The sequence below is a fragment of the Grammomys surdaster genome, unplaced genomic scaffold (assembly GCF_004785775.1).
Source record: "Grammomys surdaster isolate TR1022 unplaced genomic scaffold, NIH_TR_1.0 100, whole genome shotgun sequence".
Lineage (NCBI taxonomy): Eukaryota > Metazoa > Chordata > Mammalia > Rodentia > Muridae > Grammomys > Grammomys surdaster.
This window is the reverse complement of record NW_021604579.1, coordinates 5,992,718-6,060,473: the sequence shown is the minus strand read 5'-3', so window position 1 is coordinate 6,060,473 and position 67,756 is coordinate 5,992,718. Positions and strand designations below refer to the sequence as shown.

Sequence of the window (67,756 nt, the reverse complement as noted above, 5' to 3'; positions counted from 1 at the left end):
ACTGGCAGTCGGGGTCAATTCAGCTCCTGCGTGGGCATGCGAATTGATCGGCAGCTAGTTGTCACGCCCTAATAAATAACCTCGCAATTGCTCCGGTATATGGTGTCTCGAGTAGATTACTGGGTGGTCGCGACTTTCTGAGACTTGAGAGAGGGTCTCCCCTCTGCGGAGGTCTTCAGGCTAAGCAGGCATCAAAGAAGACAGCTATGGCTGCTGCCAAGGCCCCCACAAAGGCAGCTCCTAAACAAAAGATTGTGAAGCCTGTGAAGGTCTCTGCTCCCACAGTTGGTGGGAAGCGCTAATTTGGTAGATCAGAGTTTGAAATAAAGATCTGTCTTTAGGTGGTGCCTATTGATTTTTTTCTCTCTCAACAAAAGCATGTATTCTTTCTTAGGGCAGGGCATTTTAGTCACAGACTGTATGCTTAGCTTGACTGACTTCCTAGGTCCAATCTCTGTCTAAAAATGTTTATTTCTCACTTGTATGGTGACACACAATTCTAGCACTCAGGAGGCAGAGGCAAGTAGATCTCTTGAGTTCCAGGACATCTCAGCTACAGTGCCTCCTAATACAACCTTAGTTGACAAGATGGGAAACAAAATGATATGGCTGAGAGCTGTGTCTGGAGTGTGGCTATGATCCCAGCACTTGGGAGACATGAAAAGAGTTCAAGGCCAGCCTTGGTTCCATGTAAGCGCTTAACTCATCACTCCTAAAAATTTAGAGTTTTCAGTGCTAGGGATCAAACACAGTCACATGTGTATGGCAAGCATTAAAGACTAATTTTCCATTGCAAAAAAGAAGAAGAAGAAGAAGAAGAAGAAGAAGAAGAAGAAGAGGAGGAGGAGGAGGAGGAGGAGGAGGAGGAGGAGGAGGAGGAGGAGGAGGAGGAAGTGTGGGACTGTGTAAGGGTATCCTGGGTCATGGTGGAGCAGGTGCCTAGAACCCTGAGACTACAAATTCTGGGTAGGATTCTGTGTGAGAACCGGCAGGAGTTTGGCGCCCCCCAGAGCCCAGGATCCTGAAAAACAGCCATAGTCTCCATAGAATTACTTAGGCCAGGCTATAGGCCTCAGGCCCTAGGGATTTACATACTAATGAAGGCCAGAGGGCAGAACAAATTAAACATGCCTCCCCCAGATCCTCCCCCAATCCTCCCCCTTTCTCCCTCCCTATATGACTCGGGACTGTCCTGAGTTCTGGGGGGTACGCCTAGATCCATCTATCATCCGCCATGACAATAAACCTTTTTGGAATCAAGGACTTCCTCGTGTTATTGGGGCCTGTCACCACCAAGGCCTCCAGGCCGTTGGAACCATGGGATTCCTCCCGAATGTGAGACCTGCCACAGCGGTGGAAGCCCTTCCGGGGGCCCCCACCACTGTGGTGGCCTTCTTAAATTTTCCCCACAAAGAAGCCAATGTCCACTCTTAAAAGCTTCACTAGACAGCAGTTCACACGGATGACTATGTTTTTTTTTTCATTTAAACTAGCATAATGATTTTCAAGCCAAATGATTAGAATTATGTACCAATTTCATAGCAATAAATACAAACATATTTTAAGCATGTTTAAGTGTGTAGTAAAATATAAGTAAGAAACTAGTCTACAATTCGTTATCCTTCTGGTGTTAGTGTTTAATACAAAGAATACAAGAGATCAACAATATATATCACACAAATTGTTCACCATTAATATTTTATTTTACAAGGTGAATAATGTATTTTGAATATAAAGTATTTTTAGGTTGGAATAATGGCTATTTTTTGGTAGACTCAAAAATTTCCAACGTTGCTGCTAACTAGCTGAGCTACTTGAGTTAGGAGACTTGGGTGTATCTCCAACACTAACCAGCCACCAAGGGGCACTGTCATCTTTGAGATAGCTAGACCAGGAAATTGCATGTGAATGCGCAACAAGCTGTCTTGGAAAAGGACAGATCCCAAAGATCCAAATGATAGGATGCCAGGTGTTGGACTGGCTGCTACCAGTGAAGACAGATGTGACAGCTGAGACTTCAGCCTGCTTAGGTGAGAGGCTGGAGATTGTTGCATGTTCCATGGATCTTGGGCTATCTAAAATTTAGGCCTCTTCTCTCTGAGATAAAATGCATGCTCAAGCCCGTGCGCGCACTCACACACACACACACACACACACACACACACCAAGATTTCTTTGCTCTACATTTTTCTGTCTTTCATTTGGCTCCCTGGACGCTCTCAGTTTTGTTGTTGCTATTGTTGTTTGGTTTTATTGCTGGACTTGGAGTCATCAGCTATATAAAGACACAGAGACACTTGTATATTTTAAAATCTTAGGCCTTTAACTTGGGCTACCTCCAGTTAGTCTAACCAGAGTAACTCTGCGAACATCCCACCAAGTGACCTGGTCTACCTCTCTGCTCATGTTCGCCCCCACCCACCTCTGTGTCTGCTGGCTCAATCCTCCCGGGCCTGATTCTACCCACTGAGCTCATCTCTGCCTAGACATCCTGCCTTTCCTCTCCTGCCTCAGCCATTAGTCATCAGATCTTTATTCAACCAATCAGAAGGTGATAGAGATATATATTTACAAAATACTGAGGCAGGTGATGATTAATTAAAAATGACAATACCAAAGTCTGGACAGTTCTCACTTCTCTGCCAGTACAAAAATAAACATTTGAATAATACAAAGACAATCTTTATACAGTGCACAAAAAGATTACTCCCAGATGTTTGTGATTGCTATAACATAGACAGGGTAAAGAAAAAGAGCATTCTAAGGCCATCTCCCTCCAACCTTGTTTTCTTTTTATGTGTTTGTATCTTGTGTGTGCTATTCTCTAAATTGCAATGGTTTAAATATAAGTTACATGTGGTAAATTACAGAGATGCTCTCCTAATCCATGCAGCCCAACTGGTATCCCTCTTTAAATGGGAAATTCATCTTGTGAACTATCACATTGTTTCCTAAGTAGATTGAGAAATATAATAGGTATGGATACATTATAAATTTGGGGGAGGGGTCAGAAAGAATATTTAAGAAAAAAAGCAGAAGCTAGATACGCGGAGAGGTCAAGATATTCCCTTGCTTATATAATTATTAGCAGTTATCTTAAGCTTCTCCAACACATGAGCCTCAATATATACTACACTGGTAGAATTTTGTACGGATAATCTCCTATGCACTGTGTAGAAGCATTGCCAGTCCATAAAAAGTGTATAGCCCTTAGCAAAAGGCAAGAATTAGAAGGTGCGAGTTCTAATAGGGAAATGGAAACTCTGAGAAATAGTCAGAGGTGGGGAAATTTTACCATGGGCTTGGAGGACACACAGGAAACTGAGGTAGAGGTAAATAGCTATGTGGCAGAAATAGACTAGAAGAGATGGATCATATAAGTTATGAGCTACTCAGGGAACAAGCCAAAGCTTATGGCATAGGCATTTATTCATAAACAATTAAGTCTCAGAATCATTATTCTGGGAACAAAGAGGGCAGGTAGGAAAACTCATGGCTACAGTCTTTATTTGTTTTGGATGGCAGGTCCTACACAAACATGCTATGATTTACCAGGAAAATGCAGAATCCATCAAGGTCAAAGGTTATTAAGGTCATGCGGAGTCACATAGGTAAGAACATGGTCAGTAGGCTCTCCTTCCTTACAGTTGCTAACAAGTAAATAACACAGAGAATTCGAGTCTCCTTTAATAAGAGCAACTGTTCCAAAAGGTTTCTTCTTTCCTATTGTCACTAATGAAGTAAAAAAAGATTAAGTAATTCCAGAGGATGCTCTTGGGATGGGTGATACAAAGGGACCATGGAGGTGTTCGAACATGCTCTTTTTCTCTTCTAAGGAGGTAACAAAGCACCCTGAGATCCTATGAGTTTAACCCAGACTTTAAAGAAGAGCATGCCTGATGTATTTCTTTATTTGAATCTTGCCTGAAGTTAGACTAAAGGATAAAAATGTGATCTCTAGTGGAAAATATAAAATATAATATCATAATATCCTCTCATTTGACCTTCTGTTAGAAGGGATGACACTCACTTGTTAAACTTTTCTGTGGCCTGGCTCCACTTGTAGACTCACTAGTGTGGATACAGGTTTCCAAATAGTTGCTTCTAACTCTCAAGTGTAGCCAGGGTAGATCTCAAGTTAAATACTAGTAAACACATATACTTTTCTTAGTTTGATCTCCCTTGATCATGAGTACTGCACCATGAATTTATAAAGTTTAACAACGTTTAAAGAGGATAACTCTTCAAAACCAAGTGTCTCTGATAGAGATCTAATGGGGGAAATGTTTTGGTCTGTTGTCAATCCCATTTCCAATGCATGGCAGAGCAGATAAGATACACCTGAGGAAGCTATGCAGGCTAGAAAGAGGACAAATGCTTTGGGTCCAGCCTATCATCACAGAACTCAACACAAACCTATCCAGCATACACCCCTGGGTTCCTTCTCTGTCTCCTCCTCTTTAGAAAAAGTAACTATTTGATATCTTCCTCTGTATCACAGAGGAGCAAATGCCTTCAGAAGATACATTATATTGATGAACTGTCGCATACTGTTTGAATTCACCAAGAAATTGGCTCTGGAGAGGAGATTCAGACTCCCCATTTCAGATTCATGTGCGTCTCTCAAAGCATCCTTCAAAGCCTGTCAGAACTAGATGAAAAGTTCCTATTGATGAAAACACTGTGCTTTGGCCACAGAATATGGAAAAATAAGGCTGAGACTGAGCTGGAAGCTCTCTCATTTCTGGCTGGTTTTCATAGTGTTGGGATGAATCAGAGAATGCTGGTAAAGAAGTGTCACCACACTGACATCTGGCACTTTGGGAAGAATAATGTCCTAACTAAGGAGGCCACTGCTGTTGTTTTTCTCCTGTCAAATTTTCTTCTAATATTTGCACCTATCCCCATATGTTACTGCTATTGTCAGATTCCATTTAAGGCAACATTTTTTCCCTTAATAAGAAGTATAGCCTCAAGCCCCTGAGACTAAATGTTGCTACAGTAGTGTGCCCTAATAATCAGACATAAGTGGGAGAGAAGAAACTAAATATCTATATTATACTCTCTTAGGCTCAGAAAATATTGAACAAAAAGGAATGGAGAAACTTAAGAACCAGAGGAAAGAGTTGCATGTTGGATAGTTATTTTGCCTGAATGGAAATACTTTATTGTGGTGATTAGGATATGCTTGGATCAGGGAGTGGCATTATTAGGAGGTATGGTCTTGTTGGAGTAGGTATGGCCTTGTTGGAAGAAGTATGCCTCTGTGGAAGTGGGCATTGAGACCCTCCTCCTAGCCGCTTTTGAGCCAAACTGCTCCTGTCTTCCTATGGATGAAGATGTAGAACACTCAGCTTCTTCTCCTGCCTGCCTGTATGCTGCCTTCCTGCTATGATAATAATGGACTGAGCCTCTAAACTTGTAAGATAGTCCCAATTAAATGTTATCCCTTATAAGAGTTGCCTTGGTCCTGGTGTCTTTTCACAGCAATGAAAACCCTAACTAAGACATTCATTATAGCATAAAAAGTAAACACAACATAGAAGTTCCAGAAAGCTCCTGAAACATGCAGTGGTCTACAAGGGTCTTCCCCAAGACTGGATAAGCTAGAACAAGATGTGTAGGTATGGTCCCCTTAAACTCATGTGTTCATACAAGCCTATGGGGGTCAGAGAATTGACTGTGGTCATTTGGAAATGCTTGGCCCAGGGAGTGACACTATTAGGAGGAAGAAGAAAGTGACCTACCTAAAAGTTAAGTTCCAAAACTACAGCTTTCATTAGTCATCACCCAATCAGGGTGGACTTTTGAGGATGCAGCTAACTTTGGTTCACCTGTGCCCAGTAATTCATCCCTTGTTATATTTTTGTAAGTAATCCCAGTAAACTCACTGCTTTGTTGGCTGAGCTTGACTGGAATCCCTTCTGACTGTTGTCTGTGCACTATCCAGTGTGAATAGATGTTTGTTCAAGTCATCCTCAGAAAAGACAATAATCACAGAGTCAAACTATTTGGCAAGTGGCTCAATTGAGCTTTCAAAACACTCCTCCTCCTCCTCCTCCTCTTCCTCCTCCTCCTCCTCCTCCTCCTCCTCCTCCTCTTTCTCCTCCTCTTCCTACTGTTCTTCCTCCTCCTTCTCCTCTACTTTCTCTTCCTGTTTTTTTCCTACTCCTCCCCTTCCTTTTTCTCCATCCTTTTTCTCCTCTCACTCTTCCTTCTTTATTTTATTAAAAATAGATTTTTTTCATACAATATGTTCTGGTGATGGTTTCTTTTCCTCTAAACCTCTGAATTCTTCTCCACCTTCTCTTTCAGTTGAATCCACATTCTGCCTCTCAAAAGAAAATAAACAGGCATCTAAAGAAAACAAATTGAATAAGATAAACCAAAAACAAACAAACTGGATTAGGACAAAACAGAAAGAAAAAGCATGAAAACACATATAAACACAGGAACACACACCCTTATACACATAGGAATCTCATAAAACCACAGAAGCAGAAGCCACATTATGGCAAAACCTGTAAGTTGAAAAAATGCCCTGACAAACATTATGAGACAAAGAACCTCCAAAGATGCCATTGAGTTTGTTTTGAGGCAAAGAACCTCCAAAGATGCCTTTGAATTTGTTTTAGTTTGGCATGGGTCTTGCCTTAAGTGTGGTTTGTATCTCCAGTGAGACTCTACTGAAAAGAACCAATTTTGTGAGAAGTTACCAATTTCGGATAGCTTCTGGGTTAGGAATAGGTCTTGTGTCTACTTCCCCTCTCATCGGTGGGACTCCATCTGATACAGACACATATAGGCTACACGCATGTTACCACAGTCTCTGTGAGTTCACATGTATGTCAATCTTACTGTGTTTAGAGTATCTTGTTTCTCAGGATCCACCATCCTTTCTGGATCTTTTAATCTTTCCACCTCCTCTTCTTCAGAACTCCAAGAGCCTCAAGGGGAAGGATTTGGTGGAGATGTCATTGAGGGGTAAGTAAGTGCTACAAGGTCTAACTCTCTGCACACTGTTTAGCTGGGGTTCTCTGTATTTTTTCCCACCTACTATACAAGGGAGCTTCTCTGATGATATCTGAGCAAGGCACTGATTTATGAGTATAGCAGAATGTCAGTAGGAGTTGTTTGGTGGCCATGTTCCTGAAATAGAACAGTAGTATTGTTTTCGCCTGGGACCCTGGTCTATTTTATTTTAGGTTCTTGGCTACCTGAGTATTGGGAATGTGTTATATCTTGTGGTGTAGGCCTTAAATCCAATCAGATATTGGTTAATTGCTGCCATAAGCTTTGTACTACTATTGCACTCAAATATCTTGCAAACAGGTCATCCTTGTAATTTGACAAGTTTGTAAGTAGGTTAGTGTTTGCCTCTCTCCTTCAGTAGAGTACAGAAACCTACCTTCCAGTACCATGAACATTAATCCATAGAACAAAAGGCTCTAGCTAGGCACCAGCTCAACTTCGTTGTGTTTAATAAATTGTATAGATGTTGTTTTCAGCAGAAGGGCCTTACTGTATGTTTGTGGAGAACAGTCAATAGACTTGTCAATATCCTGGGTTGTTTAAGGTTTCTCATGGAGCAACTTTGGTCAACAACTCAATTAGATGGAACTATTCCTGGCACAGGAAGCATAGTTTGGTGTCAGGAGTTGTTTGCTGCTTCACTGAAGTAGAGGAAAAAAAAGAGAAAATTACATGCAAGTATTAAGGTCAGTTCTAGGTTGAGGAACTAGCAATACACTAGATGCAAATAGTCAAGGAACAAGCAAGACAATAAACACAAATAGTCAAAGAGCAAGCAAGGCAATAAACAAAGTTCAGTGATCACTCCTGTGATCACTGTTTCTAAGGGCTTATCAGGATGACCAAAATATCTGAGCCTACTTCTCTGTCCTAGCCCAAAGTCATTTTCTTGTCTGACACCTACTTCTTTGTTCTAGCCTAAGATTAAGATTCCTGCCTGAAATTGATTCTTTTTTCTAGCCTAATGTCAGATTCCTACCTGAAGCCTACTTCCTTGTCCTTGGCCAATGTCATATTCCTGCCAAGCAGCCCCCAAAGCTCGCTGCCTCTCCCTCCTTTTTTATTATTTGCATGTAATTAAAATGGTATAAAAGCAAAAAGGAGGGGGGATGGGATAGGGGGTTTCTGGGGGTGGAGAAGGGGGAAGGGGGATGACATCTGAAATATAAATAAATAAAATATCCAATTAAAAGAAAAAGAAAAAAGAGAGGAAAAAAGTCTGCCTGTCAGGCAGAGTCAAGGCAGGTCAGGGTCTGTGGACAGATTTCCAGGCCTGCTGACATGTGGAACAATAAGAGGAGGTGCACTTCAGGCTCAAGGCAAGGAGCTGAAGATTCTATTGACCTTGGTGGAAAGAATAGGGAATCTTTTGGGTAAGAACAAATGTGTATATTAAGCAGAATTGTTTCTGTTAGCTGTGGCTCTGCTTCCCACGGTACTATAGTATAAGAAGGCTATGAGAAACACACTCGAGACTGGTGTGGGATAGTCATGCAGCTTTCCCATTACCTGTCTCTTACATCTTTTTCTATCTTTCCTATAATCATCCTCACACTTCCCTCAAAAGACTGCTCAACTCCATACTGGCCAGTCGGGTACAATTTGATAATGAGAGATATCCATTTACAGCTCCATCCCTCTCATTGATAACTTTATTTAGATTGCATTCATACATGTATATGTTTTAGGAAGATTCTACTGTGTTAGGTTTCTATATGTACCCTAAATGGCCTTTAATTTCAGCTGTCCTTTCCCATATTCTCTCTCTCTCTCTCTCTCTCTCTCTCTCTCTCTCTCTCTCTCTCCCATTTCCTCCTCCTCCTCCCTACCCATATTTGTTGATTTTCCAGTTCCTTTCATGACTATCTATTTTATTTCACCTTCCTAGGGAGAGCCATCTTTCTTCTCCATCCCCATACTCTATGCCTAACCTGTGTGGTTATATGGATTATAGCTTCCTTATCAAAGACTTAACAGCTAACATTCATATATAAGTGAATGTCTGTCTTTCTGGCTCCAAGTTATCTCTGAAGTGGAAAGTGAAAGGTTCTTGGAAAGTCCACTGTGTTGGATGGTGTTTTGTTGGGGCAAATACATGAAGGAATGTTTCACTGAAGCAGACACAGGTGAAAGGATGTTCTGCTAAAGCAAGCACGTGACAGGACACATGATGAAGGGTTTTTTTGCTAAGGACACATATGTATTAGTCCACCCTACATTGCATAGTTGAGCTCCATTTCTCAGGACTCCATAAAGAGAAACACACCCAAAAGCTTCTGGTAATATGCTGCAGTTTCTTGCAGCTTCCTCAGATTCCAGCTGATTGACAGAGTGATGTCAGCTGAGACAGAAGCATGTGCTGAAGCAAGACCCATGGAGGACAGGTGATGTTTGGAGGGAGTATAAATAGCACTTGATGGACAGTGATGGAGGCTGAGTTTGGCTTGCTTATATAGCTAAATGTTTCTTGATCTCTTGTCTTCGATGATCTTCCTTTGATGAGAGAAGCACAGCTGAGAACTTTTCCTAGAGTTCCTGTTGGCCCCGGTCCCTCCTAAGCTGAGGCCTAAGCTGCTACTTATTCATGTTTGCTATCCGGACTGCTGCCATATCTGCAAACTGTTTGCAAGTTGATTGAACTGCTGCTGACCTGTGAACTGAACTGCTGATTTCCAGACAACACAGATGGGATTTCCTCCACAGAACCATTTATAGACAGGTCTGCTTCCCATGTATTCTTTCTTTTCCATTGCTTCTGGTGTGTAGTGAGATAAAAAGGAGGTTAAAGGATTTAAGAACCATCACTAACCCTTCCACCCCTGCCTGGTCCTTTGGGCTGGGGCAGACAAAGAGTTGATCTGCTCCTGTGGAGATACTGAATCCTGAGCCATCCTAGAGGAGCCACTGCACTCAAAGCAGCCAATAAGAACTCGATCTCACTCCCTAAGCCCCAGAGATACATCTGGGAAACAGGGACATTCAGGACACACCAACTACCCAAAACCTGCCCCTCTGGAATTCCACTTCCCTTCCGCCCCTTCCTGGTCCTTTGGGCTGGGGCAGACACAGAGTTGGTCTGCTCCTGTGGAGATACTGAATCCTCAGCCATTCTAGAGGAGCTGATGCACTCAGAGCAGCCGAGGAGCTACTGCACTCAGAGCAGCAGACACCAAGGTGGTTTGCACTTGGGAGACATCGTATCCTGAGCCATCCTAGAGGAACCACTGCACCTAGAGCAGAAGGATTTCCAGATCCAAGAGGTGGCCTGAGTCCCAGGAGTTCTTCCACTCAGGAGATTAGGATCATAAGACCACAGAGACATCTGGACTCTGAGGAGCTCTGCAACAAGCAAGATAACTGGAAATACAGACTCCAGTCTTACACAGTGAGGGCAGGTAACACTAGAGTTAATCAGATGGCGAAAGGCAAGCACAAGAACATAAGCAACAGAAACCAAAGTTTCTTGGCATCATCAGTACCCAGTTCTCCCAATATAGCAAGTCCTGGACACCCCCATCACACCAGAAAAGCAGGATTCAGAATTAAAATCATTTCTCATGATGATGATAGAGGATTATAAGAAGGACATAAGTAACTCCCTTAAAGAAATACAAGAGAGTACAAGTAAACAGGTAGAAGCCCTTAAAGAGGAATCACAGAAATCCCTTAAAGAAATGCAAGAAAACAAAGAAGGCATTAAACAAAAACATTCAGGATCTGAAAATGGAAATAGAAACAATAAAGAAAGCTCAAAGGGAGATAACCATGGAGATAGAAAACCTAAGAGAGAGATCAGGAGTCATAGACACAAGCATCGCCAACCGAATACAAGAGATAGAAGAGAGAATCTCAAATGCAGAAGATACGGTGGAAAATATTGACACAGTTGTCAAAGAAAATGCAAAATGCAAAAAACTCCTAACTCTAAACATCCAGGAAATCTAGGACACAATGAGAAGACCAAACCTAAGGATAATAGGTATAGATGAGAATGAAGATTCCCAACTTAAAGGGCCAATAAATATCTTCAACAAAATTATTGAGGAAAACTTCCTTAACCTAAAGAACAAGATGCCCATAAACATACAAGAAGCCTACAGAACACCAAATAGACTAGACCAGAAAAGAAATACCTCCCATCACATAATAATCAAAACATCAGATGCACAAAACAAAGAAAAAATACTAAAAGCAGTAAGGGAAAAAGGTCAAGTAACATATAAAGGCAGATGTATAAGAATTACACCAGACTTCTCACCAGAGACTATAAAAGCCAGAAGAGCCTGGACTGACATCATATAGACCTAAGAGAACACAATTGCCAGCCCAGATTACTATATCCAGCAAAACTCTCAATCACTATAGATGGTGAAACCAAGATATTCCATGACAAAACCAAATTTGCACAATATCTTTCCACAAACCCAGCACTTCAAAGGATAATTGATGGAAAACGCCAACACAAGGAGGGAAACTACAACCTAGAAAAAGCAAGGAAGTAATCTTCCAACAACCCCAAAAGAAGATAACTATACAAACATAATTCTACCACTAAGAACAAAAATAACAGGAATCCACAATCATTTTTCCTTAATATCTCTTAACATCAATGGTCTCAATTCCCCAATAAAAAGACACAGACTATCAGACTGGATACACAAACAAGACCCAGAATTTTGCTGCATACAAGAAACACACCTCAGTGACAAAGACAGACACTACCTCAGAATAAAAGGGTGGAAAACAATTTTCCAAGCCAATGGTCCCAAGAAACAAGCTGGAGTAGCCATTCTAATATCAAATAAAATCGACTTTCATCCAAAATTAATCCAAAAAGATAAGGAAGGACACTTCATACTCATCAAAGGAAAAACCTACCAAGGTGAACTCTCAATTCTGAACATCTATGCTCCAAAGGCAAGGGCACCTACATACATACAAGAAACTTTACTAAAGCTCAAAACACACATTACACCTCACACAATAATAGTGGGGGATTTCAACACCCCACTCTCAGCAATGGACAGATCATGGAAACAGAAACTAAACCAAGACACTTTGACATTAACAGAAGTTATGAACCAAATGGACTTAACAGACAGCTATAGAACATTTCATCCTAAAACAAAAGAATATACCTTTTTCTCAGCACCTCACGGTACCTTCTCCAAAATTGACCATATAATTGGTCACAAAACAGGCCTCTACAGATACAAAAAGATTGAAATAATCCCTTGCATCTTATCAGATCACCACGGACTAAGACTGGTCTTTAATAATGACAAAACCAATGGAAAACCCACGTGCACATGGAAACTGAACAACTCTCTACTCAATGATGATTTGGTCAAGGAAGAAATAAAGAAAGAAATGAAAGACTTTTTAGAATTCAATGAAAATGAGGACACATCATACCAAAACTTGTGGGACTCCATGAAGGCAGTGCTAAGAGGAAAACTCATAGCTCTAAGTGCCTACAAAAAGAAACTGGAGAGAGCACACAATAACAACTTGACTGCACAACTAAAAGCTCTAGAACAAAAACAAGGAAATATACCCAGGAGGAGTAGAAGGCAGGAAATAATCAAACTCAGGGCTGAAATCAACCAAATAGAAACAGAAAGAACAATATAAAATATCAACAAAACCAGGAGCTGGTTCTTTGAGAAAATCAACAAGATATATAAACCCTTAGCCAGATTAGCCAGAGGGCACAGAAACAGTATCCAAATTAATAAAATCAGAACTGAAAGGGGTGACATAACAACAGAAACTGAAGAAATTCAAAAAATCATCAGATCCTACTACAAAGGCCTATACTCAACAAAACTGGAAAACCTGTATGAAATGGACAACTTCCTAGACAGATACCAGGCACCAAAGTTAAATCAGGAGCAGATAAACCATCTAAGTAGTCCCATAACCCCTAAGGAAATAGCACCAGTCATTTAAAGTCTCCCCACTAAAAAAAGCCCAGGACCAAATGGTTTTAGTGCTGAATTCTATCAGATCTTCAAGGAAGACCTAATACCAATTCTCTTCAAACTATTCCACAAAATAGAAACAGAAGAAATACTACCCAATTCGTTCTATGAAGCTACAATTACACTCATACCCAAACCCCACAAAGACCCAACAAAGAAAAAGAACTTTAGACTGATGTCCCTTATGAACATCGATGCAAAAATATTCAATTAAATTCTAGCAAACCGAATCCAACAACACATCAAAACAATCATCCATCACGATCAAGTAGGTTTTTTTCCCAGGAATGCAGGGATGGTTCAATATTCGGAAATCCATCAATGTAATCCACTATATAAACAAACTCAAAGAAAAAAAAAACCACATGATCATCTCACTAGATGGTGAGAAAGCATTTGACAAAATTCAACATCCCTTCATGATAAAAGTCTTGGAAAGATCAGGAATTGAAGGCCTCTACCTAAACACAGTAAAAGCAATTTACAGCAAACCAGTAGCCAACATCAAACTAAATGGGGAGAAACTTGAAGCAATCCCACTAAAATCAGGGACTAGACAAGGCTGCCCACTCTCCCCCTACCTATTCAATATAGTACTGGAAGTTCTAGCCAGAGCAATTAGACAACAAAAAGAAGTCAAAGGGATACAAATAGGAAAGGAAGAAGTCAAAATATCACTATTTGCAGATGATATGATAGTATACTTAAGTGACCCCAAAACTTCCACCAGAGAACCCCTAAACCTGGTAAACAACTTCTGCAAAGTGGCTGGTTATAAAATCAACTCACACAAATCAGTAGCCTTCCTCTACATGAAAGATAAACAGACTGAAAAAGAAATTAGGGAAATGACACACCTCACAATAGTTGCAAATAATATAAAATACCTTGGTGTGAATCTAACCAAGCAAGTGAAAGACCTGTATGACAAGAACTTCAAGTCCCTGAAGGAAGAAATCGAAGATCTCAGAAGATGGAAAGATCTCCCATGCTCATGGATTGGCAGGATTAATATAATAAAAATGGCCATCTTGCCAAAAACAATCTACAGATTCAATGCAATTCCCATTAAACTCCCAACTCAATTCTTAACAGAATTAGAAAAGGAGATTCTCAAATTCATATGGAATAACAAAAACCCAGGATAGCAAAAACTATTCTCAACAATAAAAGAACTTCTGGAGGAATCACCATCCCTGACCTCAAGCTGTACTACAGAGCAATAGTGATAAAAACTGCATGGTGTTGGTACAGAGATAGGCAGGAAGATCAATGGAATAGAATTGAAGACCTAGAAATGAACCCACACACCTATAGTCACTTGATCTTTGACAAAGGAGCTGAAACTGTCCAGTGGAAAAAGGACAGCATTTTCAACAAATGGTCCGGGTTCAACTGGAGGACAACATGTAGAAGAATGAAAATTGATCCATTCTTATCTCCTTGTACAAAGCTCAAGTCTAAGTGGATAAAAGACCTCCACATAAAACCAGATACACTGAAACTAATAGAAGAGAAGGTGGGGAAGAGCCTTGAATACTTGGACACAGGAGAAAAGTTCCTGAACAGAACACCAATGGCATATGCTCTAAGATCAAGAACTGACAAATGGGATTTCATAAAATTGCAAAGTTTCTGTAAGGCAAAGGACACTGTCAATAGGACAAAATGACAACCAACACATTGGGAAAAGATCTTTACCAATCCTACATCTGATATAGGGCTAATATCCAATATATACAAAGAACTCAAGAAATTAGACTCCAGACAACCAAATAACCCTATTTAAAAAATGGGGTATAGAGCTTAACAAAGAATTTTCAACTGAGGAAACTCGAATGGCCGAGAAGCACCTAAAGAAATGTTCAGTATCCTTAGTCGTCAGGGAAATGCAAATCAAAACAACCCTGAGATTCCATCTCACACTAGTCAGAATGGCTAAGATTAAAAACTCAGGTGATAGTAGATGCTGGCGAGGGTGTGGAGAAAGAGGAACACTCCTCCATTGTTGGTGGGACTGCAAGATGGTGCAACCACTTTGGAAATCAGTCTGGCAGTTCCTCAGAAAATTGGACATGGCATTACCTGAGGATCCAGCTATACCACTCCTAGGCATATACCCAGAAGATACTCGAACATATAACAAGGACATATGCTCAACTATATTCATAGCAGCCTTATTTATAATAGTCAGAAGCTGGAAAGAACCCAGATGTCCTTCAACTGAGGAATGGATTCAAAAAATGTGGTATATTTACACAATGGAGTATTACTCAGCTATTAAAAGCAATGAATTGGAGAGCTTCCTAGGTAAATGGATGGAACTAGAAATTATCATCCTGAGTGAGGTAAGCCAATCACAAAAGAACACACATGGTATTCACTCACTGATTATTGGATATTAGCCCAGAACCTTGAAATGCCCAAGATTCAACTCACAGGCCACATGAAGCTCATGAAGAAGGAAGACCAAGTGGGGGTGATTTGGTCCTTCTTAGAAGGAGCAACAAAATACTCAAGGGAGCAAATATGGAGACAAAGTGAGGGACAGAAACTGAAGGAGGGGCCATTTGAAGACCTTTCTACCTGAGTATCCATCCCATGTGCAGTCACCAAAGGTAGATGCTGATGTGGAAGTCAGGAAGTGCATGCTGATAAGATCCTGATATGGATGTCCCCTCAGAGGTCTGCAAGAGTCTGGCATATTCAGAGGCAGATGCTCACAACTAGCCATTGAACTGATAATGGGGTTCCCAATGGAGGAGTTAGAGTGAAGACCATTGGAGCTGAAAGGGTTTGTGGCCCCATGAGGAGAGCAACAATGCCAACCAACCACAGCTCCCAGGGTCTAAACCACCAGCCTGGGAGCACTTAGGGAGGGATCCATTGCTTCAGCTGAATATGTAAGAGTGGAGGGCCCTGCTGGGCATAGGTGGAAGAAGAGATCGTTGACCTCATGAAGGCTGGACACCCCAGGGGGTAGGAATTTGAGGGTGGGGAGGTGGGAGTGGGGGGTAGGTAGGGGTTACATCCGCAAAGAAGAAGGAGGAGGGGAGAGAGGATAAAGGGTTCCTGGGTGGGTGGGGGATGGGGTAAGAGGACAACATATGAAATGTAAATAAAACATCCAATAAAAAAGAATGAACAGAAAAAAAAGAACCATCATTAAAAGTAAGCCTTGAAAAAAATTAAAGTTATATACCATATTCATAGTTTTTTTCTAGTTCTCTCCATTACCTGAAAAATTCATTATTTTGTTTTCTAATAGATGAATGATATTCCATACTGTTCCATTATGTAAATCTAAACTGATTCCAGTTTCTTGTGATTTCCAGTTTCTAGCTGTTAGGAATAGAGCAGTAATGAACACAGCTGAGCAAGTGTCTCTGTGGTTGGATGAAGGATCCTTTGGGTAAATGCATAAGAGTGGTATAGCCTTTCCACAGTGACTGTTGAAGTTTGTATTCCTACCAGCAATAGATGAGTTGTTCCTCTTGCTCTGTATCCACACCAGCATGAGCTGTCATTTGTTTAATTGTTCTTGGCCATTCCTGGCACTGATGTAAGATTAAATCTCAAAGTAGTTTTGATTTGCATTTTCCTGATGACTAAAGATGTTGAACACTTCATTAAATGTTTCTCAGCCATTTGTGTTTCATCTTTTAAGAATTCTGTTTAGATATGCACATCTTTATTTTTAATTGCGTTGTTGTGTTCTTAATGTCTAGGTTTGTGTATATATGTATGTGTATGTATGTATGTATGTATGTATGTATGTATGTATGTGTTTCAGATATTAGCATTCTATCAGCTGTGTAGTTACTAGAAAACTTGCCCCATTGTGTAGGCTGCTGCTTTGTCCAAATTATGATGTCCTTTGGCATACAGAAGATTTTCACTCTCATGGGGTCACATTTACCAGTTGTTGATCTTAGTGCCTATGCTATCAATGCTCTGTTCAGAAAGCCTTTTCCTCTTCAAGAATATTCCCCACTTTATCTTCTATCAGATATAGTGAATCTGATCTTATATTGAGGTCTTTGATCTATTTGGAATGACTTTCATGAAAACTGACAGGTATAGATCGATTTGCAATCTTCTACATGCAGCCATCCAGTTTTGCCAGGACTATTTGTTGAAGATGCTAGATTTTGTTTTCTAGTATATATTTCTGGCCTCTTTTTAAAAATAAGGTATAAGTAAGTATATAGACTTATTTCTGTGTCCTCAATTTGTTTCCACTGATATGTGTCTGTTTTTATTACTATAGCTCAGAAATACAGTTTGAAGTTAAAGATTGTGATACCTCCAAAAGTTCTTTTATTATTCAGAATTGTTTTAGCTTCATGTTGTTCCTTTTGTTGTTGTTCTTGTTGTTTTGATGTGTGTGTGTGTGTGTGTGTCTGTGTGTGTCTGTGTGTGTCGGTATGTATGTGTAAAATGAGTTTTTAAATGAGGCTGAGAACTGTCCTTCCAAGCTCTGTAAAGAATTGTGTTTTGATGAGGATTGCATTGACTCTATAGATTTGCTTTGGGAGGATGACTATTTTTACTATATTAGTCCTACTAAACCATGAGCACGGGAGATCTTTTCATCTTCTGATATTATCTTCAAATTCTTAAATGTCTTAAAGTTTTATCATAAGAGTCTGTCATTTCCATGGATATAGTTACCATGAGATATTTTATGATTTTTGAAGTTATTATGAAAGATATAATTTCCCCAATTTTTTCTCACTGTATTTATCCTATGTGTATAGGAAGGTCACTGATTTTTTTTATTAGTTTTATATCCTGCTACTTTTGTGAAAGTGTTTAACAGCTGGAGGAGTTTCTCAGTGGAATTTTTAAGATCACTAACATGCATTATCATATCATCTGCAAATAAAAATATCTTGACTTCTTCTATTTGTATCCCTTTGATCTCCTTCAGTCATCTTATTGCTTGACTTCAAGTACATTATTGAATAAGTACAGAGAGAGTGGACAGCCTTGCCTTGTTTTTAATGAAAATCCTCTGAGTTTCTCTCTTCTACTTCATTTGCTTATCTGTTCTTGATTTAACTTGAGTAGGCAGTATATATCAAGGAAATTATCTATTTTTTATATTTTTGAATCTGGTAGAATACATGTTTTTAAAGTATATTCTTATAGTTCTTTTGATTTCCTCAGTATCTGTAGTTTTGTCTCTCTTTTTCATTTCTTTTTTAATTTGGCTCTTCTCCCATCCCTCCACCGTTTTGTTAATTTGGGTATTGATTTTTTTCAGAGGACCAATTGTTTGGGGGTTTTGTTGTTCTTATTGTTTGTTTGTTTATATTTTCTTGATTCAGCTCTGGGTTTGATTATCTCTTGCCATCTACTCTTTTGGAGCATTATTTTTCCTTTTGCTCTAGTTCTTTCATGTGTGCTGTTAAGTGACTAATATGATATCTCACCAATATTTTTATGTAGATACCTAGTGGAATAAATTTGCCTCTTAAAGGGCCTTCATTATATACGATTGTGTTTTTATTTTCATTCAATATAAAAAGTTTTTATATTTCTTCTTGATTCTGTCTTGACCCATTTTTCATTCAGTAGTGTGTTGTTCTACTAAGTTTTTAGGCTTTCTAGTTGTATTTCTGTTTCTATTGTTGACATTTGGCTTTAAGCCATGGTGATCAGATAGGGTACAAAGCGTGATTTTAACTTTATCTGTTGAGACTTGCTGTGTCTAACTAATTTGGAGAATGGTCCCTGAGGTACTGAGATAAAGGTCTATTCTTTTGTATTTGGGTAAAATGTTCTCAAAATATCTGTTAAGTATGTTTGGATTATGACATCATAGGTCCAGAATTTTCGTTTAGTTATTGTCTGGGTGACATATCAATTGGTGAGAGTGGAGCATTGACGTCCTGTACTATCACTATGTGAGGGTCAATACAACTTTTAGCTGTAGTAGTGATTAATAAATTTGGGTGCCCTTGTGTTTGGTGCTTGGATGGCAAACACCTTTCTTTATAGTTGATGCCATTGTCACAAAAGAATCCAAGTCCAGGTCATGAGTGTTTAAGGGGAATTCTTCAAACCACTAAACTGAATCATCAGAGTACTCTAAACAAATAAGACCAGATTAAAATAAGAAAACTTCTTAGCTTCACAAATTCACCAACCTGTATTTAATTACAACCAGCCCAGGAGTCAAAAAGCAAAGAACAACCTCTCAGGCATTCTGTCTTGACCTCTCAGGAGCTGAGAATTCTACCATATTCTACCAGTGGAGACCAGACAACAACATGCTTCCCTGATGGCTGGCATGGCAAAACTGCCTCGGGAAGCTTAGGTTCATGCTGAGTAGATTTTCTGTATCTTAAATGAAAATAGAAAACAGAAATTGATGAAGTAAAAAGAATTTATTTACAGTTTAGCTAAAAATAGAAAAAACTCTACATTTCTCTCTACCTTTCTGTATCAGTATTATTATTTCATAGAAAAAAATGAGACATATACCAGAAAATCTACCAACATTAATTTCAGCATGAGACAAACAGAAATGTCTAAATTCTCTTCTTTTGAGTCAAGTTCCTTCCTCTGGATGGTCTCAGATTTTTAGTGTTTACTTTCTCCCAGCATGTGATTTGTAAGAACATTTTAATTCATGATGTCCATTGTCCCAAGAGTCTAATAACTGAAGGGAGAGAAAGGTACAAGTGTCTCCCTCTAAAATATATCTTCCTCTGTCAGTGCAATGGTTATAAGGGGTAAACAGGCTGGAGAACAGGCTGCTGGCTGCAGGTTCAGTGGCTTGTCAGAGGTAAAGCTAAATGGGAAACAGGTACATGCACAAGCTGGGAAGGAATCTGGAGGAAAAGCTACAGAAATGATGACAGAAAGATGAGATGACAGGACACCTTGCAGAAAGCAGAAGGACAAGAATCAAAGAGAAAGCAAAGTAAGTACAGATAAGCCAGGGACAAAAGCAGGTATTGCAGGCAGCAGACCTCTGGAGCTGTCCTGTCTCCACCTGAATTATCTTAGCTTCTTGAGACGCAAGTGGATCCCATTCTTAGACTTCAACACAAGTCTTGCCATGGGGGCTGGGATCCTAGTGGGATCTGGCAGCAACTCAAAGCGGAGCAGGGTCAGGGCCACAGCCACCTTCAGCTCATTCATGGCAAACTGTTTCCCAATGCAGTTCCTGAACCAAGCAGAGACACATAAAGTAAGATGTGGTCTGAGACTGTTCTGGATACAGTAAGTCTTGTTTCTTTAGCCTCAGTCCTGAACAGCATCGAGATTCCCCATCATGGTATCAGCCTAATCGTTTTCTTTATAGACCACACACCTAAATCATTCCCTTGCTTTGAGATCACTTTCCTTATAGGTCACATCGCCACCTCAATCCCTTGTCTTTATACATAGGCTACTGACCTAGGATAAATTCCCTTGCTCCTCTAGGTCTCTCTAACCCTTGTCCTGTTCTTGTATGGAATATCATTTGAACAGTGACAGCTCTGTGTGCATAGAGCCCAAGCATGTTAGTTATTTAAGGAGGTAATCATTGGTTAACCAATTCTCTCCACTAACAGTTTCTGGATCTCCACTGTGATACTCCTATTCAGGGCAATATGAGGAGGGGTAGGTCACCATCCTGGGGATTATTATTTGTGTATAAAAACGGATTGACCCTACAGTAAGCGTCGAATCTGGTGTTAGAAGCTTGTGGTGAATGCATCTGATTGGGTATCCTCAAGCTGTTCCTCCATCTTCCTCCCACTCAGCATTCAGGCTCCAATCCCTCATTACCCCCAGACAACCATCATCTGTACCCATCTAATCGAATTACAGAAAAGACCTTATTTGCATTTTCAATTTTCTATCTTGGTCCTTTGTTCTCCACAGCCCCTTTCTCAATGCTCTTCCTCCTATGCACACTGTCAGGTAGAACAGCTCCAGATGCCCCAGACATAACTATTCTTAGTGTATGTTTGTGGAGTTACCACCTCTTACCTGTACAGCTCCACCTCCTATTTCAGCTCATGTTGCTGAAGTTGCCAATAATGCTTCTCTTCACCCTCACTACTATACCCAACGGTATTTAAGCTAGGAACTTAACTACCTGCGACTCTCCTGTCTTCCAATGGCTGCACTATACTTTTAGCTGGTTAAGATGAAATTCTTAACGGTGGTTTGAAACTCCGTCATATGTGTCTAGTGAAATGCCACGTAGGAAGCTTGTTCTGTGGGAGCTGATTCAGTGCTTTAAGTTTCATAGAACTAGTAAATCAGAAGAAACTCTTAATTTTCTTCCCCATGTGATCCCTAGAGATATGTTAATTCTGATGACCATTGTATCCAACCCTTAAGAAGTTTTAGGGGGAATCTGTGGTCTGCAGGATGAGTCCTGTGGACTCCGTGGAGTTTTACAGCAGCCTTTTAGCTGCTTGTCTCACTCAGCTGTTTGTCATTGCACACACCATCTGTGGCGGACATCATCACTAAACAGTGGGTTTTCCTCAGAAGCTATTTAATGTCCTAATTCCTGTTTTTGACACCACTAGAATAGGTAAGCCAGGCCTGTTCACTGAAGTCTCTTCCTGCATGCATAGCTTTACAAACTGGGAGTGTATATACAAGTTGTAAGCATTTGTATGTGCAGAAAAAAATGTTGTGAGTCTAGAAGTCAAAAATGTGTGATGAGAGCCGTGGTTTCCAACCTACAGCAAGCTGTGAACTCTTACATAAATGACTGTAACAGAGGCGCCTACACAGTTTTTAGAATTTTAAATATATCACATTATAATACTTAATATATATTTATTACACATACCCTTATAGACACATATATTTTAAAGATTTATAGAAGCATACAACACTTGAATTAATTAAAAAAAAACCTATAAGGCAATAATGAGAAATTTGAGAAAGGAAAACTCATCCTTTAAGACTTTAAAAACTAAAATTTTTCTGTTTTATCTTCATAAGGAATATAATTCTAAAATATGAAGTTCAGAATTTATTAAAAATGACAATACACTAATTTTTATACAGATGTTTCAGTGGCTACAGGACAGTGGGTTTTAAAAATCTGTGTTATACTGAGTTGCTGCTATCTTTTCTTTTGGCACAAACATATACACATGACAGCGTCTACCCACATAGACCCACAGAGTACATGCAAGTAGACAACATGGGAACGTAAGCGATCAGAAACATAAAACAGTAATATGTGCCAACCCTCTATTTTTCCCTCCAACCCTTTCCCATCATCACCTTGCTCCTCCTGAGAACGGCAGATAGGCATGGCTGTGGCGAGAAGAATCTGGTGCGAATCTAGAGGGATCAAACACCTGCAAAGAGAGCACAGGGCCAGGGTGGATGGAATCAAGGTCATTTCCAATGCAAAAGGATACAGAATGTTTAAAGTTGCAACTGAGTGGCTCTTCTCTCTTCTCTGGGCTTTCATACCTTTGGGTTTGGCCAGATTCTTGGGTTATGATGGAGACCATAAATGAAAATTGTGGCTATGATACCTGTGGGGAGGAAGGCAGAAGACACAGAATGAAACACAATTAAGCCAAAGAAACAGGGCTCTACAACCATATTCAGTGGCAAATACATATGGCCTGTATATAAGGAGTCACCATGTAGAGCTAGTGATCCTTCTGGGGATAGGGAGTTTAATGAAGTATACATTAGAAAACCATAAACCTGGTGATGACAGACAGCAATGAAGTATTGTGTGTATCCTGCTTCTAGTAAGTGCGATGACAGCACAGGTTCATCAAATGTCTTACACCCACCATTGAAGAACATATACTAGTTAACAAGACACAGTTCCTCCTCCGACATCACAGTTCCTCCGGCATGGTTTATGTACATTTTCACATGAAATACTAAATTCTCAATGAAGATCATTATCTTTCTTATAGTTATACTCTTTGGATGTGGCAGAGGCAGGGTCATATCCAAAGATGAGTTCACTAACAGGTGTTTTCCTATGATGACAAGGAACACAGAACTTAGCTCCCACCTTTCATCACTTCAAAGTTTCCACAGAAACTGGGAGGCAGTGTACCCACATATAGGATTCCCTTATCCTTTTCATTTGCCTTTATCCATAAACAAAATCTTATCACTACAAGACTAGTGTCATTGTTTGTGAGCCATGAGTATATCAAGTGACTGCAATGTCAAGGCTGAGAATGACATTTAACTAGAATCTGGCATTTCTTCCAGGAGACTTCTTCATCTCAACTTTATAACCTCACCTCAACTTCAAAGTAAGGATCCAGTTAGCTGGGACAACAGAAACACATGAGAGCATGTAGGTGACTGCATATGGTTACCTTTGGGTATAGAACGTCCATCTGGGAGGGTAACAGGTGAGCTGAGCTCTCGACTCACAGATGGCACTGGTGGGTAGAGCCTCAGGGCCTCTTTGATGCACATGGTGATGTAGGGCATCTGGTCCAGGTGGTCCCTGAAATGAAGCCCATCCTGAAGAGTCATACAAAGCTGGGAAGACCAGAAGGTCTCTCCTATAAGAAGATAGGTGAGTAGTTCTCACCAAGTGACAGAGGTTTCATCCCCCAGGACACTCTGCACCTCCTCTCTGCATCTCTGTTGGTGCTCAGGGTGGGTGGCCAGAGCATAGAAAATCCAGGAGATTCCACTGGCTGTGGTGTCATGACCTTCAAACATGAATGTGTCCACCTCAGCACGCAGGTCCTCATCAGTCAAGCTGTTCTCATCCTGAATGAATGTACAGGTGAGAGAACAGAGTTTGTATCTCATCTGAGCTTCTTGGCCAAATCTCAACCCTGTACCCCACTCACTTGGGCAAACAAGAGGATGTCCAAGAAATCCAAGCGCCTCTTCTTCCTGGCCCTCTGCAGCTCTGCCTCATCCTTCAGCTGAGCCTTCCTCATCTTGATCACTCCATCTATCCCACGACAGCACTTATCAGATAGAACCCAGAGCTACTGTAACACACACAATCCCTGAACCTAATCTCCATGTCCTGTGGAGTCCCAGATGTATGTGCAGGTGCGAATTTAGTCATGATTTGAAGTCTACACAATCTCATATACCTCAAGCCTCCACTCAGGATCATGGGCCACAGAGTCATGTTGAAGGCTGTTGGATATGTCACTAATGTAGTAAAGCTGGTGGTAATGTACCTTATATGCTAACATTCTAGCTGCCAAACTTATATCTTAATAACTGACATGAGTGCCTCAAGTCCTGCAGAGGCTTCTGGTAAACTCACTGTGTCTGAGGTATATGATCATGTCTTTGGGATGATCCTGCTAAAAGACAGAAGGAGGTGGGAACAGAACCTGTGTGCTCATGAGCAATCTGGCAGGCACGGTGGGACAAACGGCCATCAGAAGACATATTGTAGATGATGTTGTTCTCATAAAAGGCACTCCTCACACGAAAGAAAGTCAGATTGTTTAGATCCTCAACAGCCTTAGTGTAGGACTTGGAATTTCTGAGGACAGAAGATACAATATACTGATGATTCGTGTGTCTGAACCAATAATAGGGTGAGCTCTCTATAGTCATTCTTTTAATCATGGGACACACAATACCAAGACACACAACTTCAAGATCTTTTGACTATGGAACTTTAGATAATGGATGGCCAACTGAGCTTCTACACTTGCCAGGGTTCCACAATGTTCATTCTGGTTTGAAATTAGAGATTGGCCTAGGGCTGGATGAGAATCTTATATTTTGTGGAAGGAACTGTCTTAGCTGCCCCACTTTCTTCTTCCTAAACACTAACTGACTAAACTTAAATCCTAACTTACTAAACAGACTGATAAGACCAAAGACTCTACAAACAAAGGGTTGTCACTCACTCATCCAGCTGAACACTGCCCTGGTGGCTGAAAGCACACTTCATAACAGTGTCCAGTGTCATCAAGGAGACATAGTGGAAGATCTCCAGAGGGTGGTCCTGGCAATCAAGCTTCTCCCATTTGTCCTGTGGTGAGAACAAGACAATTTCTTAATTTTCTTCAGAAGACCTGTGTTTAGACTAATACTCTTTTTTTTCAAACCAGCAGGTAATTTTAATCAAGTCAGTCATTGGAATATAAAGTCAGTTTAACAGCACTTAAATTTTCTTTTTTAAAATTAGTTTTTACAGATTAATTATATTTTTTAAAAATCCCTTTGAAGTTTTTTCATTCTTCTATTGGAACACATCAAAGCATTATAATGTTTTTTAAAATTCCATTTTATTCTTCCCTGAACAAAGTCAAATATTTTATGCTTTTCATTTTTAAGACACATTACACTCTCCTTGCTTGCTTTTTTTTTTACTTTAAAAATGTTTTTAGTTATAATAAATTACAATTCTTTCCCCCACTCTTTTGCTTTTCTGTGCTCAGTCCCAGATACTATCTCTGGAATCTCTTTCACACCCTCTTCCCACTCTTCTTTTTGGCTTTTGAAGCAGACTGTGTCCACTCATGCTGACCTTGAATTTGCTATGCAGTTTCCTGCCTCTCCTCCTGAGTGGGAGTACTATGCCTCCAGGTGCACACCACCACATTAGGTTAATGAGCTAGAGAGGATCAGACCCATGCTCTTACATGTCACACAGTATAATATCAAGTGAGATACATCCACAGGCCCTTTGTATATGTTTTTACAGAGTATTTCTGCAATGATTCTGTGCTACTTTCCTTTGCATATAGTGATTACAATTGTTAACCATCAACATCAACTCTTTTACAGAGAAACATAGGAAAAAGATAATTAAAAATCATCATAAAACAAAATTTTGTAATGGTTTAGAAAATTCATTTGACACTTTTATAATTGTTAGAGACATCTGAATCTTCTTATCATGGTTTTTCAGTGAGGTATAAGTGTATTTCAATGATTTAGTTTCATTTATCATATAAAATGGTAAGTTGCTAAATGTATACAAAATTACAATAACACAATGTTGTAGCAGGAGATATTATAAAGAATGGGTGTCCAGCTAGCTCCTTGCCTGGCCACCATGTTCCTGCTCCAAGCCCATTTGTCTCAACAAGCTCTCGAGCAGGGCCAGACCTGAGCTGGTTCCAGGCTACTGTCTCTAACTTGCCCCTGTAGTGACCAGTCCCTGTGCTTCCAGCTCTGGTTCGCTTGGTCCTGGAGCCACTAGTTCCTTCACAGCCATAATCACTCAGTTCTCGGCGGACCCACCTTCCAGTAACCCAGTAAAGTAAAACTCTAGATGCTTAAAGTTAACCAATGGAGTTATATATTAGCAAATACTCAATACGTAAGATGCCCACACAATTAGAATTTTTATCCCAATTATCTAACCTTTTGATAGGAATATAAGTACCAGAGACTCCTAGAGACACACGTCTGTAGCCGTCTTGCCTCTCTCATCTAGACTAACAGTTTTCTCTTAATCTATAGATAATCAGTCAGTCTGGAGTCCCTCTCCATTAAATTCATTTGCTTCCAGCAAACTTAAAGCACGAAGAAAATGTTTGTAATCTGATGTCTGCTTCTTCCAAACTCTTTAACAAATCAGCATATTTTCTCATGGTGTTCAATTATTGCTTATTTGGTTTTAGAAACAAGTATAAACTTTCAGTTTATAAAAATGGCCTCTTTGAAATTTTGAGAGTAAACTAAACTTGAAAAATTGGTATAGACACAAATTCAGGAAGAAATAAAATGTGTAAAGGAAAAGAAAGGTTGTTGACCTAGGTGAAATTCCTCATGCATGCTATTGGTTAATTGAATTACTTCTTACCCTTCAAATGGCAATGCCAGAAACTAGGGCCTAATATGAGGTAATGATTTGGCAGGTAAAGGTGTGAGGATGTGGACTGGTGTCTACTTTCTCATGAGTCACTTAAAATCATACAGAAACCCTGGAGTCCAGGACGTTTTGTCTTATAACACCTTGAGGATGCCGCTATCCAGTCCAGCCAACAACAGGGAGTTTATACTGTATGGTGTCTTATACATTGTGATAAACACTTGGTCCTATAATTACCACATTGCTCTCTGAAGTGTGTGGCTCCTTCCTGCTGATCAGGAGCTGTCCAATTTATGCGTTTAGTCTATGTGAATGCCTAGAAGGTGTTTAAGGGTGGAGTCATTATGTGTATGCTGTTGAGTGGGTGTTATAAAATGAGAAAGAGACAGAGCTACTCACTAGCATTATATTGACAGAGTCCACCATGATTTTGACATAGGGTTTGAGAATGTCGTAGTGGAAGGCTGGAGTCAACATCCGCCGATGCTGGAACCACTTTTTCCCATTCAACAGGAGCAAACCATAGCCTGGGCGAAAGATTGATATGTGAATGTGTCTGACAGAGGTGGAATCAAAGGTACCCCTGGGATCATTTGGTTACATTCACTGGGATATAATTCAGGAAATAAAACTCCAGTAATAGTGAGGGACTTTTTAAAGACAAAGACATAGAAAGTGAGACTTCCAATTTGTCTGATAAATCTGCTGTGACTAAGACAGAAGTGGAATGAAGGATTAAAACATGTTGGGATCAGGTCAAGAGGCACACATATAAATGTCTGGCAATGAATGTCTGAAGAAATAATGTGGCAGAAACCATGTATCGTGTGCACTCATGCCAGCATTAAAAAGGACTAAGGACTGATTAGAAGAAGAGACATTAAGCTTGTTTTAGGAATGGATGGTGATACTTGTTGCCAGTCACCTGTTGTTCTTTATTAGCCAAAGAACAGTGAAGAAAACACGCTCCCTATTTTAATATACTTACCAATCCAGGGAGCAAGGAATTGATAAATTCCAGAAGCCTTTGGATCTGAAAAGTAAGACAGATCTTGAGGACCAGATGGGGGATGGTGTTCAAACTGCAAGCTTTTCTTTAGTTTTACAGTATTTTAAAACTTTTTTTATTATCTGTGGTGCCCCTGCTACAGTGGGTGGAGTTCAGAGGACAACTTTGTGGAGTTGGTTCATTCCTCCCACTTTCAGTGTGGGTTTCAAGGCTCAAAATTAGATCATCAGGCTTGGGCAGCAAACCCCTGTACCAGCCGAGCCATTCCAGTAACCATGTCGTTAGTTCTTGGTGGATTTCAAATTATTGCCTTCCCACTCAAGCTGCCTCTCATTCCTTTCTTTCTGTCTTTGGGTTGCCAGTTAGCTGGACTTAGGAAGGCAGACTTCATTGTACCAGCAGCTGAAAGTCTCTGTCATTGTGATGTTTGGGAAATTTGTAAAACACATCAACTCAATTTGTTTTAAAAGCAAAAAAAAAAAAGAAAAGAAAGAAAGGAACAAAAAAGGAAGGAAGGAAGGAGGGAAAGAGGGAAGGAAGGAAGAAAGGAAGGAAGGAAGAAAGGAAGGAAGGAAGGAAGGAAGGAAGGAAGGAAGGAAGGAAGGAAATTTAAGCCTCGTGCAGCTATTTTAAGTGACAGGAACTATGTAAGTATTTGCTAGCTATATGTTGGTCTCTACACAGAGAGAATGGTAGGTATTATTTAGACATTGATTGCTGAAATATCATTCTTTTCTAAAATTACACAGACTTGGGGCGAACATTGGATGGCAGATAAGCTACAGCTGTACTGAGTTTGGACTCTCACCTGATCTCCCCAGAACCACCTTCACATACTCAGGATCATAGAGCAGGACTCGTACATTGCTCCCCGAGAGCCACTGTAAGCAGGTACTTGGAAATTTCTCTACCCATGTAAGAATCTGCTGGAGCTCCTTGTTCTTTGGGAACAGACATCAAAGAAAAGACAAATTCATGAAGCTGTTCTTTGACATCTAGAACTCTGTGTGGTATAGGAGATGCAGGACCACCAAGAGGGCAAGGCTCTGGGATGTTCAGAGAAAGGTAGAAATTTGGGTTGGTTTGATGGTCTGTCTTTTTTTCCTCCATCTAGACCTTGCTGTGCCCAAGGACTTGCAGTGGGCAGATCCTGGAGCCTTGTTAATGGAGCTAAGGCTCCTTAGAGAAGCTACTGGAGTAAGAGCCTCAGCATTCTGTAGAGACTCTGAATTTGCCTAATTTAATTTCTTAAATGTGGCTAGTGTGTGATCTCTCACCAAGTGCCTTCATGCAGACCCTTACCAAATCATATTCTACTGAGAGCTAGTAACACAGTCAGCCATTCTTACTGATTACATATACTTGAGATGGGGGAGGCTAATGAATCCAGCCAGTTTCACCTCCTCGTAGAACTTCCTTTATTGTAAGGAGCTTCCTTTCTGGATAGAATGTTTTACCTCTCTTTAGAATACCCTGCATTATAATCGCATGTTTCTCTCCAAAATGGGCAGTTTTCATCTCAGAGGAAACTGATACCCAACATAGAAATCATCACTTCTAGGAATTCTCTCAGAGAACAGCCTAGATTAGTTGTTTCACTGTGGCTGACATAACTCACCTACTCCATAAAGGCAAGCTGTTTTCCCGTGCCCGTCTATATCTTAAGATTTGAGTCTATGGTCAACATCGGTCTTTTTAAAAAGAGTATGCACCACATGATTAAGGCCAGCTCACTTTTAGAAATAAACTCAGTGTCCTTCAAAATTCACATGCTTATCACGCAGCAGACTTCCCTGTATACTAATGCTAAACTATCAGAGCTCCAGTGTTTCATACTCTTCCAAGCTCTCCCTTCTGCTTACCTTCAGATGGTGCCCCCAAAGCCAGTGGGAAGGCATGGATGGGAACTTCTGGAGGACCTTGAGCAGCCACTGTCTTCGTAAATAGAATTGGACTGCCTTGAACAGCACCAGAAACAGACTGAGCAGGATGGCCCCTTGGAACAACCCAGAGACACCATCCAGATATCTTGTAGGGCTAAATACAGAGAAACCCATGGTTAGTGGTTTCTGGATCACCAGAGTCACTAAATGTTAGGAACACCTGCATTTAAGTCATGAGAAGGTAGACCCACCTACTTGTGGGAGGGACAATGAAGAAGACAGACAGAGACTGACCTCAGAATCCAAGGTTTATTAATCTGCAACACCAACTTTGGTAAACAGTAAAAACAAATCCCTAATAGCTGTTCTTGGTAACATCTATGTGTACATCCACTTTCTTATCTCTGAACTACTCCCAAATATTTATTGAGCACATATTGCATGTTATGTAGTATCCTCACTGATGAGGTAAAGTCATGGAATAGACATTAACCTTGATATTAAGAAATCTATACTCTAATTTGCCAAACATTTAATAAATGTAGCTGCTTTTAATATTTTCATAATTTCAGAACGAAGTGATGACAAGGGTAATTGGTGTGTTCAGATTAATGTAATTGCTGAAAGTTTCTACACATAGACATCCTTGCATCTGGACTCTAAATCCCAATGTTTCTTCCATTTTCTCTGAGGCTTGTCACAATCACTCTCCAGTTGTGATCCAGGAGGGAAGTGCCAGCAGGTGGAACAGTGCATTTAGGTGGTTCAAGCCTCAGATTAGCCTCACTACATACACAGCCTGTTACAGACTCTCTCTGTGCCTCAGTATCTTGATTGGGTAGAATAATAATACCTTTTCTAACCAAATATCTGAATCACCCATCACCGATTCAGTCATTCATTAATTTAAGACATATTTCTTGATCTCAGATACAGCAAATTCTAAAAAAGAAATCAGTGCAATTATATATATTACGCCTTGCCTAGAAAAATTTAATGTCCACCCAGGACAAATAAAGCAAAAGTTAAAAAAACAAACAAACAAAAAAACCGAGGTATTGAAGGATTACTAGCCAATCAACTAAACAGTGCTGAGATGATTTCTAATCATCTGATTTATTTATGGATTTTATGGAGATATTATTTAAGCAGAGAAAGAATGTTCAGGCTGTGAGCCTAGTCATTTACATTTAACACACTCCTGCTTTATCTTCCACTGTGACATGACATGCGCAACCCACTATATTTTAATTCTTTTCACAATTCTGACCTTTTGTTAAAACCAAAGAATGAGGAGACATGTAACTATTCACATTCCATTTGTCTGAACTTTTACCCCACTTTTGTGGTCCTTTTACAACTTCAAATATTTGTTAGATGAGTAAATAATTGAAAGAGCCAGTTGTGCTGTGAATATTCAGCAAAAACATTATGATCCTGTCCCATGGAACAGGTCATCTTGTGCCCTTTCCCCTTCCCTATTTGGATTCTCTCTAACTCGTCACTAAGAGCATTGGCATAAAAGACTACTGCTGAATTTTAGTTTTAACTGCTTCCTTCTCTAAATCTGAGTTCTTTATTATTTGACCTATATTATGGTAATCATGAACACAGAGCAGGTAGGTATTAAGGGCACTTGCCCTGCTTTCTCCCAAAAATCTCCAAAAGAATGTTTCTTTTAAAAAATCAGAGAATGAGAAGGCTGGAGAGGTGGCTCAGCAGTTAAGAGCACTGACTACTCTTCCAGAGGTCCTGAGTTCAATTCCCAGCAACCACATGGTGGCTCACAACTATCTCTAATGTGATCTGATGTCTCCTTCTGGTGTGTCTGAAGACAGCTACAGTGTACTCATATACATAAAATAAATAAATCTGAAAGAAGAGAGAGAGAGAGAGAGAGGGAGAGAGAGAGAGAGAGAGAGAGAGAGAGAAATGCTATCCCAACCATTAAAAAAAAAAAATCTGGGAATGAGACCAGAAACTTAATACTGTTCATCCCTACAACACATCCTGCAGTAGTTTTACCATTTTCATAGATTCAGCAGTTAAGAGCATTGGTTGCCCTTTATGAGACTTGTGTTCTATTTCCAACACCCACATGGCATCTCATAACCAACTGTTGGTAGCTCCAAATCCAGGGGATTTGACACCCTCTTCTGGCCTCTGCTGGCACTACATGCATAAGGTACACAGACACACGTGGAAATAAAATATACAAGCACATTAAATAAATAAATTTTTAAATTAGGGGAACCATCAGGAAAATGGATGACTAGAGGTGATTCACTTCTTCATTCTAATTTTAAAAAAAAGAAATACAAAAACAAATTACGATAGATTGCACCAAACCCTGAGGCACCAAATTTCACAAAACATCCTTAAATTCAAAACCAAAGATTGGTTCCAATACAGTAATAGTGGGTGCTATCAATACCCTACTCTCACCAATATACAGATCATAGCCACCACAAAAAAATAACCAGACAGACAGACAGAGAAGCCCTGGAGTTGTATGACATCATAAATCAAATGGACCTAGTGGACAGCTACATTCCACCCAAACTCTTCAAACCACCACAGCTGCTTCCAGGGCCCCACACAGTTGTTTACTGCACTCTCAGTTCTTGAGAAACAAACTCCAACTAAAGCATTAGCCACCTAATGGGTTGTGGTCTGGGAACTCTTGGAAAGAAAGCTTTTGCTTTTATAAAAAATATGATTTTAGCATTCTTTTCATTGTGCATCTTGCAGCTGGGGGCACTAAGCAGCAAAACAAGATATGTGAGAAAAACAGGATGTTTATCAGAGTATGTTCAGCTGTTGTGGGCTGTTGAAAATGAGTCTCTTGTCAGGGTATATGGCTCGAGATGGCTGCAAAGATGATAGCCGCTTTCTGCTAGGAGTCTGCTCCCAAAAGACTAATGGATTGGATACATAAATATGAACCAGCATTTTGCTGCATACAGGAAACCTACCTCGGTGACAAAGACAGACACTACCTTAGAGTAAAATGCTGGAAAACAATTTTTCAAGCAAATGGTTCTAAGATAAAAGATGGAGTAGCCATTGTAATATAGAGTAAAATCAACTTTCAACTTAAAGCTATCAAAAAAGAATAAGGAAGGACTTTTCATACTCTTCAAAGGAAAAGTCAACCAACATGAACTCTCAATTCTGAACATCTATGAGCCAAATGTAAGGGCACCCACTTTCATAAAAGAAACCTTACTAAAGCTCAAGGCCCACATTGCACCTCACACAATAATAGTGGAAGACTTCAACGCCCCACTCTCAGCAACAGACAGAGCATGGAAACAGAAACTAAACAAAGATACAGTGAAACTAACAGAAGCTATGAACCAAATGGATTTAACAGATATCTATAGAACGTTTCATCCATACACACACACACACACACACACACACACACACACACACACATACCTTTTGCAAAGCACCTCATGGTACCTTCTCCAAAATAGACCATATAATTGGTCACAAAACAGGGCTCAACAGATGCAAGAAAATTGAAATAATCCCACGCATCCTATCAGATCACAATGGACTAAGGCTGGTCTTCAATAACAACAAAAACAATGGAAAGCCCACATTCACATGGAAACTGAACAACAAAATTGGAAAATCTGCATGAAATGGACAACTTTCTAGACAGATACCAGGTACCAAAGTTAAATCAGGAGCAGATAAACCATCTAAACAGTTCCATAACCCCTAAAGAAATAGCAGCAGTCATTAAAAGTCTCCCCACTAAAAGAAAGCTCAAGACCAAATGGTTTTAGTGCAGAATTCTACCAGACCTTCAAGGAAGACCTAATACCAATTCTCTTGAAACTTTTCTACAAAATAGAAACAGAAGGAACACTACCCAATTCATTCTATGAAGCCACAATTACGCTCATACCTAAACCAAACAAAGACCCAACAAACAAATAGAACTTCAGACCAATCTTCCTGATGAATATCAATGAAAAATACTCAATAAAATTCTCACAAACTGAATCCAAGAACACATCAATACAATCATCCATCACGATCAAGAAGGCTTTATCCTAGGAATGCAGGGATGGTTCAATATTCGGAAATCCATCAATGTAACCCACTATATAAACAAACTCAAAGAAAAAAATAACATGATCATCTCACTAGATGCTGAGAAAGCATTTGACAAAATTCAATACCCCTTCATGATAAAAGTCTTGGAAAGATCAGGAATTCAAGGCCCATACCTAAACATAGTAAAAGCAATTTACAGCAAATCTATAGCCAGCATCAAACTAAATAGAGAGAACTTCAAGCTAAAATCAGGGTCTAGACAAGGCTGCCCACTCTCTCCCTACCTATTCAATATAGTACTGGAAGTCCTAGCCAGAGCAATTAGACAACAAAAAGAAGTCAAAGAGATACAAATAGGAAAGGAAGTCAAGATATCACTATTTGCAGATGATATGATAGTATACTTAAGTGATCCCAAAACTTCCACCAGAGAACTCCTAAACCTGATAAACAACTTCAGCAAAGTGACTGGTTATAAAATTAACTCAAATAAATCAGTAGTCTTCCTCTAATCAAAAGATAAACAGGCTGAGAAAGAAATTAGGGAAATGACACCCTTCACAATAGTCACAAATAATATAAAATACCTTGGTGTGAATCTAACCAAGGAAGTAAAAGATCTGTATGACAAGAACTTCAAGTCCCTGAAGAAGGAAACTGAAGTAGATCTCAGAAGACGGAAAGATCTCCCATGATCATGGATTGGCAGGATTAATATAGTAAAAAAAAATGGCCATCTTACCAAAAGCAATCTACAGGTTCAATGCAATCCTCATCAAAATTCCCACTCAATTCTTCACAGAGATAGAAAGAGCAATCCTCAAATTCATTTGGAAAAACAAAAAACCCAGGGCAGCGAAAACTATTCTCAATAATAAAAGAACTTCTGGGGGAATCACCATCCCTGACTTCAAGCTGTACTACAAAGCAATAGTGATAAAAACTGCATGGTATTGGTACAGAGAAAGACAGGAAGATCAATAGAAGAGAAGACCCAGAAATGAACTCCCACACCTATGGTCACTTGATCTTTGACAAAGAAGCTAAAACCATCCAGTGGGAAAAAGATAGCATTTTCAACAAATGGTGCTAGTTCAGCTGGAAGTCAGCATATTGAAGAATGCAAATTGATCTTATCTCCTTGTACAAAGCTCAAGTCCACGTGGATCAAGGACCTCCAAATAAAACCAGCTACACTGAAACTAATAGAAGAGAAAATGGGGGAAAGCCTCGAACACATGGGCACAGGGGAGACGTTCCTGAACAGAACATCAATGGCTTATGCTCTAAGATCAAGAATTGACAAATGGGATTTTCATGAGAGTTTGTTCATCTCGCCAGATCTCTCTCGCCTTGTCTTTTCCTCCTGCCCGAGTTCGGCTTTTCTCCCCTCCCCTAATCACCTGAAGAGTTTTTCCTTTTCCTAGTGGAAATTTTCCCTGCTGCAGCTGCCCCTGCCGCTGCTCAGCTCACTCCCCCGACCCCTGCCTGCCATCCTGTCTCCAGCTACACACAAGATGTCAGAGGATCTAGCAAAACAGTTGGCTAGCTACAAAGCGCAACTTGAGCAAGTAGAAGCTGCTCTGTCGGGAAATGGGGAAAATGAAGATCTCCTGAAACTGAAGAAGGATTTGCAAGAAGTAATAGAACTGACCAAAGACCTCCTGTCAACTCAGCCTTCAGAAACTCTTACAAGTTCAGACAGTTTTGCTTCCACTCAGCCTACTCACTCATGGAAAGTAGGGGACAAGTGCATGGCCGTCTGCAGTGAGGATGGACAGTGTCATGAAGTGGAGATTGAAGAGATAGATGAAGAAAATGGCACGGCTGCAATCACCTTTGCTGTTTATGGCAATGCCGAAGTGACTCCATTGTTGAACCTCAGGCCTGTAGAAGAAGGAAGGAAGGCCAAAGAGGACAGTGGCAACAAACCCACGTCAAAAAAAGAAATGATTGCCCAGAAATGTGAATATAAAAAGAAAAAAGCTTTGAAGAAAGCCCAGAGGATAAGAGAGCTTGAACAGGAGCGGGAGGACCAGAAGGTGAAATGGCAGCAGTTCAACAACAGGGCTTACTCAAAAAACAAGAAGGGCCAGGTAAAGAGAAGTATTTTTGCTTCACCAGAAAGTGTAATGGGCAAAGTTGGAGTAGGAACTTGTGGAATTGCTGACAAGCCCATGACACAGTATCAAGACACATCTAAATACAATGTCAGGCATTTGATGCCTCAATAATCAGAAAAACTGTTGGATTTCATCTCTGCAGGGCATTACATTTACCTTTTTATCCTTATATTTTTCTAAAGGTAAATTATTTGTTAGAGGAGTAAGGAAGATACATTGTTGTCATTGTTTGGCTTTGGTAGACTGAAACTTGAAGACATTTGATAATTGCTATCATTTAACCTTTCATTACTACTTACCACAGCTTCCTCAGTATGTTGAACAAGCCAACTTTTCTAGGTAAATGCTGCTTAAATCAGCACTTAGATGACTTAGGAACTCCAAGCCCCATTTAACTGTTGTGTAGACAGTTTATAAGTCCTGACTTGGAATTTTCAGATGCTTTGCACTTGACTTATTCCAACAGTTCATTGGAACATCGAGGCAAAACGCCAGCCTTATAACAAGAAACTCTTCAGTTTTACAACCTGGCCATTGTCCAAACAAGCCTGAGTATAGGTTAATTTATAAACCGCAAAGTTTATTTTGAGGTTTTTTTCCCTTGAATTACTTGTTTCCTGGGCCTATTAGGTCACCTCTACAATTGACTCACCTTGTATTTTTTGTCATTGAGTTTGAATTTTATATTAAAAAAACAAAAAAAAATAAACAAAAAATGTTTAGGATGTGCTCCCCTTCTCTGGTGTTTATTTGGTGTTTTGTATTGTTTTTTTTCCTTTGTTGACTTTTCACTTGTGGTAGTGGTACTATTTTGGGATGAGTACTGTTTCTATGGGAAAACAAAAGCTGATGTACAGCCCTGTGTACAGTGTAGATACTATTTTTGTAAAAATCCAAGGCTAAGTTAATGAACAAGAGCACTCAATGTTTCACGATTAAATTTTCCTGTATTTCTTGTGCATTAATCTGACCATAATTTCCCTGTATATTATGTTCATGTACTGAGTTTGTAATTTTTATTAACAAGATCAAGTTGCCAGCATTTGTTGGCATAAGTGAAGCACCACAGTTATCCCAAGTTGAGTTTAAGCCAAAACAAAGGTAGAAAAAAGGTCTTCCTGTTAATTGGAAGAAGATAATTTTTAGTGTGTGTGTTAATTTCAGTTTTGTACGTTTAACTTTAATAAATAAAGTGTTTTTAAAATCTTAAAAAAAAAAGAATTGACAAATGGGACTTCACAAAATTACAAAGCTTCTGTAATCAAAAGACACTGTCAATAGGACAAAATGGCAACTAACAGATTGGGAAAAGATCTTTACCAATCCTACATCCCATAAAGGGCTCATATCCAATATATACAAAGAACTCAAGGACTTGAACTCCAGACAACCAAATAACCCTATTAAAAATGGGGTACAGAGCTAAACAAAGAATTCTCAACTGAGGAAACTCGAATGGCCGAGAAGCACCTAAAGAAAAGTTTCACTATCCTTAGTCATCAGGGAAATGCAAATCAAAACAACTCTGAGATTCCACCTCACACCAGTCAGAATGGCCAAGATGAAAAACTCAGGTGATAGTAGATGCTGGAGAGAATATGGAGAAAAAAGAACATTCCTCTATTGTTGGTGGGATCGCAACATGATACAACTACTCTGGAAATCAGTCTCCGGGTTTCTCAGAAAATTGGACATAGTATTACCTGAGGACCCAGCTATACCACTCCTGGGCATATACCCAGAAGATGCTCCAACATACAACAAGGACACATGCTCCACTATGTTCATAACAGCCTTATTTATAATAGCCAGAAGCTGGAGAAAACCCAGAGGAATGGATATAGAAAATGTGGTACATTTACCCAATGGAATATTACTCAGCTATTAAAAACAACAAATTGGAGAAATTCTTAGGTAAATGGAAGGAACTAGAAAATATCATCCTTAGTGTGGTAACCCAATCACAAAAGAATACACATGGTATGTACTCACTGATAATTGGATATTAGCCCAAAAGCTTGCAATGTCCAAGATACAACTCACAGACCAAATGAAACTCATGAACAAGGAAGACCAAAGTGTGGATGCTTTGGCCCTTCTTAGAAGGGGTAACAAAATACTTATAGGAGCAAATATGGAGACAAAGCGTGAGACAGAAACTGAAGAAGGGGCCGTCCAGAGACTGCTCCACCTGGATATCCATCCCTTGTGCATTCACCAAAGGTAGACACTGATGTGGATGCCAGGAAGTACATGCTGAAAGGAGCCTGATATAGCTGTCTCCTTAGAGGTCTGCCAGAGACTGAACCATTGAGCTGATCATGGGGTTCCCAAATGGAAGAAGGAGACAGAAGACTGAAGGAGCTGAAAGGGTTTGCAGCCCCATGAGGAGAGCAACAATACCAACCAACCAGAGCTCCCAGGGTCTAAACCACCAGCCTGGAGCACATATGGAGGGGCCCATGGCTCCAGCTGTACATGTAGGGGAGGATGAGAGTGTCAGGCATAGGTGGGAGAGGAAATCCTTGGTCCAATGAAGTCTGGATGCCCCAGTGTGGGGAAAATCGAGTGTGGGGAGGTGAGAGTGGGAGGGTGGGTGGGGGCATATCTTCATTGAAGCTGGAGAAGGGATGGGATAGGGGGCTGAAGGGGGGAGGGAATTACATCTGAAATGTAAATAAAATATCCAATGGAAAAAAAAAAAGAAAGTTGTAAGCTGGACTGTCCCAGGTATCTAATCCCTCTGATATTTGGCAAGGATCAAACACAAAGTCTGGACACCAGGTATATGGAGCATGGTTTTGATAAAAATAAATGCAGAATTATCAATAAAATTCTTGCAAACCAAATTCAAGAATAATTTAAGAAGCTTTTACATCATGATGAATTTGATTTTATTCCCGAGAGGCAAGATTGGTTCAACATACACAAATTAATAAATGCAATTCTGCTCATGAGTAGACTTTGAACAAACACCATATGATATTATCGATTTATGCAGAAAAACCCTTCAAGCAAGTTTAATGTTCTCTCATGATCAAAAGCCCTGAAGGAACCAGAAATAGAAGAACACATTAGTGTACAAACTCATAGCTAGCAGTATATTCAGTGAAGGAAAACTGAGATCATTTCCTCTAATATCTAAAACAAGAGAGCTCACTCTTTCCTCTCTCATTCAACAAAGTGCCTGAAGTCCTAGCTAGAACAGTAGGACAAAAGAAAAATAAAAAGAATGTAAATCCCAAATATCCTTACTTACAGACCTCACACTCTTTAATTATCTATACTTTATTGACTCTGCAAAAAAAATTTCTTAGATCCAATACATGCTTTCAACAAATTATCAGGATAGAAAAATCAATACTCAAAGCCACCAGCTTTTCTATGCACCTATAGTAACTTTGCTAAAAAATAAAATAACGAGTAATGCTTTTTGCAATAGTTTCAAAAAGCATTTCCAGAGCTGAAGAGGTGGCTCCTGGGTTAAGAGCACTGACTGTTCTTCCAGAGGAACCAAGTTTGATTCCAAGCACCCACATGGAAATTCACAACCATCTATAATTCCAATTCCATTAGGATCGAATGCCCTCCTCTTGACTCCTTGGGTACCAATTGCATATATGGTGCACACAAATGTATTTAGGCAAAACACCAAAATAATATAAAATCATTTAAAACTAAAAAACAAATAAGTAGGAGTAAACCTACCCAAGGGATTGAAAGACCTCTACAATGAAAACTTTAAGACACTGAAAAATGGAACTGGAGAAGATGGAAATGTCTTCAATGCTCATGGATTGGTAGAATTTATCTTGTGAAAATGACTACATTGCCGTGCAGTGGTGGTGCACGCCTTTAATCCCAGAACTTGGGAGACAGAGGCAGGCGGATTTCTGAGTTCGAGGCCGGCCTTGTCTACAGAGTGAGTTCCAGGTCAGCCAGAGCTACACAGAGAAACCCTGTCTCGAAAAACCAAAAAAAGCAAAGAAAGAAAGAAAGAGAAAATGACAATAAATAATCTACAGATCTAATGCAATCCGCATTCAAAAAACCAATGACTCTCCTTATAAAACTAGAAAAAATAATCCCAAGATCCATATGTATGCACAAAAGATTCAAAAATGTCAAAAACGGTCTTTAGGAGAAAGAAATTTTGGAAATATCATGGTACTCGGTCTCAAATTATAGTACAGAACCACAATAACATAAACAGCATGGTACTGTCACAAAAACAGATTCCTAAACCATTGGAATAGAGCCAAGGACCCAGAGGAAAACGAACACGTTGCAGCCACCTACCTAATTTGGAAAAACTGCATGACCTCCTTTAGAACAATGGAACTAGACCCCTCTCCTACCACACACAGAAACAAACTCAAAATACATCTAAGACCTTAATATGAGACCTGAAGGTTTGAAACTACTAAGAGGAAACACTCCAAAATATAGGCATAAGAAGGATATTCTGAAAAGAATTTCAATAGCCCAGAAAATAATCCTACCAAATTACAAACAGCATTATACAAATTTTAAAAACTTCAACATCACAAAAAAAGCAATCACCAGGTAGATGAGACAACCTTCAGAATGGGAAAGCCTTTACTAACAATGTGTCAGACAGGACAACTACAGAAATTAAACAAACCGAAAAATAACCCAAACAACAAATGGACTAATGAATTGAATAGCTGATTCTCTGAAGAAGCATTATAAGTGCTTAGGAAATGCATGAAAGGGCGTTGAACAACTTTAACCATCAGGGAAATGCAAATTTGAAGTGCAAAAGTGATTTTGATCCTCTCATCACATTTGGCATGGCTACCATCAAAAAAAAAAAAAAAATGGCGCACTGGAGAGATGGCTCAGCAGTTAACAGCACTGACTGCTCTTCCAGAGGTCCTCAATTAAATTCCCAGCAACCACATGGTGGCTCACAACCATCTGTAATGGGATCTGATGCCCTCATCTGGTGTACCCTGAAGACAGCTACAGGATACTCATCATATATGTAAAATAAATAAATAAATAAAATCTTTCTTAAAAAAAGAAAGAAAACAAATGGCAAACAATGCTAGCAAGATGTGGAGAGAACAGAACACTTGTTCCCTACTGATGGGAGTAAACTTGGGCAGCTAGCATAGAAATCATTACAGAGGTTTCTCCCAGAAAATAATAAAATAATAATAAAAAAGAACTAAAAATTGGACTACCATATGGCTCATCTGTACCACTCTTGAGTATAAGTCAAAATAATTCTAAACCAAAATACAACACTGATACTTATGTGTCCATGTTGTTTATAACTGCATTATTAACAATAGCCAGGAGATGGAACCAGTTTAGATAGTTATCTACACCTGAACAGATAAGAAAAGGTGATACATATGCACCATGGAAATTACTCTGTGTGTGTGTGTGTGTGTGTGTGTGTGTGTGTGTGTGTGTGTGTGTGTGTGTGTTGTATGTGCACATGTTTGTGTGGATTCATACACTCCCTTTGAGACAGTCTCTTGCTTAACCTGGAACATATGTTTTTCAGCTAGCCTGGCAGCCAGCATACCCAGATGATATGTGCTTCCCTGTGTGTGTGTATAAGTCACAAAACTAAGAAGGGGATCATGAGAGGGGAGGAAAAGATCTTAAGAGAGCCAGGAAATGGAGAAGTGACGGTGTACATGTGATAAGAAAGCAGAAGGGAACTAACTGAAATGGAAGGCAACCAGCTGAAGCAGGAGCAAGTGGGAGGGAAAAGGAGAAGTGGGAACAAAGTATAGTGTGTGGGGGGGGGCAGATGCATAAAGATGTCATGGTGAAGCACATTGCTTCCTATGCTAACCTAAAAATGAATTGCCTTTGAAAGGAGAAGAAACAACAAAGGTAGGCAGAGAAACACAGGCTTGTAAACCCAGCCTTTCAAGAGGCTGAAGAAAGGATCACAAGTTCAAGAGCATGCCTGGGCTAAAATCTGACTTAAGGGCAGCCTAGGTAATGCAACTCAGCCTCAAAGTAAAATGTCAAAAGAAGACTGGAAATGTAGCTCAGTGGTAGAGAACTTGCCTAGCATTGGAGTGGCCCTGGATTCAACACCCACTACTGAAAAACACATAAATGAAAATAAAATAGAAAACAAGTCTGGAGTAATCCCCCTGCAGGAGAACATCGTTACGGATGTCACTGACAAGACACATTGAACCATTAAGTGTACAAAAATATTGATTTATTTTTTAAACTATGGTATCACAAACAAAACCTCCCCTGCTTAAGATGGAGATCCTACCACTTTAAAGTTTTACTTAGGATTAGGGCTGTAGTTAAGTAATAGAGCAATTGCTTAATATACTCAAGGCTAACATTCAATACCCAGTACTTCCCTCCCATCCACCCCTAAAAAACTTTACTCAGCTCCCCTTCATCATTTGTCAAATTAGTAAATATTTTTGGATATCATTAATGGGCATTAATAGGTCTCTGGTCCATTCTGCAGAAAGCATCAAGATATGAGGTTCTAGTCACAACTCTCAGGATCATTACTTGAACTGTCTGGACAGCAGTAAAATGGAAAATTTTATTTGTTAATAAATCTTGATGCTACTAGGACATTTATTTTAACTTAAGCTAATAATTTACATGTGGCTATATAGTTTGCTTTCTTGTAAATTTGACTTACACACTTCCAAATCACTCGTGAGAGTCATTGAGAAGACAACACATACAGCATCTAGTCACAAGTTGACCATACACCCTACGACAGCTTCCTGGAAGCTTTGTGCCAACACAGATCATCTCTGTCATTTTCTGCTCTGTAGGAATATTAAGGGAACCGTGAAATGGCTTCTGGGAGGTCCATGAGCTGCAATGTGGACCAGAGGCTCAACCTAACCACCATTTTCTTTACATCCACAGTTAGCAACAAAGTCCCTCCAACAGACTGCCTGGGTTAGAATCTTAGCTGTACCTCTAACCAATGAGGTGATCCTGTGAAAACAAATAGCATGTATATCTATATGTATATGTATATGTATATGTATATGTATATGTATATGTATATGTATATGTATATGTATATGTATGTGTGTGTGTTAAATAACATCTCTGATACAAGACTTTTTAAAAACATGCTGTGTTGTATTTTGCAAGGAAGTATGTGAAACTTTTTATTCAGGACTTGATCCTACAACTTACTTACTCAATAAATGTTCACTATGACCACATCATGGGCCTAACTGAAAAGAACACCTTGGAGTTCTTTTATTTTTCTCTTTCTCATCTTTTTGAAAATTTTATACATGGGTACTGTACTTATATCATTTCCATACCTCCTGCTCCCTCTCCAACTCCTCCCATGTCCCCTCTCCCAGTTTCTCTCAATTTCAAGATAGTCTTTCATTATATATTGAGTATGTAGATTCATTTTGGGCTGATGACTTGACCTATCAAGGGTATCATCTCCCCTTCTCATTTACTGCCTAAGAGTCTTCATCAAGGGATGAATTCATGTGACATTTTCCCCATCAATGTTTGCATATTAACTGGTACAGTGATTAAACAGGTCTTGTTTAGGTAACTACATTGTTGAGGTTTCATGGCTACAACTTCCCAGCCATGTCTAAAAGACACTTTCTAGCAGCAGGTATCATGGCCTTCTGACTCTTACAGTCTCGTCACCTCCACATCTCTGATATTCCCTAAGCCTTAGGTATATAGCTTTTGTTACAGATGTACTAACTGGACCTCTGCACCCTGCCTGTGCTCACTTATTCTCTGCATTTAGACTAGAGCATCTGTCTGTTGTGAGGTGAGAGAGGAGAGGGAGGAAGAAAGAGAGAGAGAGAGAGAGAAAGAGAGAGAGAGAGAGCGAGAGAGAGAGAGGTTGTTTCATTTATGAGGGATGGGAGTGATATTTGTCTGTATGTATAAGATTAAGTATCTAAAATACAGTTAAAAATTATGAGTTTAGGAAAATGGAAGTAATACGTTCTCTTCAAAGTTGACACCAAAATGCTTGCTAACATGGAAGACGGAAAGCTCATAAGGACTCAACCCTATACATAGGCATAAAGGAAGCTAAGGAATAATGAATGACCGGGGAAAATGGTCTCCCCCCGGGGAAATGTAATCAAATTACATTTGATTATCCAATAACAAATAGTCAACTCCCAAAACATACATACAAGTAACATTATATAAATTGATCAGGTTGTATTTCTGTATTTAGGAACACACACAGACACATACACGCTTAAAAACAACAACAGAAAAAGAGGCCATGAGCTTGAAAGAAAGTAAAAAGATTTGTGGGAAAGAGGAAAGGAAAGGAGGAAATGATGTAAATTGTATTATAATTTCAAAAAATAAAACATAGACTATGTATATGAGCAGAGAGTTCTCAAAAGAAGAAAATAAAAATGACTAGAAAATACCTGTCAGAGTGTTCAACATTGCTAACTTTGAGATCTCATCTTATGCCAGACAGAATGGCTAAGGTCAAGAAAACAACTGTCAACAAATTCTAGCAAAGATATAAGGAAAATAGTCAATCCCTGGTAGGTTGACCATGTTCCAGTGAATGGCCACACATCCAGGAGTATACGGGCAGCACAAATTGGACTCAATGGATTTCAGGCTAAAGGAAGAAGACACAGAATTCAGTCTGTAGGGAAATGAGGTGTATATCTAGGAGGAATTGGGAGGAGATAAATATAATCAAAACATGTATAAAATTCTCAAAGAACTCTTAACAGTAACTGACAAGCAGATCTAAATTCCAAAACTCTTTACAATATGTTCCCTCATTTTAGGGGTTAAAAAAAATGAGTTCTTGGGTAAAGAGGGAAAAGGCCACAGTCTAAAAGTCCTAGGTCAGAGGGGAAGAGTATAATGTAGATAGAAAAAGTAGGCATGAAACTAGGGTAAAGTTCAGTAAAACAGAGTGTAAATTATTCCATTCCCCTTTGTTCTAGTTTTTGAGAGAGCACAGGATTTAGGAGAGAAAGAAAAGACCTTTGGCCCTAGGGGTTGAGAAATAAGTCCTTGTTATTAGAAAGGCAGAGCAGAAGCCTTTGAGGGCATGTCAGCAGATTCTGGGGGAGGCAGCCTTGTAGTCCAATAGGGAAGGTTACCAGTACCACCATGGACGCTCAGTGACTGTTTTCCTTTGAATAATATCACTTGGACTCTCTGTTATCAGTTTCTTATCACTGAAATAAGGGCAAGGGTACAACCAGTCATACTTATTGAACATTTGGTAAACTAGACTGAGTTCTTTTAAGTCAAGGTTTCTGTCTGTTTTTCTTGTTGCTGTGCACACAGCCCCTACCACCCTGCCTAGCACACGGCAGATGCTAAGTGAAATGTCACCAGCAAAATAGCTGACTAGACATATCTGCCCTGTTTCCATCCATAACAAGGTCCAAAACCAAGAAAAAGCAAGTATTATTCCACTGGAGTGGTGTTTGAAGGTAATAACAAATATTGCAAAGAGTCCAGACACCCAGAATGTCTTTGTAAAGAGAGAAATAGAGCACACAACATCTACTGTTATACTTCCCCAAACGAGATTAAACTGTAGGGAATGCATATGACTTGGTGTCCAACAGTTTCTGTTTGAACCACAGGCATCTAAAATATTTGCTCAAGCCCAGTTTGCAGCACTGTCAGGTAATCTTATACTTGCTTGCATCATTAACTCAGGCCGTCACTCAAGGTTCTCCTGCAACACTATCTTGAGTTGCACCCCTTACCCCAGCATCCCATGATGTATCCAGCCAGCACCAATCAACTTCCTAAACTTCCACAGATCAGCCATACAGCCTGCTCTGTGCATCTCAACCTACCAAGGCCATAGGAAACAGCTGAGAGATCTTTCCTTCCTACCAGAAGCCCCAGGAGTAACTGGGCAGCCTACCCTGATCAATTCAGTGAGTAAAGTCCCCATGAAGACATGGTCAGCTAATAACCATTATCTAGTCTCCTATCTGAGACTACTCTTTATACCTCAGCCCCAGCATGGCCCTAGACTATCATTAGGAGTGGAAAAACCCTGAATAAATGAACTCTTGAGTGAATGGGTGTGACCATATCAAAGACCCTGGCCTCAAACCCATGGGAAAAGGATAGAGCTTTACTTCCCTGGTGTGAGGCCTGTAGGGATAGCAAAGCTGTGTGCAGATATTGATAGTGTGTGCAGAAACTGTGCACTATAGCCTTCTCCCCCTGGAGATCCTGAAGAACTCTTCCTCACAGAGACTGCAACTACCATGATTTTTTTTTTTTTTTTGGTTTTTCAAGACAGGGTTTCTCTGTGTAGCCCTGGCTGTCCTGGAACTCACTCTGTAGACCCAGCTGGCCTCGAACTCAGAGATCCACCTGCCTCTGCCTCCCAAGTGCTGGGATTAAAAGGTGTGTGCCACCACTGCCCAGCTGCAACTACTATGATTAATTAACTCTGCCCCCTTGATTCATATGTGTGCAAAAGCCCTGTGTCTCTGTATAAATAAACACAGTAAGCTTGGGGAGAAAAGCTTCAACTTCTCCATCAGAGACCCCAGTTCACCCAATCCCAGCTCTTTCTGTGTGTCTGTTTCTGTGTATGTACGTGTTTGTCATTTCTTCGTTCCCTTGCCACTCCAGTCAGGTCTATCCTGTACAAAGGCTGAGTAGAAACTAAAGAGTACCAAATTCCTGGGGCCAGGCTGATCAGAATTTCCAGTGGCCTGGCAGTGGTGGAACATGCCGTTAGCCCCAGCTTTCAGAGGACAGAGGCAGGTAAATATACATGAGTTCGAGGTGAGCCTGGTATACAAAGTGAGTTCCAGGACACCCAGAAAAAAAAAACCTGTTTCAAAGAGGAGGAGATGAGGAACAAGAGGAGGAGGGCCTTCCTCTGCAGCCTCCTCCATGGAGGCCCTCAGAAATTGACTAGCACCCTTCCTTCTTGTGCTGTGCCAGGCATGTATTGCTTTCCTGGGTCCATCAGATCAGCCCTACCTATTGTAAACAACAGAGACTAAAATTTCACCTCCTCATCCTCATACACAACAGCATACATTGTGCTCACAGGTACAAAGAAGTTAGCTTCCTAAGTATCAGAAGAAGCCCATAAATACCCAAGGACTAGGCCACTGAAACACATACACACACAAACACATACACACACAAACACACACACACACACAGAGGTAACTGAAAATGCTGCATGGAAACCACAAAGCTGGAACTAAGTTCAGTGTAACCACACTACCAACACCAGGGCACATCTCCAGGACAAAGTACATTGCTGACAAAAAAAGCTATTCTTATAAAAGCAGCAAAGGCAAGTGATTAGCCACACATGTATCTAAATAAAGACACAGCTAACATAATAAAAATATCTTTCTGGTAAGTGTCACAGAAGGGAAAAAAAATCAGTGGATTGCCATAAAAAAAAAGCAAAGCTCAACATGATGATTTTAAGGAAACTTAACAAGATGTTAAGTACACACTTTATTAAAAGCAAAACAAACAAAAAGCACCACTTGAATGAGAAACTCAGAAAAAGAAATACAGTTCATAAAAAAGAAGCTACAGAGGACTTAAAAAATAAAGATACAGTTGAGTCTCAGTAGCAGATTACATCACACAAAAGGAAGAATCCTGAGCTTGAAGACAGGCTTTTGAGATAACCCAGCCAGACAAAAGAAATAGGAAAAAGACAAAAAAACAAAATATATAAGACTAACAAGATATTACTGAGTGAAAAATGATCACATTATAGGAGTTACCAAATAAAAAGAAACCTGTTATATGAGGGCTGGTGAGGTGGCTTGGTGGTTAGATGCACTTGCTACCAAGTTTCATCTGGACCAAGACCTGAACCTACATGATAGGAGAAAGCTGACTCCTGTAAGTTGTCATCTGACCTCCACACATATAGTATTCATGTGGCACATGCATACAAGTAAATCATAAGTAAATACATAAACAAAGCTTCAGTAGCTTGAATATGCCCAGGAATAGCACTATTTGGAGGTGTGGCCTTGTTGGAAGACATTTGCCACTGTGGGAGTTGTCTTTATGACCCTCATCCTAGCTGCCTGGAAGCCAGTCTTCTCCTGTTTGCCTTTGGAACAAGATGTTGAACTCCCAGCTCCTCCTGTACCATGCCTGCTTGGGTGCTGCCATGCTCCTTCCTTGATGATAATGAACTAAACCTCTAAACCTGTAAACCAGACCCAATTAAATGTCCTTATAAGAGTTGCTTTGGTCATGGTGTCCGTCCACAGCAGTAAATCCCTAACTAGTAAAAGCTATTTAGTTTAACAATAGCTGAAAGCTTTCCAGTATTTATTGGGAAATACATAGGCATCCAGTAAATTCAAAGGACCCCATTTAGATTCAATCAATTTGGTCCTGTTGAAGACACACTATATTCAAGCTCTCAAAAGTCCACAACCAGAAATTCCAAAGCCAAGAGAAATATACCAAGTCCCATATAAACAAGGCCTTGGTAGAATAACATTAGAGTCTACAGAAGAAACTTTTCAAAAATGGAAAAGAGTTTCCAAGTAAAAGAGTTAAGTTGGCTGAATAGATTTTTTAAATGAAATTCAACTGTATGCTATCTACAAAAAAAGTCTCACAAGAAGGTGCCAAGTAATGGGAAGAAACCCATTGGTTCCAGAAAAGCAAAGCAAGTGCTAGAGTCCTTGGCATCCCAAGACATGGACTGCCCATGAGACTGGTCTACCTAGATAGAGAAGGATAGCAGTGCCTAGATGCTCTCCAGTCTGAAGAAGCAACCACTCAACATCCATTTGGCATGGACCATTCAAAAGAAACAATATAGGTGCTGGGTCTGCCATGGAAACACAAGGACCTCCCAAGAGCAACAAATAAGACCACAGACTTAAGCAATGAAGCTTGGGAAAGAGCCACTGTGTGAGGGCCCCCACACCACAAACAACTTTAACAAGATATTTATTTTATATGACAACTTGTTTGATTTTTAATAATTAAATAAAAATTTGCAAGAAAAGATTAAAAATAAGTGGAAAGTATTTAAGGAAATTATAATTATTCTGCTTAACTTATATGTGCAAGTACTCGGGTGTTGAAATGTCATACTGTCCCACCAGTGTATACAACAAATACAGTGAAAAGGAAAATAAAAGGCAAACAAGTCAATGTTCTTGACTAGCACAAAGAGAGAAAAGTGGATGCAGGTCTGGCCATTAGCCACTGGCAGCTGAAAAAAAAAAAATCATGTCTCTGATTCCCAAGGTAAATCATTCCTGTTATTTAACAAATGAACTTTGAGATCAAGATTGGTCGGCCTCACCCTTCTCCCTCCCACAGGTAGGCGGGCAATCCTTACAGGATTTAGGCAGGAGGAAGAAAGGATTAGTCAGAGTGAGGACTGCAACTGAGGAGTGGCTGCACCATGAGTGTCTCTGCTCAGAGCTCCAGTCGATTCCCAGGCAGCATCTCTGGCTTCCTCCAAGTGGCCTCTGTGCTTGGTCTGCTTCTGCTGCTGGTCAAAGCGGTCCAGTTCTACCTGCACAGGCAATGGCTACTCAAGGCTTTCCAGCAGTTCCCATCACCTCCCTTTCACTGGTTCTTTGGACATAAGGTTTGAAGGAAACGGAAGGATGGGTGGGAGAGCAGGGAGGATGGGTGTCTCAGAGACCAGTCACCAAATTCAGAGGGCAAAGCCTGATATATAAAGAGTCCAAGTGCCTTGTGAGATGTCCAGCTCAGCCTGAGGCATGTCATCCTAACAACAGGGTTATTCAAACTGTCTGGCTGTTGCTCAACTCTGTACTGATAGTCTCAAACTTTGAAAGCCTTGTCTGGTCCTACCTAGTCTCCTCCTCTTCTGGCTGAGTACCTTTAATATCTCTGCTGTTCTCAAACAACTTTTAAGTAATCCCTTTCCTAGTCATTTGCGGCTATTCTTTCCCAAGCTCAGGGCTTGCCTGGGAATGAGACATCAGAGAGAACCTTGCCTCCACAGGTTCTTGGTGTAGCAATGATACACATCTTAGAAGCTATCAGGCACAGGAAGGGTTCACACTGCTGGGATGAGTGAGTGGCTGCCCCAGACTAACAGAATTTTCAGGCTGGGTGAATTACAAATTGAAATCCTAAAGTCATGGCACATTAAAGGAAAAGGTTGGATAGGGTCCTCATATGAGAACACTTAATGTTAGAATTTCCACAGGTCATTTAGCTCTCCTTTCTCCTTCCACACACCCTGCACTGTAAGCTACATGGATTCAAGCACACCATCACTTTCTTGTCCCACAAAGTTCAGCTCAAGAGCCAGACACAGGTGTATTGAAACTACCCAGAAAGTAGACAGTATAGCATCCTGTAGACTGGAAAGGAACAGTACCAACCCATTGGACTGTCACCCCAGAAAATAAAGTTCAGAGCCAATTAGGAGGATACATGGAAAGCCATTCAACAAAGGATTGTATAATAGATGCTCTTAGGAAGACGTGGATATGCAGTGTTGAGTGTACAGATCTGAGGATCTGAGCCTGTGGCTCCTCATAGGAACATAGTTCCATCCAACAGACTCTCAAATCCAGCTCAGGACCAGCCCCCACATAGCAAAGCTATGAATGGTAGCACAGATAGTCCATCAAACTGTCCCACCTTTATGGCAGCTATAGAGAAATTGAAAACTATGTTCCTGTGCTTGCTCTGCCCTTGTCTCCAGTCCAAAAACTAAACAAGAGCCCCACTACCTTATCTTTCTCCCTCAACAGCAGTTCTACGGCGACCAAGAACTACAGAATATGATGGCATGCATAGAGAGCTTCCCAAGTGCCTTTCCTCGATGGTTCTGGGGGAGCAAAGCCTACTTAATTGTCTATGACCCTGATTACATGAAGGTGATTCTGGGACGATCAGGTGAGCGTGACATGCCACTGTGAAGAGATAAGCACCTTCCTTTTGGTACTTGCCCTGTCAGACTCCAGAAGATTGTGGCCCTACACACTCCATCATTCTTCCAGGCTACAACCCAGCACATGGCTAACAACACTCAGTACTGAAAATTCAAATTCCTTAGACTAATGTCTTTATCTTTCTTTGTTATTTAATCAAATTAAGATGGTAAGTCTTGTTAATTGTTCCAGGTTTCAAATCTCTAATTGTTACATGCCTAGACTCATAGGATAACTAAGCCACCACAAACACACCACAACACACACACACACACACACACACACATACACACACACACACACGTCACATTTGTTCTATTCTTTGACTTTGATTGCATGAGCTGTTTCTCACCAACTCAGCCTCTCAGCTACGGAGGAGTCCAGCTACTAGTATATGAATCCTACCTTCTTAGGCCTGACTGTTAGGACAGAGCTCAAAGGGATTATGAGAAAATGCACAGTGACATTAGACAGTTTGCCAACAGACAGCACTTAAAATATCATAGAAACCCATGGCTTCGACCACAGTTGCCTTGGGGCTACCTTATTTATCCCTTTTCTTGTTAAGTCATTGTTTCCCTTTCAGATCCAAAGGCTCATGGTGCCTACAGATTGCTAGCTCCTTGGATTGGTATGTATGTCTAAATTTGGAATGTGGTCTACTTCTAATTTGATTTTCCAAATGTTGTTTCTCTGGTTCACACAGAACAAAATGTGACAGACTATCACTGTCATGTTCTATCCTCAAAGCTCTACTTCTGACCCTTCACTTCTCCAAACAGTCCCATCTGAACATCAGTTTGATCTGCCTCCCTCTAATGTTTTTGCTATTTTTATCTCATGGCTGTCATAATCACAGCATGTATCCCGGTACCACTAGCTGGGAAATTCATGTTCTGGACTGTACCATTCTTGAGAGTTGTCTCTAACAGTTCCACTTCATAGTTCCTTCCCCAATTATCTAATGGTCTCTCTGATTTGATCCCACATATGTACACACCTCTCTCTGGCCCAGGGTATGGTTTGCTCTTGCTGAATGGACAACCATGGTTCCAGCACCGGCGGATGCTAACCCCAGCCTTTCACTATGACATTCTGAAACCCTATGTGAAAAACATGGCCGACTCCATTCGATTGATGCTAGTGAGTTCATTTGATTTTAATCTCTACTCCCCTCACCTCTGCTGTCCTTTCTACATCAGCTACTTCTTCTGCTACTACTACTACTGCCACAGCTGCCTGGGCGCGGCTTCTTCTTCTTCCTCTTCTTCTTCCTCTTCCTCTTTCTCTTCTTCTTCATCTTCTTCATCATCTTCTTCTTCCTTCTCTTCTTACTGCTTATAATCTCCTCTCTCTTTATCTCTCTCAATCTCTCTCTTCACCTACTCAATGTGTACATCAACAAGCTTCACATATGTATTCTACTATGAATACAGATTCTTCAAATATAGTTTGAACAGAAATATTCCAGGTACAAAGATACAGCCACACTTGCTCATTGTCCAAAGAGCATCAGGATACTTTTCCCCCTCTTCAAATCTTCAACTTCAAAGAGACTTCTCGGGATGACACTTAGTTGAGGTTTTGCTTGGGTTTCAGTGCATCTGCATAGACATGAGTGACTTATCAGGAAGATGGGCTCCAGATCCACATTGTCATAGCCAAATCTTCCATACCAGCACCTTTCAACAGGATTCTGGATTATGAATATTTTAGTTGACTTGGAGCTAGCCTACAGTTCAGAGGTTTAGTCCATTGTCATCATAGTGGGAAGCATGTTAGAACATAGGCATACATGGTGTGCTGGAGAGGTAGCTGAGAATTCTACATTCTGATCCAAAGGCAGCAGGAAGAGAATGAGACACTAGATGTGCCTTGAGCATCTGAGTTCTCAAAGCCCACCTCCAATGACCACTTCCTCCAACAAAGACACACATATTCTAACAAGGCCACACCTCCTAATGGATCTTTGGGAGCCATTTCATTCAAACCACCAACCACATTCCACTCCCTGACCCCCATAGGCTTGTAGCCATATTCTAATGCAGAAATACATTCAGTCCAACTTCAAAAGTCCCTATAGTCCAAAGTCCAAAACTCCAAAGTTCAAAGTTAAGAGACTCATGCAATCTCTTAACTCTAATCCCCTGTAAAATCAAAATAAAAAAGCAGATCACATTCTCCTGACATGTACAGGATACACCTTACAATTCCAAAGGAGAGAAAAGGCAGCATGATGAAGAAATACTGAACCAGGGCAAGACTGAAAACAAGCTGGCAAACTCCAAATGCTGCATCTTAATGTCTTATGTCAGTGTGCTCTTCAGATCTCCAACTTTTTTTCAGCTTTGTCGGCTGGTTCAACTCCCTGTTAACAGCTCTACTCAGCAAATAGCCCATAGAATCTCCAACATTTTGGGGTTCCAAAGCAATTGAGGCTTCATCTTCCCAGCTTCACACAATAGCCTCTTTAAGCCTCTATGCAAGGATACCCATGACATATGCCTGGCCTCGGCAGCTTTCCTTAGTCATGGAGGAAAATTCCATAACCCTTTCCTTTTCGACTCTAAAGCCAGAACTGTGTGGCCAAAGCTGCTAAGTTCTGATGGTTGCTAGGCTTGGACACAGACCTTTTCATTCAGTTACGTCTTCACCAGCTGGTTTTGGTGGTTTCCTTGCTTGGCTGTCCTAAAACTCAATCTGTATACCAGGCTGGTATCAAACTTAGAGATCTACCAACCACTGCCTTCTGAGTGCTTGGATCAAAGGTGTACACCACTAGGCCTGGTCCTAGGCTCTTCTTTAATTCTTTTTTACTTTTCTTTAATTTCTTTTCACAAATTAGAAGTTTATCTGGATGAGATCTTGTTCTGAGGTCACCACTCTCTTTATCCCACTTAGCATCAAGCTTTTCTTTAATCTGTTTAGCTCCTTCAACAGAGGTCTTAGCTACATTCTACTTCCTGGTGCCTCCTTTCTCCTCAGAGTATACATTTTGTATTTTTTTCTTGCTCAGTTTACTCCTTTTCATTATAGATCTGCATAAGAGTGAGTACTAATAACCATACAACAGAATCCACACTAGGCTATGCTAAGATATCCTCTGCCAATGCAATTAATTCAAAACTCTTCATTTTAGCCTCAGGCAGACTTTTTGAACAAGGGCAAAAAAGCAGCCACATTCTTTGCTGAAATATCACAAGAACAGTCCCTAGGCTACATACTAAAATTCTTCTCCTCTGAAAACTCTTGAGCCAGGTTTCAGATTCAAATTCAAATTGCCCTCAGCACCACTGTCCTTCTACTCATATGGCCCATTAAGCCCTACTTAAAGCATTCAACTGCTTTTATAACCCAAAGTTCCAAAGTTCATACTACTCCAAAGCATGGTCAGGTCTATCACAGCAATATCCCACTCCTGGTACCAACTTCTGTCTTTAATTAGGGTCACATTAGACACCACGACCACAGAAACTCTTATAAAGGAAAATTAGGGTCAGCTTACAGTTTAGAGTTTTAATCCATTGTCATCATGGGAAGTGTGGTGACACACAGACATACATGATGCTAGAGAGATAGCTGAGAGTTCTACATGAAAAAGCAGCAGGAAAAGAGTGAAACACTGGGCATAGCTTGAGCATCTGAGACCTCAAAGCTTGTCCCCTAGTGGCCACTTCCTCCAATAAGGCCACATCTACGCCAACAACTCCATACCTCCTAATAGTGCCACTCCCTATGGGCCTATGGGTGCTATTTTCATTCAAACACCAGAATTAATCAACTGTTATCAGCAAGTTTTTGATGAATACATAGTAATTAGTCAATGGGGACCCCCATTAGAAATGTCATCCTGTCTACTTGGGGTTTTTATTCTCTATACATAGAAGTCCTACCATTATCTCAGGTTAAGTTCAGCTCTCCAAACACTGATATCTTTTTTTATCCCCTAAAACAGCATTGCATATCAGATAAAACATCTTAACTAACTATAAATATGTGAAACTTGTTTCCTTTCTTATGAGTTTCTATATTTAATTTTGAAGTAATTTACAAGAATATAAGTCTCCTTTCACAAAGATTTGTTTTACAATCTGTAAAATATCTGTTATCTAAATTGAAGGACTTAGAACACAGTATCTTAAAATATAGGGAAAAAATTCAGTCCTTTGAGCACATGTCTTCTGGGGAAATTAAGTCAATGTTCCTCTCCCACTGCAGGACAAATGGGAACGGCTGGCTGGTCAGGACTCCTCTATAGAGATCTTTCAACACATCTCCTTAATGACCCTAGACACCGTCATGAAGTGTGCCTTCAGCCACAAGGGTAGTGTCCAGGTGGATAGGTGAGTGACAACCCTTGAACTTCATCAGGGCCTTTGTCTTACCAACTGATATTGACTTATCTGTGGTGCATGTGGGACATCTTGGGTACTCAATAAAGAATCTTACCCCAGTCCCAGGTCAATCCCTGACCCAATCCCATTCTACCCCAACCATAGACCACTGATTCCTAGCTAAGGTGGATGCCTAGACAATCATGCCACCTTCTATCAACTTGAAAATTACAAGGGTTATAAGACAGAGTTAGTATGTGCCTCAACGTTGTCTATTCCTCCCATATAGAAATCTCCCAGAATCCGTTCTATCTGTGGGTCAGACCTCTCTACAGTCTAATCTGTTCTGTATCTTCTTCTTCAGAAACTACAAGACCTACATACAGGCCATTGGGGACTTGAATAACCTATTTCACTCCCGTGTGAGGAATATCTTTCATCAGAATGATACCATCTACAATCTTTCTTCCAATGGCCGCTTGTCCAACCAAGCTTGTCAACTTGCCCATGATCACACAGGTTCTGTTTTTACCTTCTGTCTCCCTCATTTCCTAGGATCAGCTCAAAGGGGCTATTGATGACTTCTGAGGCAGATCCACACCCTTCAGTGCACTCCCCTACAGGACCTGGGTCACATACATTCTAGATACTTTTACACTGTCAGTGTTGGGAGTTGGAATGTCAGAATGCCAAGTGTTGAGTGAGTGTCATCATATTGGTAATGTGTGGTGAGACCTGACCCAACAACTCAAGCAAAGCTACCATTGCCCATGGTACTGAGAGAGGTCTGACATGCATCAGATGACACCAGTCTTCTAACACTGCACACTCCTTACTCACTTACCTATATAGAGCACATAGCTTCAGGATAGGAGACATATGGAGCTACATGGGGCTACTGTAGCTCTGAAGTCTGTGTGATAATTGATGTTCTGGAATAGATGGAGTGATCAAACAGAGAAAGGATCAGCTGAAGGATGAGGGAGAGCTGGAAAAGATCAAGAAGAAGAGACGTTTGGATTTTCTGGACATCCTCTTATTTGCCAGAGTGAGTATGTACAGTAGAGGCCTGAGAGTCTGCCTGGGAACACACAAGGAACAAGCATACCTCTGATGATGCCTGTTACTTCCCTAGATGGAGAATGGGGACAGCATGTCTGACAAGGACCTACGTGCTGAGGTGGACACATTCATGTTTGAGGGCCATGACACCACAGCCAGTGGAGTCTCCTGGATCTTCTATGCTCTGGCCACACACCCTGAGCACCAACAGAGATGCAGAGAGGAAGTTCAGAGCCTCCTGGGGGATGGATCCTCCATCACCTGGTAAGAGTTCAAGAAGTAGAAATGCCCTTATTCTTTGGGTAGGGAGGAGGCCCTGGTCTCCTCCAGTCTATCTGACCTTCAGTATGGACTTTATTTCAGGGATCACCTGGACCAGATTCCCTACACCACCATGTGCATCAAGGAGGCCCTAAGACTCTACCCACCTGTCCCAGTCATCGTTAGAGAACTCAACACATCTGTCACCTTCCCTGATGGACGCTCTTTACCAAAAGGTATGAATTTCCCAGTTCTTTCATTCCAGAGATAATGAATGACCAGTAGTCAGTGTCCTTCAACAGTTCTGAATCCCTCTCAGTGCCTGTTTCCTTTTCAGCAAGTAAATGCTTCTTACTCATAAAGTACAATAATAAGCTTAAATGACCTCCTGTCAAGTTCAATGATCTCCAGTTCTGCTGCTTTGCATGAATAACATGGCAAGCATCTCTTCTTTTATCAGCTAACGTTCCTTCTTCTTTGGAATCTATGGTCTCATCATGACGCATCCATTCTAGTTTGGGAACAGTGACATTCTTCAGTTTTTATACTCCAGACTCAATTCCAGAGGCCAACACCATATAATTCATAGCCACACTTATTCTTCAGATGTCCTCACTGTCACATGTGGGTTTTCATGTTGGGGCTGGAAACACAGGCATATGTTTGTATATACAAGTGTGAACCAGAGGTCAAAGTTAGTTATCATTCCACAGGCACTGTCCAAGAGCCTTGCACTGACCTGTAACTCACCTATTAGGCTAGGCTGGCCAGTGAGTGGTAGGAACCTGCCTGTCCCTACCTCACCAGCAGTGGGAAAAGAAGCATGTGCCACCACACACAGCTTTTTTTATACAGGTTCTGCAGATCAAGCTTAGGTCTTTCTCTCAATCCCCAATAATCACATCTTTTTATCATCCTCCACATTTGATTATAATATGTAGATTTTTTATAAATAACTACTATTTATATACAGATCAGCAAATACAATGTGACTCTAGACTCTTGCCAAGTTCAAATTATTGGTTACTCTCCATAACCTGATGGTCAGACTCTATTGCTGAAGACACAACTTACTTATGTCATCAAACACAGAGAAAATGACCTGATGCCCAACTAGCAGCCCTAATTCTTAACCCAAATAGTGAATGGGGGGAGTTAAAGCTTATTTCACTAATAATTTTACATTATACATGCACAGAACAGAGAGAGAGAGAGAGAGAGAGAGAGAGAGAGAGAGAGAGAGAGAGAAGATTCAAATAAAAAGAGCAAATAAGGCAAATTTAAACAAATTGGAATGAGTTTTTTGGAATCCTTGGAATCTTCAATTTGTCTGTCTGGATGTCTGTGAAGGAAATAATGAGCAGAGCTTCCTCACTCCCTGATGACTGACTTCTTTGTCTCTAGCATGTGTTAGAAGTGGAGCCCCACAGCTGTTTTCTGCTGACCTTTTTGCTGTGGCTTGATATTTGTTCCTTGCCAAACTATAACAGCTATGTAATTCCCAGAGTCACACGTTAGTGGGGTTGGGAAGGTGAAAGTTTATGTTAATTTATGTTAATCTTGGTGGAGCTGCAAATTGTACAAAAGGCCTTCTGTTTGCTAAGCATGTGCTCTAGGACTGAGCTACTTACCCCAACCTGAGATAGATAAACTTTGCTTGACTATGTTGTTTAGAGGTAGAGCCACCAAGTAGTGGATAGATTAGATTAGAGTTGGCCTCACGTTGTTCTATATAGTGGCTTTAGAAAGAGAAGGAGAGAGACTGCTAAGAGATATACACCTGTCCTCACCATGATCGGATGCGGCCAAGGGGAGGGGGCTGTTCGAACTTTCAGCTCCAAATCTGTGAGCTAAATAAGCTTCTTTTCTTTACAGGTTATATATATATTAAATATATATAAGCTGTAATACATATATCTGTATATGTAAGCACATACACTCTGTTTCTGTGTGTGTGAAAATTCTTCACAAAGAAACCTTTGAATATGTTATGACTTTATCTCTCAAATACTATTCACTGGGATGTATAGGATAGATAAAGAATCAGACAGGGGCTAGGGAGATGTGTTTCTTTTATGAGACAAAGCAAGTGAAAGAGGTCAATGAATTCCATGCAGTGAGTCATATGTGGTCCAGTCTCTGAGAAGCACTCGGGTGGATGGCAACAATGAACTGAGCAGCAGATCCAAGACCCCTGCAATGTCAGGAAAGCAACCTTTGTATCACAGCTCATTATGTCAAAACCCTAGGGCTGCCACATCCTGCTTTGGTGACATGTAATCCCTCTCTGAAACTTCAGTAACTCACTTGAAAACTACAGAATAAATCAACTCACTCTGGGACTTAATATACATCTTTAGTGAAATCCTTCATCAAATTTAAGTTCTAATTCTATTCCCAAAACTCAGGTTCATCTTTCTTGCTTCTCTCTCTTTAACTCCATTTAACACTCCTCACTTGTGCCTCAAGTTCTTTTCCAGGTCATGCATATGTGCTGAAATTGATGATCTTAGCACCCAAACTTCTTGTGCAGGCATATCATCCCCTGCTGTCCCAGGAACCAAGGAGTCACCCTGAGTGTAACCCATCTTCTCTTATATTCCTATCTGCCTCACAGGTATCCAGGTCACACTCTCCATTTATGGTCTCCACCACAACCCGAAGGTGTGGCCAAACCCAGAGGTAAGAGGCCACCAAGGAGGGCAGAGGAGTTGGTCTCAAGACCAATACCTCCTATTGTTCCCACCTCTGAGCATATTGTCCCCTTGTGGGTTGCAATTGACCTCTACCTGTCCTGACTGAGGTGCTGTTTCCCTGCAGGTGTTTGACCCTTTCAGGTTTGCACCAGACTCTCCCCGACACAGCCACTCATTCCTGCCCTTCTCAGGAGGAGCTAGGTGAGACATCCTGTGTATGATGATGGAATATTCTGTGGAGAATATTTGCAGCATACCTTGTTTTTGTCCTCCTGCATATATGACATCTCCAGGTATATCCTGATTGGTGGCTATGGAAGGGGGAGGAGCTACTTGAGGATGTGTCTGTGCACAAAAGGAGGGTAGCATTTCAGGATACACCATGAAAACGTGGACCCATTGGCCAAACAAATTTTTATGTCAGTGGATGTCATGTACTTGCATGTGTTCTGATATTTCCCTCTCTTTTTTTTTTTTTTTTAATTTTTTTATTGGATGTTTTATTTACATTTCATATGTTGTCCCCTTACCCCATCCCCCACCCACCCAGGAACCCCCTATCCCCTCACACCTCCTCCTTCTTCTTTGTGGATGTAACCTCTATCTACCCCCCCACTCCCACCTCCCCACCCTCAAAACTCCCACCCCCTGGGGCATCCAGCCTTCATGAGGTCAAGGATCTCATCTTCCACCTGTGCCCAGCAGGGCCCTCCACTCTTATATATTCAGCTAAGGCCCTGGATCCCTCCATAAGTGCTCCCAGGCTGGTGGTTTAGACCCTGGGAGCTGTGGTTGGTTGGTATTGTTGCTCTCCTCATGGGGCCACAAATCCTTTCAGCTCCTTCAGTCTTCACTCTAACTCCTCCATTGAGAACCCCATGATCACTTCAATGGCTAGTTGTGAGCATCTGCCTCTGAATATGTCAGACTCTTGAAGACCTCTGAGGAGACATCCATATCAGGCTCTTATCAGCATGCACTTCCTGACTTCCACATCAGCATCTACCTTTGGTGACTGCACATGGGATGGATACTCAGGTGGAAAGGTCTTCAGACGGCCCCTCCTTCAGTTTTTGTCCCTCGCTTTGTCTCCATATTTGCTCCCTTGAGTATTTTGTTGCTCCTTCTAAGAAGGACCGAATCACCCTCACTTGGTCTTCCTTCTTTATGGACTTCATGTGGCCTGTGAGTTGCATCTTGGGCATTTCAAGGTTCTAGGCTAATATCCAATAATCAGTGAGTGAATACCATGTGTGTTCTTTTGTGATTGGCTTACCTCACTCAGTATGATAATTTCTAGTTCCATCCATTTACCTAGGAACCTCTCAAATTCATTGTTTTTAATAGCTGAGTAATACTCCATTGTGTAAATATACCACATTTTTTGAATCCATTCCTCAGTTGAAGGACATCTGGGTTCTTTCCAGCTCCTGGCTATTATAAATAAGGCTGCTATGAACATAGTTGAGCATATGTCCTTATTATATGTTCGAGCACCTTCTGGGTATATGCCTAGGAGTGGTATAGCTGGATCCTCGGGTAATGCTATGTCCAATTTTCTGAGGAACCGCCACACTGATTTCCAAAGTGGTTGCACCATCTTGCAGTCCCACCAACAATGGAGGAGTGTTCCTCTTTCTCCACACCCTCGCCAGCATCTACTATCACCTGAGTTTTTAATCTTAGCCATTCTGACTGGTGTGAGATGGAATCTCAGGGTTGTTTTGATTTGCATTTCCCTGACGACTAAGGATGCCGAGCATTTCTTTAGGTGCTTCTCCGCCATTCGAGTTTCTTCTGTTGAAAATTCTTTGTTAAGCTCTATACCCCATTTTTTAATAGGGTAATTTGGTTGCCTGGAGTCTAATTTCTTGAGTTCTTTGTATATATTGGATATTAGCCCTCTATCAGATGAAGGATTGGTAAAGATCTTTTCCCAATTTGTTGGTTGTCGTTTTGTCCTATTGACAGTGTCCTTTGCCTTACAGAAACTTTGCAATTTTATGAAGTCCCATTTGTCAATTCTCGATCTTAGAGCATATGCCATTGGAGTTCTGTTCAGGAACTTTTCCCCTGTGCCCAAGTATTCGAGGCTTTTCCCCAACTTCTCTTCTATTAGTTTCAGTGTATCTGGTTTTATGTGGAGGTCCTTTATCCACATAGACTTGAGCTTTGTACAAGGAGATAAGAATGGATCAATTTTCATTCTTCTACATGTTGTCTTCCAGTTGAACCAGCACCATTTGTTGAAAATGCTGTCCTTTTTCCACTGGACAGTTTTAGCTCCTTTGTCAAAGATCAAGTGACCATAGGAGTGTGGGTTCATTTCTGGGTCTTCAATTCTATTCCATTGATCTTCCTGCCTGTCTCTGTACCAATACCAGGTAGTTTTTATCACTATTGCTCTGTAGTACAGCTTGAGGTCAGGGATGGTGATTCCTCCCGAAGTTCTTTTATTGTTGAGAATAGTTTTCGCTATCCTAGGTTTTTTGTTATTCCATATGAATTTGAGAATTTCCTTTTCTAACTCTGTGAAGAATTGAGTTGGGATTTTAATGGGGATTGCATTGAATCTGTAGATTGCTTTTGGCAAGATGGCCATTTTTATTATATTAATCCTGCCAATCCATGAGCATGGGAGATCTTTCCATCTTCTGAGATCTTCTTCAATTTCTTTCTTCAGAGACTTGAAGTTCTTGTCATACAGGTCTTTCACTTGCTTGGTTAGATTCACACCAAGGTATTTTATATTATTTGCAACTATTGTGAAGGGTGTCATTTCCCTAATTTCTTTTTCAGTCTGTTTATCTTTCATGTAGAGGAAGGCTACTGATTTGTTTGAGTTGATTTTATAACCAGCCACTTTGCTGAAGTTGTTTATCAGGTTTAGGAGTTCTCTGGTGGAAGTTTGGGGGTCACTTAAGTATACTATCATATCATCTGCAAATAGCGATATTTTGACTTCTTCCTTTCCTATTTGTATCCCTTTGACTTCTTTTTGTTGTCTAATTGCTCTGGCTAAGACTTCCAGTACTATATTGAATAGGTAGGGGGAGAGTGGGCAGCCTTGTCTAGTCCCTGATCTTAGTGGGATTGCTTCAAGTTTCTCTCCATTTAGCTTGATGTTGGCTACTGGTTTGCTGTAAATTGCTTTTACTATGTTTAGGTAGGGGCCTTGAATTCCTGATCTTTCCAAGACTTTTATCATGAAGGGATGTTGAATTTTGTCAAATGCTTTCTCAGCATCTAGTGAGATGATCATGTGGTTTTTTTCTTTAAGTTTGTTTATATAGTGGATTACATTGATGGATTTCCGAATATTGAACCATCCCTGCATTCCTGGGATAAAACCTACTTGATCATGATGGATGATTGTTTTGATGTGGTCTTGGATTCGGTTTGCTAGAATTTTATTGAGTATTTTTGCATCGATGTTCATAAGGGAGATTGGTCTGAAGTTCTCTTTCTTTGTTGGGTCCTTGTGGGGTTTGGGAATGAGTGTAATTGTAGCTTCATAGAACGAATTGGGTAGTGTTCCTTCTGTCTCTATTTTGTGGAATAGTTTGAAGAGAATTGGTATTAGGTCTTCCTTGAAGGTCTGATAGAATTCAGCACTAAAACCATCTGGTCCTGGGCTTTTTTTAGTGGGGAGACTTTTAATGACTGCTGCTATTTCCTGAGGGGTTATGGGACTATTTAGATGGTTTATCTGCTCCTGGTTTAATTTTGGTACCTGGTATCTGTCTAGGAAATTGTCCATTTCATCCAGGTTTTCCAGTTTTGTTGAGTATAGGCCTTTGTAGTAGGATCTGATGATTTTTTTAATTTCTTCCATTTCTGTTGTTATGTCTCCCTTTTCAGTTCTGATTTTATTAATTTGGATACTCTCTCTGTGCCCTCTGGTTAATCTGGCTAACGGTTTATCTATCTTGTTGATTTTCTCAAAGAACCAACTCCTGGTTTTATTGATATTTTGTATTGTTCTTTCAGTTTCTATTTGGTTGATTTCAGCCCTGAGTTTGATTATTTCCTGCCTTCTACTCCTCCTGGGTGTATTTGCTTCTTTTTGTTCTAGGGCTTTTAGTTGTGCAGTCAACTTGTTAGTGTGTGCTCTTTCCAGTTTCTTTTTGTAGGCACTTAGAGCTATGAGTTTTCCTCTTAGCACTGCCTTCATGGAGTCCCACAAGTTTTGGTATGATGTGTCCTCATTTTCATTGAAATCTAAAAAGTCTTTAATTTCTTTCTTTATTTCTTCCTTGACCAAGTCATCATTGAGTAGAGAGTTGTTCAGTTTCCATGTGCACATGGGTTTTCCATTGGTTTTGTCATTATTAAAGACCAGTCTTATTCCATGGTGATCTGATAAGAGGCAAGGGATTATTTCAATCTTTTTGTATCTGTAGAGGCTTGTTTTGTGACCAATTATATGGTCTATTTTGGAGAAGGTACCATGAGGTGCTGAGAAAAAGGTATATTCTTTTGTTTTAGGATGAAATGTTCTATAGATGTCTGTTAAGTCCATTCGGTTCATAACTTCTGTTAATGTCAAAGTGTCTCGGTTTAGTTTCTGTTTCCATGATCTGTCTATTGCTGAGAGTGGGGTGTTGAAATCCCCCACTATTATTGTGTGAGGTGTAATGTGTGTTTTGAGCTTTAGTAAAGTTTCTTTTATGTATGTAGGTGCCCTTGCATTTGGGGCATAGATGTTCAGAATTGAGAGTTCACCTTGGTAGCTTTTTCCTTTGATGAGTATGAAGTGTCCTTCCTTATCTTTTTTGATTAATTTTGGATGGAAGTCGATTTTATTTGATATTAGAATGGCTACTCCAGCTTGTTTCTTGGGACCATTGGCTTGGAAAATTGTTTTCCACCCTTTTATTCTGAGGTAGTGTCTGTCTTTGTCACTGAGGTGTGTTTCTTGTATGCAGCAAAATTCTGGGTCTTGTTTGTGTATCCAGTCTGCTAGTCTGCGTCTTTTTATTGGGGAATTGAGACCATTGATGTTAAGAGATATTAAGGAAAAATGATTGTGGATTCCTGTTATTTTTGTTATTAGAGGTAAAGTTATGTTTGTATAGTTATCTTCTTTTGGGGTTGTTGGAAGATTACTTCCTTGCTTTTTCTAGTTTGTAGTTTCCCTCCTTGTGTTGGCGTTTTCCATCCATTATCCTTTGAAGTGCTGGGTTTGTGGGAAGATATTGTGCAAATTTGGTTTCGTCATGGAATATCTTGGTTTCACCATCTATATTGATTGAGAGTTTTGCTGGGTATAGTAATCTGGGCTGGCAATTGTGTTCTCTTAGGGTCTGTATGATGTCCGTCCAGGCTCTTCTGGCTTTTATACTCTCTGGTGAGAAGTCTGGTGTAATTCTTATAGGTCTGCCTTTATATGTTACTTGACCTTTTTCCCTTACTGCTTTTAGTATTTTTTCTTTGTTTTGTGCATCTGATGTTTTGATTATTATGTGACGGGAGGTATTTCTTTTCTGGTCTAGTCTATTTGGTGTTCTGTAGGCTTCTTGTATGTTTATGGGCATCTTGTTCTTTAGGTTAGGGAAATTTTCCTCAATGATTTTGTTGAAGATATTTACTGTCCCTTTAAGTTGGGAATCTTCATTCTCATCTATACCTATTATCCTTAGGTTTGGTCTTCTCATTGTGTCCTGGATTTCCTGGATGTTTTGAGTTAGGAGTTTTTTGCTTTTTTCATTTCCTTTGACAACTGTGTCAATATTTTCCACCGTATCTTCTGCATTTGAGATTCTCTCTTCTATCTCTTGTATTCGGTTGGTGATGCTTGCGTCTGTGACTCCTGATCTCTTTCTTAGGTTTCCTATCTCCATGGTTGTCTCCCTTTGAACTTTCTTTATTGTTTCTATTTCCAGTTTCAGATCCTGAATGTTTTTGTTTAATTCCTTCTTTGTGTTTTCTTGCATTTCTTTAAGGGATTTCTGTGATTCCTCTTTAAGGGCTTCTATCTGTTTACTTGTACTCTCCTGTATTTCTTTAAGGGAGTTACTTAATTCCTTCTTATAATCCTCTATCATCATCATGAGAAGTGATTTTAATTCTGAATCCTGCTTTTCAGGTGTGAAGGGGTGTTCAGGGCTTGCTATATTGGGAGAACTGGGCACTGATGATGCCAAGAAACTTTGGTTTCTGTTGCTTGTGTTCTTGCGCTTGCCTTTCGCCATCTGGGTAACTCTAGTGGTACCTGCCCTCTCTGTGTAAGATTGGAATCTGTATTTCCAGTTATCTTGCTTATTGCAGAGCTCCTCGGAGTCCAGAGGTCTCTGTGGTCTTATGCCCCTAATCTCCCGGGTGGAAGAACTCCTGGGACTCAGGCCACCTCTTGGATCTGGTAATCCTTCTGTTCTGAGTGCAGTGGCTCCTCGGCTGCTCTGAGTGCAGTGGGTTCTCGATGACTCAGGATTCAGTTTCAGCTGCTCTGAGTGCAGTGGCTCCAGCTGCTCTGAGTGCAGTGGGTCCCTGATGACTCAGAATTCAGTTTCAGCTGCTCTGAGTGTAGTGGCTCCTAGATGACTCAGGATTCAGTTTCTCCACAGGACAGGAGCAGACCTACTCTGTGTCTGCTCCAGTCCCAGGGACCAGGCAGGGGCCGAAGGGAAGTGGAATTCCGGAGGGGCAGGGTTTGGGTAGCTGCTGTGCCCTAGATGTCCCTGGCTCCCAGATGTATTTCTGGGGCTTAGGGAGTGAGATGGAGTTCTTACCAGCTGCTCTGAGTGCAGTGGCTCCTGGATGACTCAGGATTCAGTTTCTCCACAGGACAGGAGCAGACCGACTCTGTGTCTGCTCCAGTCCAAGGGACCAGGCAGAGGCCGAAGGTATTTCCCTCTCTTTAAGTGCAGGACTTTACACTGATTTTTTTCACATGATTTTAATTTCGGGTGTCCAGCTTGTTGAATTTTAGGTCTCTTAAAGAGCAAGTCTTTCACGCCCTGACACATCACCATTCCTGGGTAGTTCTCTATTCTGGAATCACTATGCAAGTAATTAATTTGCTTGTATGTCTGCCATGTACTGCTGTCCAATGAGATACTTGAAGTGTTACAGTGGGTCATTTGAGGCAAGGTCTCTACCAGGATACACTGATTCCACCTTTGTACTCTTTCCCAATATAGTTTTTGAATCGGTGTTGATGCTCACATCTCTCTTGCAATTGCCCAATGACCAAAGCTTGATAGATGATGTATATTCCTCAAATTTACACTTAGAGGCTATGTAGCCTAACTTCAGACAAAAGACATTAAAAAGCAGAGTAATCTGCTTTTAAGTAAACCCTCTGTTTACATATAACATAGCATTTTTTAAGGTTTCTTGTGAGTTAAATAAAAGACACTCTAGAAACAACTACTGAACTAGACAAAGACTTTCTGATGGCTTCTAGGAAAATTGTCCCTTGGGACCTAAGTCACTGTAACCCTTAAAAGGTGCTATAGAAGAAGGGTTTTCTGAGCTTTTATTTCATGAATTCATGAAGTGGCAAATCAGCTTTCACAGAACAGGCTATAAGTAAGTTGTTCTTCCAGACACAGGCTATGTACACACACTTGGTGAATTGAATTCTCCAGTCCCACTCACGGAAAGTCATGTCACTGCCACTAGAAGCCAGGAGAGTACTGGGTAATTCAGCTTAAGTTGGAATGAGCCATGTTGCTGGTGGTGCTTTCTAAGACAGAGTCTCAGGCTTGTCTGGAGCTCATGGACCCTCCACCTCTACTTCCCAAGTACTAGGATTCAGGCACAGGCTCCCACGACTTGCTTTGGCCAGAATTTTTTTTAATTTTTATTGTATTTCATTCTATTTTTTTCATTCCTTAAATTCAAATGAATTAAATTTTAAGAACCAAGGAAAATAATTATTATAACTGTAAAATAAATTTTAAGCCACTGTGTGTCAGGTGCTATGCTATATAAAAACATAGAAATAATAATACTATCCTATTCCTGCCTCTAAGAGTTCAAAACTGTCATCTATAAAGACAAATATATCTGTAATTAAAACATATTCTTCCTCCATTCTTTCTCTTGCCCACTTAGCAATTTGCAGAATATTCCATGTTCCTGGCATCATCCCATGCCCTGATTGTGGCATGCCCTTGAATATGGCACTGGTGGTGCCTAGGAGGAACAGGGACAGTCATTGAATAAATAAGAGCCAGCCGCTCATTGACCTGAGCTTTGGGAATATGAAGCCCAGGTTGGTGGGGGGGACATGTCCAAACATCTCAACAGTTTGATCTTAAGTAGGAAATGGGATGGACAGAAAAGAGGTGAGGGTAGCAGCCAGTAGAGGGTATAGCTGCAGCTAGGCATTTGTTGTTTTGTTTAATATTTTTTTCCTTATTCACATTACATATCCCTCCCTTCCAGTCACCTCCTCCCACAATTCTTCACCCTTCACACTTCTCTGAGCAGGCAGGGGACCCCCTCTGTATCCTCTACACTCTACCACTTCAAGTCTTTGTGAAACTAGGCACTTCCTCTCCTACAGAGGCTGGACAAGGCAGCCCAGCTAGTAGAACATATCTCACATACAGGCAATAGCTAAGCTAAACAAGAAGGAAGGCCTAAGTGAG

General features: G+C 40.4%; 3 protein-coding genes and 1 pseudogene across 5 annotated transcripts in view; 3 read left to right on the top strand and 1 right to left on the bottom strand.

The window, feature by feature from the left end:
• Positions 1–340, top strand: part of LOC114637792 (60S ribosomal protein L24-like) — a 4,157-nt gene extending 3,817 nt beyond the window's left edge. The window contains exon 3 of the mRNA XM_028786064.1: positions 180–340. Within this exon, the coding sequence (XP_028641897.1) occupies positions 180–302 (123 nt within the window). The 3' untranslated portion in view covers positions 303–340. The remainder of the gene's footprint in view (positions 1–179) is intronic.
• Positions 341–7,464: 7,124 nt separating this feature from the next.
• On the bottom strand, positions 7,465–29,860 carry LOC114636736 (cytochrome P450 4A14). 3 transcript variants are annotated; one of them, XM_028784835.1, is made up of 13 exons: positions 29,656–29,860; positions 28,602–28,734; positions 27,773–27,817; positions 27,184–27,311; positions 24,869–24,993; positions 24,341–24,495; positions 23,837–23,943; positions 23,569–23,753; positions 23,348–23,481; positions 22,467–22,531; positions 22,272–22,348; positions 20,000–20,196; positions 7,465–7,673 (listed from the first exon to the last, which is right to left on the bottom strand). In XM_028784835.1, the coding sequence occupies exons 1-12, from the start codon at positions 29,848–29,850 to the stop codon at positions 20,028–20,030; spliced, it is 1,518 nt and encodes a 505-aa protein (XP_028640668.1). In that variant the 5' UTR covers positions 29,851–29,860; the 3' UTR covers positions 7,465–7,673; positions 20,000–20,027. The 3 variants fall into 3 exon arrangements, with proteins under 3 accessions (XP_028640668.1, XP_028640673.1, XP_028640664.1); XM_028784840.1 differs by lacking the exon at positions 7,465–7,673 and adding an exon at positions 19,150–19,367; XM_028784831.1 differs by lacking the exon at positions 7,465–7,673 and having other exon boundaries at positions 19,393–20,196.
• A 5,407-nt stretch (positions 29,861–35,267) lies between these two features.
• LOC114636756 lies at positions 35,268–35,984 on the top strand (annotated as a pseudogene).
• Positions 35,985–49,249: 13,265 nt separating this feature from the next.
• LOC114636762 (cytochrome P450 4A10) overlaps positions 49,250–67,756 on the top strand; it is a 20,585-nt gene continuing 2,078 nt past the window's right edge. Inside the window, exons 1-11 of the mRNA XM_028784864.1 lie at positions 49,250–49,479; positions 50,624–50,768; positions 51,390–51,434; positions 51,819–51,946; positions 55,022–55,146; positions 55,502–55,656; positions 56,079–56,185; positions 56,273–56,463; positions 56,563–56,696; positions 59,078–59,142; positions 59,281–59,357. Coding sequence (XP_028640697.1) covers positions 49,291–49,479; positions 50,624–50,768; positions 51,390–51,434; positions 51,819–51,946; positions 55,022–55,146; positions 55,502–55,656; positions 56,079–56,185; positions 56,273–56,463; positions 56,563–56,696; positions 59,078–59,142; positions 59,281–59,357 — 1,361 coding nt within the window. The 5' untranslated portion in view covers positions 49,250–49,290. The remainder of the gene's footprint in view (positions 49,480–50,623; positions 50,769–51,389; positions 51,435–51,818; positions 51,947–55,021; positions 55,147–55,501; positions 55,657–56,078; positions 56,186–56,272; positions 56,464–56,562; positions 56,697–59,077; positions 59,143–59,280; positions 59,358–67,756) is intronic.

Excerpts from the sequence above, each read along its gene's own strand:
- LOC114636736 (XM_028784835.1), bottom strand. The coding sequence starts at position 29,850 with ATGGGTTTCTCTGTATTTAGCCCTACAAGATATCTGGATGGTGTCTCT. Across the intron at positions 27,818-28,601 it reads GGTGGTTCTGGGGAGATCAG|ATCCAAAGGCTTCTGGAATT; the intron begins GTGAGAGTCCAA and ends CTTACTTTTCAG. Across the intron at positions 27,312-27,772 it reads ATTCCTTGCTCCCTGGATTG|GCTATGGTTTGCTCCTGTTG; the intron begins GTAAGTATATTA and ends TCTTTCGCCCAG.